This window comes from Gopherus flavomarginatus, chromosome 8 (assembly GCF_025201925.1).
Source record: "Gopherus flavomarginatus isolate rGopFla2 chromosome 8, rGopFla2.mat.asm, whole genome shotgun sequence".
Taxonomy (NCBI): Eukaryota; Metazoa; Chordata; order Testudines; family Testudinidae; genus Gopherus; species Gopherus flavomarginatus.
In genome coordinates this window covers 93,274,036-93,346,124 of record NC_066624.1, presented here as the reverse complement: position 1 = coordinate 93,346,124, position 72,089 = coordinate 93,274,036, and the positions used below count along the sequence as shown (strand labels likewise).

Sequence of the window (72,089 nt, the reverse complement as noted above, 5' to 3'; positions counted from 1 at the left end):
GAACTGGCCAGGCAGTGAGGTTCACCGGGTAGTGACAGAGGCGCCCTCTGACAAAGGAAAATGCTTAGCTCTAAAAGTAGATTTATTTTTTCTAGTATATTGATACAGCGGTTTCCCGTGAAAGTCAAGGATTCCCACAGCTCAGACCTTCTCTAAAGGGAAGAAGCAAAGGATGGTTCTGTTAATAATCAGAGCTGGCTGGCTCAATACTTAATAACAGCAATAGCAAAGGTTGTGAATGTTCATGCCAATACAAGGCTTCCCCTTCACTGGTTTTGTGTTCATGCCCCTGTTGCGTTCACACTACACAAATGTCTAAGTGAACAAGTTTCATTGGCAAGCAGAAATATTGGTGGAAACTGACTTTTCTGTGAATATTCACAGAAAACTAATTTTGAACCTATAATTGCAAGTATTCACACCAGAGGTCTGTGGGTGTTGTGTGTGCTCAGCATCACCTAGTGGCTTCTCCTCTTAGGTTGGGGGGGGCCTTCATTTGTGGGTGCACTTGCTCCCACCCACCTTCCCATCACTGTGTCACACACATACCACTCACCATCAGGCCATTAGAGAGATACAAAGATAATAGTAACTAGAGAATCACATGTTTTGTTGCTTATGTAGGCTGAGCTATATACCCAATGAGAATGTTAAGCTGCTGCCAGTGCTATATGCAGACAAGCAGCAGGAGGCACCAGAGAGATGCCTCTGCTTGTGGCAATTTGGTGATAGGGAAGGGATGTGTAGGCAGCTGGGGAGGAGTAATCGAGACAGAGAGGGGGGTTGTTTCCAGCTCCCCCTGCACTCGGCCAATGTCTACACTTAAAACACTACAGCAGCACAGCTGCACTGCTGTAGTACTTCAGTGCAGACACTAACTAAAGCATCAGGAGGTGTTCTCCCGTTGCTGTAGTTAATCCACCTCCCTGAGAGGTGATAGCTAGGTCAATGGAAGAATTATTCTATCAACCTAGAGCTGTCTACACCAGGAGTTAGCTCAGCTTAACTACGTCTCTCATGGATTTTTCACACCCAAGAGGCATATCTGTGGCAATGTAACATCAGTGTAATTACTTTGCCCTTACTCTCCAGATATTCATTAACCTGTCCCCATCCCCTCCGACCTAAAGTTCACACACATTTCCCACCAAAACTCTCCTTTACCCTACAAGCCCTAGCCGGGAATCACTCCCCGACACACACACACACACAAAACCACAGCCCTTCTCCTTTCAGAGTTAATATATGTGGAGGTTGTGCTAATAGTTCCAGGGCTTATTATAAACAATCCCTGCTCCCCTTCCCCACACTCTGGCTCCCTACTTTACCCAGTACTTTTGCACTGTACTTGCATTTACATTAGGGGATCTTTCTAGTGCAGCTACATTTGTCAGAAATGACACCGCATCACACCCCTGATGGACAAAGCTATGCCAGCACAAGTCTGTAGTGCCAACCTGGCCTAATTTTGGGGCTGTTTTTGTTATTTTCACTGGGTAATTCATAGGGCTACTCACATACAAGAAAAAGTACCTCTACTACCTGGCAGATAAGTAAAGGGAATCGTGCAAGTCACAGTAGGCAGAATCTCTGCACTAAATATGAAATGCAGGTGGAGAATATGTAATGCTGCCAGTAACGTCAGCCCGCCACTCTGATATCACTTTGTAAATATTTGCAAATTCAAAGATTGCAAATATCAAATGCACATACTGGTTATGAAACCCATTTATTCAGCTAACAAACCATAGTCTTTATTCTTAGCACTGACATCTGTTTTGTGCTCTCAGAGAGCTGTTCATTAATCCATAACAGTCAGCCACATAGTCATGGTGCTTTAAATTCCAGGAAGCACAGAACTTATACAGGTGATAGAGAGACAACTACATGAAAACAAGGAAGATAACATTACAAACCTGTGGCAGCAGGCACGGCAAGAGCCAAACTACACACTGCCATGATAGAGTTCTAAAGATATATCACAAAGAACTTATAAATGAGTTGAGCTGTGGATCCCAGACTCCTGGGAACCAACCCAACTCCTAATAATGTCAATGGCAGTCTTTCCACTGACTTCACTGACAGCTGGATCAGATCCTATTATTATTACATGTAAACTTCTGCATAGCAGCTAGGCCAAAGAGCAGTAACCACATGCATGATAAGGGTCATGGAAAACTGGTATAGAAACCTCTCAAAAACAAGCTGTATCGTTAGATTTCTTGCATACCTTCCTTCCCTATGAATCTGACATGCCATGAAAACCGCCTTTTCACAATATTTCTGATTGCAGCCATAACTGCAGCCAGATCGTGCTGAGCTGTGTGAAAATGGAAAATAATGAAGAAAAACAGTTAGCCAAATACTGGTCATTTGTAATCTTCCAAGACATTCCATTTCATTTGTGTTCTAGAAATAAGCAAATGCTGAAGAGGCTGCCTATCACCCTTCCCTAGCAGTTGCATATTTTATTGTTAAATACTGGAAGTCAATCTCAGAGGGGATGTTAAAAGCACAGCCACATAAAAATGTCGAGGGGGAGGGGAAGCAGGCATGATATTGCATGAGGTTTTCTTATGTAGTGCATAATTAGTCTGTAGGACCCACTGACACAACATTGAGGCCAATAACTTAGCCGAATTAAAAAAAGATTAGGCATTTATAGAATAAGGTCATTCATACTTCCATAAAATGGGATTGACATGTATAAGGATTACAAACCCTCATGCTTTCAACCACTCACTGCCGGGAGTTGAGAAGAAACTCCCCCTAAAGACAAGTTTTTCCATTTTTGTCCTTTATAGCATTTCTTGGAACCAAGCAGTGTCAGATAAATGATACTAGAGTGACCACACATCTGATCTAGAATGGCAATCTATGTCTATCAATGAGAACTGCAGCCATGTTGAAAATACAAAAAAAACCCAACATGTTACTCATACTCATACACCACCCCTGTAACCATGCCTTAGTGGGTCACAACCGAGAATGCCAAATTCAGGACAAACTGCTGAGAAATAGGGCAAACACAACCCAAAACTGGTGGTTATTCTTTTACAAGATATACCAAATACCAAACCAGATACAAAAGTAAACGCCTGTTTCACCACACTGGCTAACAAAAAAACATAAAAGCAGTTTCCTCAGGCATTCCAATTCTTATATCACCACCAAAGACATTGGGTTCAGAGATGAGTGGTTCTTTATAACCAGTCTCATCAAATAATAGGTTCTTCTGATCCCAAAGGACCAGCCACAAACCCAGGTCAATATATAACTTAGATCTTACCCAACAATCACACTGATGCCAATCCTTTAGTATCTAAAATCTAAAGGTTTATTCATTAAAAAAAAAAAAGATGAGAGCTAAAATTGGTTAAAGGAATCAATTACATACAGTAATGGCAAAGTTCTTGAGTCAGGCTTGTAACAGTGATGGAATAAACTGATGGCTTAAGTCAAGTTTCTGGAGTACATCCACAGTTTGGATGGGTCATTCAGTCCATTGTTCAGAGCTTCAGTTGGTAGCAAAGGTCCTCCAGAGGTAAGAAGCAGAACTGAAGACAAAGTGGAGGTTTTCCAGGGTCTTTTATAGCTTTTGCCATGTGGAGGGCATCTCTTTGTTCTTACTGTGGAAAACTGCAGCAACAAGATGGAGTTTGGAGTCACATGGGCAAGTCAAATGTTCATGTCAGTGAGATATAAGAACGAACTGAAGTGAAGCGACAGCCCAGTTGTGATACTGTGAACCTTGTTTTACTGAGTTATTGTGAAAGTGTACTTACGTTTTAAGACTTGAAGAGTGTAAATAGGGACTAATAAAAGAAATATTTAATGAGACATCAGAGATATCTATTGAACCCCTACCTACACAACAATATAAAAGAAATATTGTTACTTCTTTTGCTATGCTTAACACATAATGTTTGATGACCTTCTGTGTCTGCAGAACATAGACTTTTGCTCTCCCTACTACTGTTTTCCCTACTGTAGCGCTGTTTAATACTAGTCCATGCAATGCATAGTGCAATTTCTTGGTGTTAGTACAGCTCAGTTATTCTATAAGCTTAGAGGAAATGAATTTTGTATTTGCTTATATATGGTACAAATAAATATAGATTTACAGAACCTAGCATGCAAATTTATTGACTGGGATAAATCATGGATGCAGATTGTGCATTAATGTTGTGAAATGGAGTACAAATGCAATAAAAAAAATAAGGTATTCAAAAGTTTAAAAAATAGCGGGGGGCATCAAAGACACTCTGCCTGAGGTACCATTTGGTTGAGAGCTGACCCCGCTCTCAGGACCTGACCTTCTGCTGCCTTGCACCTTGTGTGGTCATTTATGCCTGTACAGTAAAAACAAAGTGCAAAGTGGGCATATGATGCTACCTAATCAGAATGGTAGCATTCTACACCTAATTTACCTCAGTTTCAGTTGCTGCACATACTTACAAGGCACTGGAAAAATCAGGCTCAGGCATGTAAATTACACCAGTTTAAGTTTCCTCACTCTCACTTACTAACATGTAATTTATGCCATCTTATTCACCATGTCTGAATTTGGCCACAGGGCAAAGTGTATTCCAAGGCAAGATGAAAAAGTGTTTCATCATCAGAAAAAGGAGTGTGGCGTGAAAATAGCTACAAGTAGGTAAGCAACAAATCCACAACATGAAGTAGCAAGGTATATCAACAGCAGTCAGGGACTGAATAGCTGTAGCCTAGAGATGGTCCTGAGCTCAAAGATTAGAGCTCCATCTAGAGCTGCATTTTTCCAAAGTTTTGGAGGAAGCTAGATCAGAAGGTTTAATGTGGGCCCACCTTTAGTTATGGCCCAAAGCTTCAATCTATCGAGCCAACATACCAATGACATTTAGCCAGTTCTGTAGTCCACTGGTTCCCAGCTTTCACTGTATGCACCTAAGTACACTATATCCACTGGATCCCCCTTGTCCACCTACTTGTTGACCCCCTCAAAGAATTCTGGTAGATTGGTGAGGCATGATTTTCATTTACAAAAAACATGTTGACTTTTCCTCAATAAATTATGTTCATCTATGTGTCTGACAATTTTGTTCTTTACTATAGTTTAAAATAGTTTGCCTGATACTGAAGTCAGGGTTACCAGCCTGTAATTGCTGGGATCACCTCTAGAGCCCTTTTGAAAGGTTACAAACTACAGTTAGTAGTTTTGCAATTTCACATTTGAGTTCCTTCAGAATTCTTGGGTGAATACCATCTGGTCATGGTGAATTATTACTGTTTAGTTTATCAATTTGTTCCAAAACCTCCTCTAATGACACTTCAACTGAGGACAGTTCCTCAGATTTGTCACCTAAAAAGAATGGCTCAGGTTTGGGAATCTCCCTCACATCCTCAGCTGTGAAGACCATGAAGGTCCCACATACATCACTGCACACATAATTCTTAGGATGAATACTTACAAAGGAAGCTGGTGATGTATCATGTATGTACCTTTAGAAAAATTTATGTTAGGCCCCAATTCAGCAAATGCTTAGGTCAGATCTAAACTTAAAACTAAAGTCAGTATAATAGTGTTGATTAAGGTGTAATTTTTATGACATTTTAATACCAGCAAAAGCAATTATACCGGCACAAAAGAGCTTTTGCCAGTGTAGCTTACTTTGTACAGGGAACTGGTATAAGTTTTTACCAGTATAGGCTGCATCTATGCTAGGAAAGTGTCCTAGTACAGCGATACCAGTATACCAGCAAACCTGTCCTAGTGTAAATTAGTCCTTATGCACAGGCTTAATTTTAAGCACTTGCAGAGCCAATCAGAGGCGGGGCCAGGAGGGCCATTTGGCCTGGGCCTCAAGCTCATAGGGGGCCTCAAAGTTAGACACTTGTAAATTTTTTGGCTTTTGATAAGTTTTGCAGCTTGTTTTTATGTGCATCCCTATCTGACCAAAATGTGACACAGTCTCTCAGCTTAGCACTGCAAATTTAAGCAAATAAGAGATGGGATTTGGTAAAAGACATATTTTTTTTGTTAACTGATATAGATTTTGTCATAGTAAAGAGTTAAAAATGTTCATAAATATTAATAAAAATATATAGGTTCTGATGGCACAAGATTAGACCGTCATGAACATGTCCTCTCAGGTCAGCTGATTATATAAACAAACCACTACAAGTGGCTGGTGCTGGATCAAGTGCGTGTTGAAAGGTAGAGAATTGTTACATTTTAGTGTCTTTATAGTTTTACAACCAGTTGACTAAGGAATTATTTATGTGTGAGAATTCCTCATTTTATTATCTTCATATGGTAGCTAAAAGAGGGGACTGGTTGGCTGGTTGAGCCCTAGCTTGGTAGCTTAGTCATCATGATAGGCTTTTGTAGTCTATAGGCCCAGATTCAAGGTGAAAATGTGCAAGGACAATCTTGTACAGGGAATTTCATGAGGACACACGTTTTAAATTTCTAGACATTATCCCTCTGTCTGTATCTGTGTCTGTGTTTACTATATATACATATGTCATCCCTTTGTCTTCAGCAAAACCTGTTATATTATACCTTGTGTACTTGAGTTTTGATTCAGTGATAACGATAATAACCTGTCTGACTGTTTCATGTTGTGTTCTTTTTAGTATTCACTCATCTTAAGTCTTTTCAGCATTTGTGTACCATTCAGCATTTGTACATGCTTACAGTAGAAGATTTCAAGTGTAGATAAGCTACTTATTTACAGCAGAATATTTCAAGTATGGACAGGCTAGTAGTCTGTTCCTTGTGAGAACAATCTGAAGTGGCATCAACAATGACTGAAAAATACTTGGCTTTTCGAATCTCATCAAGAATTGTTGTTTGTATGAATGACCCACATAGCTCAGTAAACTCGTTTTGTATGTGTGTGGAGAGATAATGGGCTTGCATGAGCTTTTGACTCTCTTGCGACAGATAGATCATTATGAAGAGGAGATTTGAAAGTGGTGCAAGCAAGAGATGGTGAAAACAATTGAGTGACGCAGCAGCTAAGAGCTCAAAGCCAATAACTTCATTTCTCAAACCACTGGAAAACACAGTTTACCCAACAAACAATTCTACAGATAACGAAAACTACGCAACTGCAACAGGTGATATTTCAATGCCAATACCTGACCATGAGGACAGTAGTCAAGAAGGAGATGTGCCAACAGTAACAGATGCAGCAGAAGATCCTGTGTACGATCAAGAAATTCAACAGCAACAGGAAGATGTAGATCTTATGCAGAAAGAGCAATTCATGAGTACTACAGGTGTGACTGACACTGGAATTATTGACAAGTGCAATGCTGCCCAAATGCAATCTTTTCTTCATATTAGTTGTTTTGAAATTCCAAGTAACATTCCATGAGATGCTGATAATCATGCTTTCCGTACTCGTCTGCTGACAAAAACTCTTCCAAATGGTGAGACCTGCACAAGAGACTGGTTATGTCTCTTGGAGTACGGAAAAACAATCTCCGTACTGTGAACCCTGCTTCATTTTGAACAAAAGTGCTGCAAATGCATCAGTTCTCTCTGATCAATCAGGATGGAGCACCAACAGAGGTTGCAGGAAGCTGAAAGTCTGAATACCATCACATGAGAGTTCAACATCACAAAAAAAAAAAAACTATGTTGCATGGAAATCAGCCAGTAGGGCAGCATCAGCTGAAAGTTCAGTTGAGAATTTACGCTTGAGTGTACTCTCTACAGAAACTAATAACTGGAAAAATCTTCTTGAGCACATCTTGAATGTCATCATTTTTCTTTCTGAGTGAGGATCAGCTTTCTTTGGTTCTAGTCAATGTATTAGTGATTATGCAAATAGAAACTTTCTAGGTATAGTTGAGCTCCTCAGCGAATATGACCCACTTTTATCAGAGCATGTTAAATGTGTTCAAGAATAGCAAGAGAGTCAAAAGCACATGCAAGTCCATTACCTCTCCACACACATACAAAGTGAGTTTATTGAGCTATGTGGGTCATTCGTACAAATAATTCTTGGTGAGATTCGAAAAGCCAAGTATTTTTCAATCATTGTTGATGACGGTCCAGATTGTTCTCACAAAGAACAGACTACTGTGGTTATTCGATATGTTAAGACTGTAGACAGCTCAAAATTTTCAATTGAAGGTTTATTTTGTTTGACAATTTCACAAGAAAAACTGGAAAAGAAATCACTACTCGAGTACTAGCAATTCTAGAAGGTTTTCAGTTCAATTTTCAAGTCTGCATTGGTCAAGCCTATGACAATGGATCTAATATGGTTGAGAAGTACAAAGGTGTACAAGCAGTTCTGCTTGAGCATAATTCAAACTGTATTTTCTCCAGCTGTGAAAACCACCCACTAAACCTTGTAGGTGTTGATTGTGCTGAATCATGCAAGGAGGCAATTACTTACTTTGGAACTGTTCAACAAATGTACAATCTCTTCAGTAGATGTCCACAAAGGTGGGAAATTCTGAAGCAATATCTTCCTGTTTCACTGCATGGTATGTCCAAAACTAGATGGGCTGCACGGATTGATGATGTTCAACCAGTTGCGCAGCATTTGAATTCGGTGAGAAAGGCTTTAAATGAGCCTGAATCTCTCAATCTCACTGCACAGGCTCAAACTGAACTTCAGTCTATTCAGAAGCACATGTCCACATTTGAATGTATTCTGATGTCATCTTTGTGGATGAAGCTCCTTACAATGATCCACCAAACTAATCTGGTAATTGAAGCATGCAATGCTACACTTGATGTTGAGAGGGGTAACATTGAAAATCTTATCAATGACATTCAACAGATTCATGAACAACGGCATGCGATCCTGAGTCCAAATTAGTAGCATAGAATATTGGCATTTCATCTGAGTTCTCCACCAATCGCAATTTACCTACTGGATCCAATGCCGAGCAGCATTATAGGGTCAATGTCTTCTTTGTCATCATTTACTCTATTCAATCAGGTCTTACATGTCTATTTGAGTCACTGCGACTAATTTGTACTCTTTTTTGATTTCTTTGGCAGTTCAACAGGCTGAGTAATGAAGATCTACTTTCTGCAGTTGAACAATTTCAGCAACAGTACAACAAAGAAATCTCATAAGATCTCAGTGACGAGGTCATCTTCCTCAAACGAATATATTCCATGCACTTTAAATTGGATTGCAAGCCAAAGTAATTGCTTCAAGAAATACTCAAATGTGGACTCTCTGGGGTGTTTCCTAACATCACAATTGCATTGCATATTTTTGTTAGTTTGCCTGCATCAGTGTCTTCAGGTGAATGCACTTTCAACGTGTTGAAGCAGGTAAAAAACTATTACCATTCAACTATGAGGCAAGAGTGTTTGAATGGGCTCGCCATGCTTAGTATCAACTGTGACATTGCACGAGACCTAGATTTTTCCACAATAATTAGTGCATTTGCACAGAAAAGGGATAGAAAAGCATTTGTTAAATAAGAAAATATTCAGATTATGTCTCACTCTTTTTTTGTGCCTTACTTTGTTTTCAGGTGTCGTCATTTTTTATCTTTATTATGGCTAGGGGCCTCAAAAGCTGGCCTCTCTGGGCCTCTGAGAGGGCCTGAGCACTTGATTAGTCCCACTGAAACCAATGCAACTGCTACTGATATGCTATAAGTTAAAAATCAATAAAGCTGCGCAAATGCTGAACATGCACATAAGTGTTTTCAGGGGATAAGTGAACATCAATCCTCCAGTTAAAGACCATGAAAGAGAAAAGTTACAAGCAGCTGCAAAGTCACAGGGACAATGCTTCTGAGTAAAAGTATGGACTTTGAGTAAAAGAAGCTAGTTAATGGATTATATTAAACGACTTTTTTATATATATGGCATGAGTCTGGATACTTCCCTTGCTGTCTGTGTTACTTTGTTTGTTCAAAGTGGCTTGTAAATGTGTTAAATGAATGGACGTATTTTTAAAACCTTCATTGAGACATAGTGAAAAATCAGAACAAAAATAAGAATTCCTGCCAAATGTGTGTACCATCTAAAAACCATAAAATGTAGATTACAAAGAAGAATGGCTCATTCTCTCACTAGAAGTGTGTTGCCCTTTATTTGACTTGGATCAGAAACGCTGGTTTTATTAAACATAGCACTGCTCACAATTTTGTTTCATTTTATTTTGCTCAGATTTCCTGTGTGATGTTTGCAAATGACCTTGCCAAATAAAAATGAATATATTTGAGCTCCCAATATCCAATGGGACTATTAACGTGGCTAAGTGCTTGTGAGATGGGTCCTAAATGTTCCCTTTCCTCATACCAGCACCAAACCTTCTATATTTTTCTTGTTTTAATTTTACCAAGCCCCTCTCTGATTATATCTTATATCTTCCAGGGCATTTTCAGGATTCAACTCACTCACCAGTATTACTCCTTAAAATCTACATTATATTTTAGGCTGCATTATATTAGTAATCAGTGAGGCTTGTGAATTGAGGATGGGGATAGGAACCAGTGACTAATGGCTCTACCATTAATATATTGTATAATGTTGGCAATTAACTTCATCCAAACTTTTCAGTGTTGGGTGCTGCGGTGTATAAGAATTGGCTAGTATCCCTTTAAATAATTTGTGAGTCCTCTAGTGGGCCTCACAGTCTTCTGTGTTCCAGAAGACACCAGTACACTGCAAGATCAGCCTTGCATCTTGTATATAGTGGGCAAATATGGTCATATGGTTCCTCCCTAATATATCTGTTGTGTAAAGATACATGTACCCAACTACAGCTCTCTTACTTTAGGCACCCAAGTTTGAAATGTTTGGCCCTAATCTCCCATATGTACAAACAGGATATATACAGATACATTTTGTATTAGTGCTGTGACATTAAAAATAGTTAAACTTTGTACCGTGCTTTGAACATATCAAGCATTGCAGTGCATAAATGATAAATGTTGTTATTGCACTTTGATTTAGCTGCACTACTTTCCTGCAGGGATAAATAGTTTATCCTCCTTTTGGGGGAAGAGTGGTTTATGTAACTGCTGTGAATAAGAATTCTTTTTATAGATTTCAGATCATTCATTTTTTAGATACAGTTGCTTTTTATTATCAATATATATATTGATAATAAAAAGCAATTTCCAGAAAGAGCAAGTGATAAAAGAACGGAGTGAAAATTATAACATCCTGAATATGACTTAGAAACTAAAGGCATTATCTTTGTTTTCAAAGTTTAAGTTAAATGTTGTAAAGATCAAGAAAGTTCCATTTTCCTTTTTTTATGTAGTCAACTTACATCCGAAAAATTATGGAAAAATTTTGTTAGACTGAATCATTATTATAGGGACACAGTTCATACCCACTCATCTTCACATCCTAGCTTCACCCAATCTAAACTAATCCATTATTATTTACTTTTTGCAATATTGCCAATCCCAACCATTCAAAAATCATGAGTCATGCTGCAAACAATCATAGGATTATCTTAAAGCTCATGAGATTTTATTTGCCTTCTGGTGTTGGAGCCTGTAGGGTTCATGTTGTCAAGCTTTTCTCTGCAACTCTATGGGTTAGAAGCTTACTTTTTGTTCTAAATGAAATCTAGGATTCTGGCATATTCCTATGACTTCAGGAGCTGAAGGTTTAAGAAAAACACTAAATATTGCAAGACAATTTAGTTATGAAATGTGATTTTGTGATGTACATTATGGTCTGTGCAGATTTCTTAGGTCTGCCTGGTTCCAACTGGACCTTGCAATGTTGTCTGGCCTCAGAAACAGATAGCCATAATGAGAGGAGCAATAAACAGGGAAACACATATGAAGCGGTTTGGGAACAGCAGGAGGGAAAGAGAGCTGCCTATTTCAGTATGGGAAGCAGAGGGGTCTAGAGACTATACTGAAAGTTCTTTGTCACCTATTTGTACAGTGCCTGGCACACAAAGGCCCTTGCTTCTTAGTGCTACCACACTACATACAATAAATAATAAAATAATAATAATAATAATAATAATAACCAAAAATCCACTATTTTCATGGTTTGCCTATGGTGGAGAGGGAATATAAAGTGATAATAGTGGATTTTTGGTTATATTCCCTCTACTCTATAGGCAAACTATGAAAATAAAATGGATTTAATATGACTTCTTTAAATCCTTATTGAAATCTCTATTATGAAAAGTGCTTAATCCAGTGGAGGAGAGGGGGTAGAATACGTTTGCTTGTGCATTCAGAATTGTGAATTTCCAAACTTCCTAATGTTTAGGGGTTTATAAAAATTGTAACCTTAAGTTTCTAATATTTCTACTTTTTGAAAAAGCTACAGCCATCACTTTTGGATCTTTTCCTTAGGTAACTGAGAAATATTTACAAATTTAGCACATCTTAACAGAGTTTTTTGCTGGGTAATTTACTACTGATGAGCAGGAATTTCCATTATTTCAAAATTTGTTTTCATTCCAAATCAAAACATCAAATTTCAAAAATTTCCACAAAATGAAATTTTCAAAAAATATTACTTCAGGGTCAGCCAAAACATTTCATTTCAATACAGTTAAAACATCTCATTTCAACTTAAAAAAAAATTTAGTTTAAAATACATTTTGAAAGGAAAAGTTATTTTGAAAAATCAAAATATTCCATTCTGAACATATTTAAATGGACCATTTTGACATTATTAAAATGTTTCATTTTCATTTTTTTCTAAAATTAAATTTTGTCAAAATCAACACGTTCCCACAGAAAGTTGATTTTTGACAAAACGGCATTTTCCAACCAAAAAAACCCAAACACACTGTCAAAAACATTTCAACCAGCTCTAGAATTTACTTTTGCATTTTGACCAAAACAAATGTTTATATGCAAAGCCATGAATGTATCCTTATTGCAGAAACTCTTGACTTATTACCTACTTAAAGTAGTGAATTGAAAGTGTCTCCAACATTACTGTAAGGGTGTGGTACTCCCACAAGTACATCTACACACCTTTAGATTATGGCTAAACATGTGACTCGTTAAATATACATACCTATACAATGTGCTGTAAACACTGATAAAAGTAACTCCAGTAAAGGTGCATTTAATCAGCAGAAAAGCAGAATTGTAAGATGAAATTTGTTGCATTGAACACTGGCCAAAAACTATTTCCTAAATAACATTCTATTTTTTCCTTCCCCTCCACCCCTCTTTCTTTCTTTAACTGTTCCTGCTAACACTTAAGGAATAGTTCTATTCTGAAAAGTTACTTGATAACAATAGCATCTTCTTACCCCACAGTCATACTCCCTTTTAATTATTCTGCAATGTAACTGCTGACTTTAGTGACCAAAAAAAAGCGTTTTTTATTACTACTTTTTACTGCTGGTAGCCCTGCAGAGCAGTCAGTGATACAAACCAATTTTTGGAGTTGAAAGTTTGTCACTGACTTATTCTACTAAGTACAGTTTAATTATGGACCACTCACAGCCATTCCCGGTGGACTTTGGGATCTGAAATAACTATAGCCATAGTAAAAGCAGCAAAGAATCCTGTGGCACCTTATAGACTAACAGACGTTTTGGAGCATGAGCTTTCGTGGGTGAATACCCACTTCGTCAGATGCATGTAGTGGAAATTTCCAGGCGCAGGTATATATATGCAGGCAAGCTAGAGATAATGAGGTAGTTCAATCAGGGAGGATGAGGTCCTGTTCTAGCAGTTGAGGTGTGAAAACCAAGGGAGGAGAAACTGGTTTTCTAATTGGCAAGCCATTCACAGTCTTTGTTTAGTCCTGAGCTGATGGTGTCAAATTTGCAGATGAACTGAAGCTCAGCAGTTTCTCTTTGAAGTCTAGTCCTGAAGTTTTTTTGCTGCAGGATGGCCACCTTAAGGTCTGCTATAGTGTGGCCAGGGAGGTTGAAGTGTTCTCCTACAGGTTTTTGTATATTGCCATTCCTAATATCTGATTTGTGTCCATTTATCCTTTTCCGTACAGACTGTCCAGTTTGGCCGATGTACATAGCAGAGGGGCATCGCTGGCATATGATGGCGTATATTACATTGGTGGACGTGCAGGTGAATGAACCGGTGATGGTGTGGCTGATCTGGTTAGGTCCTGTGATGGTGTCACTGGTGTAGATATGTGGGCAGAGTTGGCATCGAGGTTTGTTGCATGGATTGGTTCCTGAGCTAGAGTTACTATGGTGTGGTGTGCAGTTACTGGTGAGAATATGTTTCAGGTTGGCAGGTTGCCTGTGGGCGAGGACTGGCCTGCCACCCAAGGCAGGTGAAAGTGTGGGATAATTGTCCAGGATGGGTTGTAGATCCCTGATGATGCGTTGGAGAGGTTTTAGCTGGGGACTGTATGTGATGGCCAGTGGAGTCCTGTTGGTTTCTTTCTTGGGTTTGTCTTGCAGTAGGAGGCTTCTGGGTACACGTCTGGCTCTGTTGATCTGTTTCCTTATTTCCTCGTGCGGGTATTGTAGTTTTGAGAATGCTTGGTGGCATATAGCCATAGTGCCCTTGATTTTTTTGAAAGACTCCAGGTCAGTTCACACTTCTAGAAGGCTTTGCTTTCCAGGCTACTTATTCATAGATTATAAGTAAGGCCCTACCAAATTCGGTCAATTTCATGGTCATAGGATTTTTAAAATAGCAAATGTCATGATTCCAGCTATTTAAATCTGAAATTTCAGTATTATAATCATAGAGGTCCTGACCCAAAAAGGAGTTGGGGGGGGGGGTTGCAAGGTTATTGTAGGGGAGGGGGTTGCAGTACTGTACTTCTGCACTGCTGCCTATGGCAGAGTTGCCTTCAGAGCTGGGCAGCTAGAGAGTGGTGGCTGCTGGAGCCCAGTTCTGAAGGCAGAGCCTCCACCAGCAGCAGTGCAGAAGGATGCCATGGTATGGTATTGCCATCCTTACTTCTGCACTGATGCCTGCAGAGCTGGGTCCTCAGTCAGCAGCTGCCACTCTCCGGCCACCCAGCTCGGAATGCAGCAGTGCAGAAGTAAGGGTGGCATAGTATGGTATTGCCATCCTTACTTCTGTGCTGCTCCTGGCAGGGCACCACCTTCAGAGCTGGGTGCTGGCCACCAGTCACCACGCTGCAGCCACTAGCCTCTACTCTCCAGCCACTCAGCCCTGAAGGCAGCGCAGAAGTAAGAGTGACAATACTGCAGCCACCCTAAAATAAACTTGCATCCCCCCCTGCAACTCCCTTTTGGGTCAGGACCTCTAATTTGAGAAACACTGGTCTCCCCCATGAAATCTGCATAGTATAGGGTAAAAGCACACAAAAGACCAGATTTCATGGTGGGAGACCAGATTTCATGGTCCATGATGCATTTTTCATGGCCGTGAATTTGGTAGGGCCCTAATTATAAGGCCAGAATGGACCACTGATTCTAGTCTGACCTTCTGTATAACACAGGCCACCGGACTTCTCTGAATTAATTCTTGTTTGACCTAAGAATATGTCATTCCATATTCTTTATGAAAATAACTGAGATATACTTTATGTAAGATGGCTCATGTGAGATATCATTGGAAAGGTTATGATTTACTGAAAGCGATTATGCAACTTGTATGCCTGTATCATTTCTGTATTTGGAGTTAAGAATGTTGACTATGTATCTGTATTTCAACTATGCTACTTTAGGTGACGCCCACTGCTAACACTTCAGATAGAACAATGGAAAAGCCAGACGGGAAGCTGGTCCATCAGTGAGGACAATGAGCTGTGGAAAGCTTGGCCTTCCTGTGGACCCTCCATACTGCCACTGGCTCATGGACGCTGTGATACTACAGAGTCAGGTGATCTTGTCACTTGATACTAAAACATTACCTGGGACTTCTTGTAACTTTCCACTGTAAGGGAAGGGGGGCCAAGTCTGGGAAACAAAGGATTCTTGCCTTATGTAAATCCTACTTAAGGGTGGGGAGGAAGACAAACAGGACTCCTCCTCTCCATGGCCTGTCTGCCCAAGAAGAAAGATTGCAGAAGGGAAGGCAAGGGGGAAGTCCAGACTGAGACTGGAGTCCAGTCTGAAAAGGAATAGAACTGGAACTCTGAACCACAGAAACTTTACAAACTGCCTGCAACAATATCTAGGGTGAGAAATACTATTTGTAACCAATTTCTTTAGTGAAACTAGCTTAGTTTGCGTGTTTGAATTCATTTGCTTAGTAATCTGCTTTGTTCTGTTTGTTACCCCTTTTGCCACTTAAAATCTGCCTTTTATAGTTAATCAAATTTGGGGTTTTTTTGCTTATTTATTTTTGCAGTTTCTGTAATTTCTAACTGGGGCAGGGGTAAGAAGTGTCCACACCTCTCTCCACATTGAGGAAGGGGGTGAATTTCATAATATATCTTTGGATCTGCACTCCAAGGGAGGTGGACATCTGAGTGCTGGAGCAAGTCCTTTAAACTGAGTCTTCCCAGAGCTGATCTGCAGCTGGCTATGACCCTGCCTGTGTGTGTGTTAGAGGAGGTTTTAAGAGCCTGGCTCAGCAAGACAGGTTAAAGGGAGGCCTATGCTGGCAGAACAGGTAGACTCAATATATCTCAGCACATCAGGTGGCTTCCCAAGGGGTCCAACCCATCACACACACATTTTAGAAAAACATACTATCTTGATTTTAAAATTGCCAGTAGTGGAGACACCACTACTACAACCCTTGGTAAATTGTTCCAATGGTTAATTACCCTCACTGCTGGCTACAGTGACTGTTAACTCCCTATCAGCTGACTGCCTGCTGCTGACCAGCTCCTCTGTTAAGAAGCCAGCATGATGTCTGGCCACAAGGAGTATATCTACACTGGAATAAAAGACCCGCAACACAGCTGTGGCTGGCCCGGGTCAGCTGACTTGGGCTCACAGGGCTCGGACTTGGGCTGGAACCTGGGCTCTGGGACCCTCTCCTCTTGTGGGGTCCAAAGATTAGGTTCAGCCCAAGCCTGAACCTCTACACAGCAATTTTATGGCCCCAGAGCCCAAGTCTTGCAAGCTCTAGTCAGAGGACCAGAGCCAGTCACGGGTGTTTAATTGCTTTGCAGATGGACCCAAGGAGGGATAACTGTCTGGGAGAGTAAACAAGGAATTGAGAACAAGAGATTAATCCCTCTGTGGCCTTCATCAAGGACAACATTTTCAACGTCGGATACCTGGCTTAGGATTTTCTGTTTCCAAAAGGTGGGTCACAGTCAGTCTCTTTTCTGAGAGGGAGATATGGGGGACTGGTTCACTGATAAAATATTTCAAAGGTCTGACCTGAAAATGCAAAGACTGGCCCTATACACAGCATGGAGTTCTGTTTCTTTAGATGTCAATGACTGCTCAGAGATACAATGTGGTATAGCTGGTTAACAAGTTCGTTTTCTATCTTGTGAGGCCAGATACAAGTCTGGCTGTGGTGTGTATCAAATAAAATTAGTTAGCTGTCTTCTTCAGTCATCAAAAGATTTCCCCCATATAAAAACACATATTAGGGCAATGAAGCAAGGAAATTCTCCTCCTTCCAATGGCTCACTCAGTGAGGCATAATTATTAGCACAGTAACTAAGATACTACCAGGAAACCCCCTAGCAACCATGTGCTAGGGACCATAGAACATCTCCCTGTTCTCACTGTTGCTATGGAACCCCCAGGGATTTCCTAGCTACTGTGTTAAGGAAGAGAAGGGACACTTGTACCCAAGCGCATTGACTTAGCTGCTGGCAGAGAAAATGGGAGTGTTTCTCTTGCTCCTGCAGCCCAACGAGGATATAAGGCCTATATCCTGATCCCTTTTCCAACAGTTAGGAAGCAGTTCCTTGTTTCCCTGAAGACTTTGCTGGGGAGGAAGCAGCAACTTGGTACCCCCAAAGAACCTAGGGTGGGGCAGAGAGGCCCCTTACCCCCAGGGCTGAACAAAAGAGGAAATACCTCACCAAACCCCCACCCACACCTCAAAGGCATCTAAATTAATATGGGGGTTCCCAGAATTAGGGGTGATGATACCCATGAAGTTTATGGTTCATATTGAATGCAAACTTCCAACAAAACTGTAGGGAGTGGCTCACTGCTAACAGAGCCTTCAGTATTCACTTGACACATCCTGTACAAAACAAACTGCACCATTCCCATGTGGACAGTGAGTGCTTGTTTTACCTCAGATAGTCAAATCTGCAAACACAGATAGTCCCACTTTCTAAACAAGTCGGTATAAGATAGGGTGACCAGATGTCCCGATTTTATAGGGACAGTCCTGATATTTGGGGCTTTTTCTTATATAGGCACCTCTTACCCCCCACAGTCTGTCCCGATTTTGCATACTTGCTATCTGGTCACCCTAGTATAAGAGCCATGGCCTTAGCAAACCGATCATAACTTTCAATCTTCAAAATGCACAGCCTGTGACACAAGCCGTCAACATGGGTGAGAAATGATCTAAACACCACCTGAGTTTTGTTATGTATTGTGCCACAACTGATAAATTATAAAGCGCTATGCAAGAGCTATGTATTTATTATTATTATTATTTAACTATGAAACCTGTTTACCAGAATGTTTCCTCATTGTATGAATGAAATTAACTAGCACAGCAATTTCTAACAAGCTATCCCTCACTAATCTATTACATATTGTAGAACTGGTTTATTTCATTCATGCAATAAGAAAACATCCTGAACAAGGGGTTATATGCTCAAACCATACAATCTGACAATTATGATACAATATGCAATAAAACCCATGTCTTGAACTTTTGACACACAATTGGGAAGTCCCTGCCCCAGGCTGCTTAGGGATTTAAGGAGATGCTTTTTTCTTGAGCTTGTCATGACATACCAAGACAGGGAAAATTTGGAGGCTGAAACAGTCCCCTCTCAGGCTACCCCTAGAGGAATTCATGCAGTTCCCCCATACAACTGGGATTCTGTGGGATTTTCAGTGGATTCTGCCGGTTCCTAGAGCAGGGCGACGAAGGAGTGACAAGATTATGGTGATCAACAGATGGCTCAGGCATTGGTGTTATAAGGAGGGCTTTGGGATGTACGGTCATTGGGAAGCGTTTACGGATAGACAACTGTTCGCTCAGGATGGACTTCATCTAAGTAAGGAGGGAAATAGAATTCTAGGATGGAGGCTCGCCGACCTCATCAAGAGAGCTTTAAACTAGGAAGTTGGGGGAGATGGTTGGGAGATGCTCAGGAGATCTCCACGCCGGAATATAACCTGGATAGGGAAGTAAACAAAGTGACAGGGGATACCCTTACGGACCAAAGAATTGATCCAAGGAGGAATAGTGGAGTAGAAACCAGAGTAACGGGTGATGCTGGTGGTAGAAGGTCTGTGCACGGGGGAAAGAATGTCACTGACGCCAAACGCCAAAAATTAAAATGTCTGTACACTAATGCGAAGAGCCTAGGTAACAAGATGGAGGAACTGGAGCTACTGGTGCAGGAAGTGAAACCGGATATTATAGGGATAACGGAAACCTGGTGGAATAGTACTCATGACTGGAGTACAGGTATTGAAGGCTATGTGCTGTTTAGAAAAGACAGGAAGAAAGGCAAAGGTGGTGGAGTAGCCTTGTACATCAATGATGAGATTAACTGTAATGAAATAAGAAGCGATGGAATGGATAAGACAGAGTCTGTCTGGGCAAAAATCACACTGGGTAAAAAAGCAACTAGAGCTTCCCCTGAGATAGTGCTTGGGGTGTGCTATAGACCACCGGGATCTGATTTGGATACGGATAGAGACCTCTTTAATGAAGTAAACACAAAGGGGAAATGTGTGATTATGGGAGACTTCAACTTCCCGGATATAGACTGGAGGACGAGTGCTTGCAAGAATAATAGGGGTCAGATTTTTCTGGATGTGATAGCAGATGGATTTCTTCATCAAGTAGTTGAAGTACCTACGAGAGGGGATGCCATTTTAGATTTGGTTTTGGTGAGCAGTGAGGACCTCGTAGAAGAAATGGTGGTAGGGGACAACCTTGGTTCGAGTGATCATGAGCTGATTCAGTTCAAACTAGATGGAAGGATAAACAAATGTAGATCTGGGATTAGGGTTTTCGACTTCTCGAGGGCTAATTTTAAAGAGTTAAGGAAATTAGTTAGGGAAGTGGATTGGACGGAGGAACTTGTGGATTTAAATGCGGAGGAGGCCTGGAATTACTTTAAGTCGCAGCTGCGGAAATTGTCAGAAGCCTGCATCCCAAGAAAGGGGAAAAAAACCATGGGCAGGGGTTGTAGGCCAACCTGGATGAGCAAGCAACTCAGAGAGGGGATTAGAAAAAAGCAGAAAGCTTACAGGGAGTGGAAGAAAGGCGGGATTAGCAAGGGAAGCTACCTTGGTGAGGTCAGAACATGTAGGGATAAAGTGAGGAAGGCTAAAAGCCGCATTGAACTGGACCTTGCAAAGGGAATCAAAACCAATAGTAAAAGGTTCTACAGCCACGTAAATAAGAAGAAAACAAAGAAAGAAGAAGTGGAGCCGCTATACACTGAGGATGGAATGGAGGTTAAGGATAACCTAGGCATGGCCCAATATCTAAATAAGTACTTTGCCTCAGTTTTTAATAAGATAGTGAGGAGTTTAGCGATGATGGAGGGATGATAAACAGGAATGTGGATATGGAGGTGGATATTACCGCAACTGAGGTAGAGGCCAAACTTGAACAGCTTAATGGGACAAAATCGGAGGGCCCGGACAATCTCCATCCGAGGATATTAAAGGAACTGGCGCATGAAATTGCGAGCCCGTTAGCGGGAATTTTTAAGCAATCGATAAACTCGGGGGTTGTGCCGTACGACTGGAGGATTGCTAACGTAGTTCCTATTTTTAAGAAAGGGAATAAAAGTGATCCGGGTAATTATAGGCCTGTTAGCTTGACGTCTGTAGTATGTAAGGTCTTGGAAAAAATTTTAAGGGAGAAAGTAGTTAAGGACATAGTGGTCAATGGTAATTGGGACGAATTGCAACATGGATTTACTAAAGGTAGATCGTGCCAAACCAATCTGATCTCCTTCTTTGAGAAGGTGACGGATTACTTAGATAAAGGAAATGCGCTAGATATAATTTACCTCGATTTCAGTAAGGCGTTTGACACGGTTCCACATGGGGAACTGTTAGTTAAATTGGAAAAGATGGGGATGAATATGAAAGTTGTAAGGTGGATAAGGAACTGGTTAAAGGGGAGACTCCAGCGGGTCGTATTGAAGGGTGAACTGTCAGGCTGGAAGGAGGTCACTAGTAGAGTCCCTCAAGGATCGGTTTTGGGACCGATCTTATTTAACCTTTTTATTACTGACCTTGGCACAAAGAGCGGGAATGTGCTAATAAAGTCTGCGGATGACACAAAGCTGGGGGGTATTGCTAACACGGAGAAGGACAGGGATACTATTCAGGAAGATCTGGACCACCTTGTAAACTGGAGTAATAGTAATAGGATGAAATACAATAGTGAAAAGCGCCAGGTCATGCCCTTAGGGATTAATAATAAGAATTTTAGATATACGTTGGGGACACATCAGTTGGAAGCGACAGAGGAGGAGAAGGACCTTGGGGTATTGGTTGATAGCAGGATGACTATGTGCCGCCAATGTGATACAGCTGTTAAAAAAGCAAATGCGATTTTAGGATGCATCAGGCGAGGTATTTCCAGCAAGGATAAGGAGGTGTTAGTATCGTTATATAAGGCGCTGGTGAGACCCCATCTGGAATATTGTGTGCAGTTCTGGTGTCCCATGTTCAAGAAGGATGAATTCAAACTGGAACAGGTCCAGAGATGGGCTACTAGGATGATCCGAGGAATGGAAAACTTGCCTTATGAAAGCAGACTCAAAGAGCTTGGCTTGTTTAGCCTAGCCAAAAGAAGGCTGCGGGGGGATATGTTTGCTCTATATAAATATATCAGGGGGGTTAACGTTAGGGAGAGAGAGGAATTATTTAAGTTTAGTACTAATGTAGGCACGAGGACGAATGGGTACAAACTGGATATAAGGAAGTTTAGACTTGAAATTAGACGAAGGTTTCTAACCATTAGGGGAGTGAAGTTCTGGAACAGCCTTCCGAGGGAAGTAGTGGGGGCAAAAGACTTTTCTGGCTTTAAGACTAAGCTGGATAAGTATATGGAGGGGATGTTATGATAGGATAGTTTAATTTGGGCAATTGATCTTGGATTATCACCAGATAAGTCTGCTCAATGGTCTGCGGGGAGATGTTGGATGGGATGGGAACTGAGTTACTGCAGAGAATTCCTTCTTGGGTGCTGGCTGGTGAGTCTTGCCCACATGCTCAGGGTTTAGCTGATCGCCATATTTGGGGTCGGGAAGGAATTTTCCTCCAGGGCGGATTGGCAGGGGCCCTGGAGGTTTTTTGCCTTCCCCTGCAGCGTGGGGCATGGGTTGCTTGCTGGTGGATTCTCTGCAGCTTGAGGTCTTCAAACCAATTTTGAGGATTTCAATAACTCAGTCCTGGGTTAGGGGTTGTTATAAAAGTGGATGGGTAGGGTTCTGTGGCCTGCCTTGTGCAGGAGGTCAGACTAGATGATCAGATTGGTCCCTTCTGACCTATGAGTCTATGAGTCTAACTAATTAAACCCCCCAATTAATGCAGCAACCTCCACACAATTCATGACAGACATCCTGCCTGCTCCCTCCCACCATGCAGTTAATGCCAGTTGCCAGCCACCTCCAGCACACACACAATTAATGCAGCTTCTCCACATTTAATGCAGACTGCCCTCATGCTGGTTGCATCCTCCTTACCTTAGTACTGCTCCACCTTCCTAAGGGTCTCCTAGATGTTCCTTCTCTTGCTGCTACAGCATTAGGCCTTTGTGTCTCTCCCTTCCAAGGAACAGAGAGAGACCTAGGAGCTGCCCAAGAGGGCCAGTAGGAGAGGGGTGAGAAGATAGAGAGCTGCTGGGCTGACATTTTAATTTGGGCTGCAGGTACAGACTGAGGAGGAAGTAGAAGGAGCCCAGCAGCTCAGGGCTGGCTCTGTGACTTTGGGCAAGTGTCACGAGGGGCAAAAAGTATGTGTGTTTCAATCATGTTATCTCAGGTATTGTAGCGTAGGCTACAATGTGGCCAGTTAACATATATTCAAATGTGTTGGCCTGCATTTCAATGAGCATTCAGAGGACTGTCCAATCATTTAAGTCATCTTGACTGAGCTAACACTATTAAAAACCACTCACTTTCTGCCTACCAAGACAGGGTCTCTGAGAAGAGTGACCCCCACCAAGATTTCCAAGAATTGGTGTGTGAAGTTAGTTCTAAATTCCAATTTATATACCTAATAAGTGGCCTGATTTTCAGAAATGTTAGTAAGCAGCACCCACTGATTTCATGTTTCTAGGCTGAACCACTTGGGAGAGATGCTGAGCCAAGAGAGTAAGTCAAAAGTACCAGAATTGAAACCCATGTCAATTTTTGACCCTTCACATTGCATCAGGAGCCCTAGTATAATCATCTGTTTGAAAAGTCACATGAATCAGCTTGGTTTGGTGTAAAGCTGGGCTTATAATACAAAGATTCAGGCAAGTATTTCTGCATCATTTGTTACCACCAAATATCCATGGTGCAAGTGATATTAGGTAGCTGTCTCACATGGATCATTTCTGCTGCAGGCACTGGGGAAATAAAGCGTAGCCTGGGTTAAACAGGTACACTTTAAAAACCGCACACAACTACAATGTAGGACTGAGCTGATGTTAATAGATATCTCACTTTACACAAATCTTCATTGCAAATCTAATTATATTCATTATTCATGTTGATAATTATATATTCATAGATGGTTTTGTAATGATACATTGACAAAGAAATGAAACCCCACCCAGCTCATCCTCTCTCCAACACTACAACTAGAGATTGCAGAATGTTCCAGAAGGTTAATCTGCATACATACCCCTTGGTCCAAGTAAAAATTAAAATGAAAAGTCAGCCCAAACTTTCAAGAGTTAGTTGGTTTCCATTCACAGGCAAACATTTGCTTGGGTTCACTCAAAACTCATCCTAAACCAGTGATTCCCAAACTTGTTCTGCTGCTTGTGCAGGGAAAGCCCCTGGTGGGCCGGGCCAGTTTGTTTACCTGCCGCGTGCGCAGGTTCGGACAATTGCGGCTCCCAGTGGCCGCAGTTCGCTGCTCCAGGCCAACGGGAGCTGCTGGAAGTGGTGGCCAGTATGTCCCTCGGCCCGCACCGCTTCCAGCAGCTCCCATTGGCCTGGAGCAGCGAACTGCGGCCACTGGGAGCTGCGATCGGCCGAACCTGCCAATGTGGTAGGTAAACAAACTGGCCCGGCCCACCAGGGGCTTTCCCTGCACAAGCAGCGGAACAAGTTTGCGAACCACTGTCCTAGATAACTGAAGTTTCAAAACCTGGCTCTGTTTTTAGATTTGTTAACCAAAAAAAAATTCATCTGGCCCCAGATTTTGTTACAGAACTTTAGCACAGCTGTGCCAACCACATATCATATCATAAAGAATGGACCTAATCTGTTGACCTCAACAACTTAATCAAAATACAATGCACTGGAATTCTTGTAAGAAATTGACTTATTTCCTGACCCCAGTCACATGACCCAGGTCAGGCTTGCATAAAGGTTAATACACCAATAATGCTTGGGTTTAGTATCTATTGTTGGCTATTGGAATGAGCACTAAGATTACTAGTAGATAAATTATTGTTCTCAACCAAACATGTATGTGGGCTGAGGTTCTAACTGAGTTTTCTAGTATTAACTATGAGCCCACTGGTAGCACTCAGCAAATAACATGCATTTAACACTATTATTCCATTTGTTAAATTTATTTGGGAACTTAATAATGAATTAGGTCAAGGAAAGCTCAAAGCATGGAGTGCGGTAGTTTAGGATATTTCCTTTTCAAGGTTGTACTTCAGTTTTTGTTGGCATTGGCCATACACTTTAATCCATTTTGCCTTTATTGCTGGTGATACTTGTGCTGAGTAACTTTGCCTTAATTCGCTGCATTGCCTTATTTAAAAAAAAACAACAAAAAACGTTATCTCTTTTTGTACAGAGGTCACTGTGGGCCATGGAGCCTCTTCTGTTCTCCTACTGTGTTAAGACGTGTAGAAGGGATTTTACTAATCAAACTTCTGGGGGTCTGCCCTGTGTGTTCCCTTTGGCTATATGGGGTGCAGCAGTACTGCAGAGAGGACAGACATGACCTCAGAATCACATTGGGTTGAGATCTGGTGAACAAATGCACTGAACATCCTGCAGGTCTCTGCCATGTGGGAATCCCCTCTGAGCAGACATTCTCGCCTCTCCCTCCTAGCACTGGCAGTATAGCTGGCTTCCATGCCATTCCTTTACCATCATGCCATCTGCATTCTGTGACATCTTCTAAGGGGAGGGGTGGAGTGGCAGAGCTGATGTAGCAGAGTTCATGCTGGTCTGAGATTAATTTCAGTGGATTTTTCTATTTGAAATTCTACACAAAATGTGTTCCCTGAGTTCCTCTTCTCTCCCCGCCGGACGTGTAGCACTGTACTTTCAGGGCAGCAGTTCTCAAACTGTGGGTCAGGACCCCAAAGAGGGTTATGACCCCATTTTGATGAGGTCACCAGGGCTGCCGTTAGACTTGCTGGGGTCCAGGGCTGAAGCCCAAGTTCTACCCCCAGGGGCCAAAGCTGAAGCCTGGACTTCAGCCCTGGACAGCTAGGCCCAGGGTACAGGCCCCCCTGCCTGGCGAAGGAAGCCCTTGGGCTTCGGCTCTGCCCCCTCCCTCTAACCCCCAGCAGCGGGCTCTGCCCGGCTTCGGTTCCCCCTGCTGGGGTCCTGTAGTAACTGTACTTGTCTGAAGTGCAGGAACAAACCAAGCCCCCCTGCTGATACCGAGGCTAACACACCGAGCAGGGAAATCAGCATCCCTGCCTCTGTGATTTAGCGCTCCCCAGCCCAGAGCTCGGGGCTGGCGTGGGGGGAGGCCGGGCGAACACACCCTTCCCGCGCCAGGCCTGGGGCACTCAATGTCCGCACGTGGTAGGCAGCGAGCCGGCTAAGCGGCGGCAGCAGCCGCCTCCATCCCTCCCCAGAACACGCTTTCCCCGCGGCTTGCGCAGCCAATGCAGCCCCAGCCTACGCTGTATCCCTCACCTGCAGCCGCCCTGGCCACGGCAGCTTTCCAGAGGCTGCTGCTCTCCCCTTCCTGCCTAAAGATACGGCTGATAAGCGCGCGGGCAGCGCGAGCAGGTAAAGGTTTGCATGAGCACAAACATCCATTGAGGCTTTCTCTGCTGCGGGCACACACTGCCTGGGGCTTGGAGCGGAGCCTGACAGCAAACCACCGCTGCAAGCTTTGGCTGCCTCGCGGGCTGGGGGCCAGGGAGCTGCCTGCAGTGCCTCGGCCGCTTGCGCTTGTTTCCGTTTTGCTGTTGCAGGAGCTGCAGAGGGCTGCTAGGCAGCAGCCAAGAGACCCCTGTGATCTGCCGCTGGACCAGCCTTGGCGCGCCCTGCATGCCCGCTGCAGGAGCTCGCCTCGTTTGCATTCCTGGTGCCCGCGGCGAGCTCAGGACCCAGTCCCTCTGCCTGCTCGGCTCACACCGCCGCAGCCCTGGGGTAACTGCAACGCCTCCGCGGGCTCCCCGGTCCGGTCCGGTCCGCCCGACAGTGCGCCCGGCCCGTGGCCGCAGAGCGGGCTAAGCTCAGCAGCACAAGTTGTTTGGCTACATTCTTCCGATAACTAGCGTAACTGCCGCGCCGGAGGCTGGGCTACAGCCGCCCCAGGCCATGGCTTTGGGCTTGGCAGCGAGATAACGCCCACTGCGTTCGTGCTTTCTCTGTGTCAGTCATTAATCACCGCAATCAGGTTGGCTGGTAGGGGAGGTTTTAGCGGCAGTGAGAAGGGGCCAGGCAGGGTGGAGCAGGAAAAAAGACCTAACTGGGAGAACCCAGCAGCCAGCTCAGTTTTCACACTTCTCCATGCAGTAGGGAGCCCAGCAGCTTGGAGCATCTCTCATCCAGAACTAGTGTAAGACGCCTAGAAGCAGAGGTGAGAGTTTGCTTGTTCTTATATGGCACCGGCACTAATGTTTCTACAATATTCCTTTATTTTTCCTTAAAGAGAGAGAGAATCTCTTTGCCTACAAGTAGTTCAAGATAATTCCTTGGTATTTCCATGAACCATACTAAAAGAAGTGTAAGTAATTGCGCTTTAGTTATGTTATAAGGGTTGTTCATTTGTCTGAAGATCTTACAGCCACTACACTGATACACTGACAGGACTTCGGGCTAAAGGAAGAAACATAGTTTGGGGATTAGGTGTTTGGATTTGGGAGGTTTTAATTCCCAGATCTGTGTGATCTCAGATAAATTATTTCTGCAACAGAGCTGAGTACCAAACTCTTTTGTAAGTCTGAGATTAATTTATTTTTGCCTCAGTTTCCCTATCTATAAAATGGGGATGATGATAATATGCCCCGATCTCAGAAGAGGTTTCTTAAAAGGCATTTATTAATGTTTGTGAGGAGGTCAGATACTGTGGCAAGGGGGGGGGGGCGGCAGATAAGTACATATATAAATTATTTCAACTAAAAAAAAACTAGTTCCAAACTATATATTACCTGTGCTCCTTTTCTCTCCCTTATGCCTTCACTTCACTGTCCCCTCCTTTTCCCTCCAAATAACTGGACAAGAATGGTACATCTTAGCAGCTGACACAAAAGAGGAGATAATTAGCCTTTCTAGGGCACATTCTATTCCAACCTCTGGTAGTCTCATGTTGGGAATGAGAAAAAACAACATACTATGTGATAGACTCCAGAAAGCAAATGAAGTGGGTGAGATTATCAGACCAGAACCTAGTTCGAAACGTTCTGTAAGATGTCTGTGTGATGTATATGTTTCCAAAAGATATATGGTTTAAACTGTGAAGTGAGGAATACTGTAGCAGGAGCACAGGACGGGGAGCTAGGCCTTTCTAAGGGTATGGCTACACTTGCAGCTGTACAGCGCTGGGAGTTACAGTTGTCTTCGTACAGCTGTGTAGGGAAAGCGCTGCAGTGTGGCCACACTGACAGCTACCAGCGCTGCAGTGTGGCCACATTTGTGGCCACATTTGCAGCGCTGTTGGGAGTGGCATTCTGGGATCCCTCTGAATACCTCTGGAGGCCAATTACAGTGCTTTTGGTGGCCACACTGGCAGAGCAGTGCTGCATCACCAGCGCTGCAATCGTTATACCCCAGGCAGAGCAGGAGTACAGCCAGTGCTGCAGCCAGGGAGATGCAGCACTGTATGTGCCTTGCATGTGTGGACGGTGAGTAAGTTGCAGCGCTGTAAACCCATCACCGGTGCTGCAACTCTCCAGTGTAGTCAAGGCCTAAGCTCTTTGACCTTGGACAAGCCACTTTTGTTTGTGCCACTTCAGTGTAGTCATTACTTATTTGTATTATGGTAGTGTCCAGGGGTCCTAACCAGGATCCCATTGTGTTAGGTGCTGCACTGACTTTAGTAAAGAACCCAGAGGCAGATCCTCAGCAAGTGTAAATTATCATGACTCCAGTGAAGTTAGTGGAGCTGAGACAACTTACACCAATTATGAGGATCTACCCACCAAGAATTTTGCATCTTAATTGTAAAATGGGTGTAACAGGCAAGCAAAGGGAGTAATGGAGAAGGGAGGATGAGCATTGTTGGTACCAGGGGGCTGCTACCTCTGAATGGATCTTTAATGGTTCCCTGTGGAGCAGATTACTTTCATACCAATGAAAAAGGTCCACAGTAATTAACTTGTATACACTGCAGTTTGTTTGAGAAGGAATTACACAAGCAGTAAAGGATTGCATTAAGCACATAACTCCTGTGTTAGACATTAAAGAACTATACATTAAGAGCTATACATTCCTCTTAGGTTTCAGAGTAGTAGCCATTTTAGTCTGTATCCGCAAAAAGAACAGGAGTACTTGTGGCACCTTAGAGACTAACAAATTTATTGTAGCATAAGCTTCCGTGGGCTACAGCCCACTTCATGGGATGCATGTAGTGGAAAATACAGAAGGAAGATAATTTTATTTACACACACACACACAGAGAACATGAAACAATGGATGTTACCATACACATTATAAGGAGAGTGATCAGTTAAGGTGAGCTGTTGTCAGCAGGAGAGAAAAATAACTGTTTGTAGTGGTAATGAAAATGGCCCATTTCCAGCACTTGACAAGGAGATACAAGCAATTATAGGGAAGGGAAAGATAAGCATGGGGAAATAATTTTACAAAGTTATTTTTCTCTCCTGACAACAGCTCACCTTAACTGATCACTCCCCTTATAATGTGTATGGTAAACCCATTGTTTCAAGTTCCCTGTGTGTATATTTATATCTTCCTTCTGTATTTTCCACTAGAGGCATCCCATGAAGTGAGCTGTAGCCCACGAAAGCTTATGCTACATTAAATTTATTAGTCTCTGAGGTGCCAAAAGTACTCCTATTCTTTTTACATTCCTCTTAGTGAGTCTCTTTTTCACAAACATACACAAACAGGCCCAGTGCTAGCCTCACACAGTTCCTGCTTTACCAATTCTACTGAGGACGACGTCTTCCCTCCAGGTCTAGTCTCCTCAGGCCTCTGGTCTGTCTCAGATTACCTCAAGGTGAGGCCTTGGCTACCTGGAAACTGCTCAGGTCACAGTCCTACTCAAGCCCATGGAGCAGAGTTTGAGCTACTATGTCTAGCATCTTCTTCAAGCGTCAATTAAGGAATCCCCTCTCTCCTTTTCTCAACAGTAATTTACTTTGCTTGATTCTTATACTCTTTTTCCTCAGAAGATTCACATGTCTCAAAAGAATGCCTATTGGATGTGTGGTTATTAATTTGAGCTGATTAGTATTTTGGAAGGGGCCAGGGTTAGGAACAAAGACCACTCCACACTTACTCATCAATCATTCACTCTGGCTCTCTGCATGGTGTCCTTGCTATAGGGTCACTATAATGAGGTCAACCTGTGCTACATGCTGGAATTTTATACATGTGATATTTACTTTTGCATGGGCCCATATTTGCCGACCAGTAGGTCCTATATCAATTGCACTCTCAGGCTTAAAGGGTCCCTGCTCCCAGGAGCCTTTGCAGTTCTTCAGCCATGTTTAAGTCAGGTCAGGTTATGCTCACACCATTCATTTAGCACGGCCACACCAAATTGGCACCATCGCAACAAGGGTCAACTCCCAGTTTTTAGCTTTCAAGCTTTTTTGGGCTCATATCGCTGGTTTATGTTAATCCTGCACTTTCTCTACCTGTAAAATAATACTTATCTGCTTTAAGGTAGAGATGGGTGAGGAGAGACAAAAAAAAGTATTCTCAAGTATTCTTGCAAATAAGCCCAACTGCTTCATTTGGCTGCCATTTATGATGTTTTTTGTCCATGTATTTGCAAACATTCAGTATGTGATTTTATTTATTTTTTTTGTTTATATGAATATCTTCTGCACACAAGTAGCATGAGTACTAGTGTGAATATATGTGTTTGCAAACATTCATGCTAGAAGTGCTCCTGTGGCCATTGTGGAAGAGGAAGGAGGGAGGGAGGCAGAGAAGGAGCCTGGGGGAAAAGATCAACATCAGTACAAGGAGGTGGGAGTAGAATACAACCATCACCAATGGGAGCAATGGTAGAGGGATCCCTAGAGAGGCCATAATTCAGGGGTAGGGGCTTATGTGGTTAAACAGCTATGTGCCAGGAGCATGGCGAGGCAGTGAAGCACAGACCTGCCTCTGGTACTATTTGATGAATTGACATCCAGAAGTTAAAATGCTCTTATTATCTGATGACAAACACTCCATCTCATGGAGCTATGGTACTGCAAATCCTGTGTACTCTGAATCTTTACCTCATGCTGCTTGTTGTGCCTGCAGTGGGGCAGCACAACTGCGGAACCTACCCACGGGGGAGGGGGTGGAGATGGGAGTGAAGACTGATCTGAACAGCTGGCGGGCATATACGTTGGGTAACTGCATGCACTGCATCATTGCAAAGGAAAAATAACCCCACTGCAATTATGTCCTTTCCCCCAGTTTAGTAAGTACCATATTTTGTGCTGCTGCTGCTTTCACGGTGGGAATCTACAGCATCCCTAATAGTCCCTGTGTTTTCTCTTAGTAAGAGTATCAGCTCCCCTATCCCCAAGTCCAGACCACAAGTGTATTTTCTTTTGTGACCCCTTGAAGTAAGATGTCAGAAGCCCATTATAGGGAGCTTCTCCTCCCTATCCACTAGTTCTACCTGCCCTAGCTTCTCCAGAGGACAACCCACACATTTCTTCCACCTCTCAGGAAGTGGCACTGTGACAGCACCATGTCTCATCCACAGGCAACCTTCTCATCCCACCCAAACAGATACACTGCTCTTCTCTGCTCCCTCATCCTACGAATGGACAATAGTGCTCACAGTGTCCTCTGGTTCAAATGTCTCCCACAAGTCAGGGGTGTGCTCACTTTTTTCAAAGTCAGATTGGTCAAATTAGACTTATTTCTGTGCAGCTATTGGCTGTAGCCTGCCATTCTTAGGAGTGCCAGTTTGAAAGGGTGAATCTCTGATGATAGGGCTGTTTCGAGGAATCTGCATGGGTAATAAATATGTCAATCTGAAAGATGCAGGCCCCTTTTTACTTCCACTTTTACCATAACTACCTCCATATTTTTTTCTTTTGTGACCCAATGACTAGCATAAGCCATTACCAGCGGGTCTCTGCTTCATTTTATTAGTACAGCAAGGAGATATACTTGTACTTCAAATGCTAACATCTTCCACTTGATATCATTAATAGAACTAAGACAACATTCAACTTGTCAGATTACATATAATCTTTATGTAGGCTTGGTAGGATTAGATTTTTATCAGTAATTGTCAGCAAACATCAATTTCAGCTTAAACACACCAAACAAAATTTCCATTGGTAATAATTGAAATGTACAGATAGGCAAAGTAAAGAAAATGCTGCTTAAGAACCCAGAGTTTGATTTAAGGATATTTACTTTGTATATTTTGACATGTGATGTTGACAATTTGTATTTTAATGGTTATAAAACTTTCTGAATCTTAACCTCTACTCCCATTAAATAATTGTTTGACTACCCCACCTTATGAAAATTTAAATCAATAAAAAGTAAAACCAATCATTTTTCATACCCGTAAAATTTATATTGATAAAAATTAAAAAAAACTTTAAAAGAGCCAAATTTGATTTTATAAATAATTTGTCTGCGTATACACAAAACCCAGTTAATACCATCAGCCCATATCAAAGTGGCTTAGAGTTGAGCAAATGAGTTTCAATAAAATAAAAGCTAATCTGAAAGCTCTTTAGAGGTTCATAAAATCTTGATTAACTTTGTTTATACCTCCCCCGCCCCCTCTATTTTTGTAACCTTCTGCAGGTGCTGTGTTTTGAAGTTCTCTCAATGTTTCCAGCCTAGTTTCTAGAACCATGGATTACTGGAAGGCTCCTGAGTGAGCCTGAAATTTCTTAACAAGACCAAAAAAGATCTGGAGCAATGTCAGTTAAAAATATCTAGTAGTGCCCCTCCTTAAAGAGCCCTTGAACTTTTTAGTATTATTTCCAATTTAAACCCAGTTCTGGATTCTTATCATCACCTACAAAGTTCAGGGATTGGTTTTGGCCCATTTCTACTCAAAACTCTATAGAGTTGCACACACAATAAAAACCAGGGTGAAAGGGTGACCCTATCGAACTCACTGGCAAAGATCTCTGGATTTGACCCATGTAGTTCTCCACCTGGCCAATAAAATGCAACCATTTGCGGGGGTGGGGGGTGGCCACCACTAAAATACAATCATTTGAGGTGGAAGGGAGCAACTCACTTGCATTTAAATGGCTCTTGAAACACTCATCACCTACATCTGGAAGCTAATCAAGATACACTGCCCAGCTCACAACCTAAGAGGGGGAGTGAATGCAGAATAATGATGGTGGCTGAGAGGGTGGGGAGACATAGGATATGGACAAATGAACTGAAGTCAAATAAGGGAAGAAACAACAAATTGTGTACCCAAAAAAATGGAGAAATCTTTAGAGGGAGGAAAATAGCAAATATTGAAAGAATATATTTGTACTGCAAATGTATTCTAGCGATGATAGACTAAAGAAAAGAGGCCTAGATATTACTGTGATAAGCACAGTACAATGGAATAGATGGGAGAGGCTTCATGTTCTTTTAGATGGCAAAAAGGAGGCTAGGGAAAGGACAAATCCAAGAGTGGTACAGTATGTTAGTGAATATTCAATGTGAATATTGACAATCTTTGATTTCCCTGAAGGTTGTTTGACTATTCCTAGTTTAAAAACAAACAAACAAAAAAACAATTGGAATATTTCCTATGTTTGGACTTTGGTATGCTTAGAGGAGTTGATATCCCCTCCTCAGACCAGATTCCATTGGAAGCTATAGATCAGCTCCACATTCTTGGAGCATTGACAGGTGTAATTCTGAATGGAACATCTGTTGAGCAATCTGAGATTTGCTTTCTCTAATCTAAATTACGTCCTAGATCATTTGAAACTGTATTATGAATAGTCGTCACACTGGCTTTGCATGCTCTGCTTCAATGCAGGAGTAAATAATAGTTCAGGGACTGTCATTGTCAACACACCGCAACCCATGTAGAAATACATTCTCAATCTGGCAAGAATCTACGAATTATATTTACAGTTACCATGTAACTCCTGTGAGTTATTGGAGTTCACACGCCCAGGGCCAGCCACCTGTAATGGCAGCTGAGAAACTATTTAAAAGCTTCCAAAGCAGCAGTCAACGAAGGTCTGGGTGTGTTTGCGGGGCCAGACGGAAGGAAATTCTGTGTGGATTTTGAGAGGTGCAGCATAGTTTAATTGCTACTTCTGTAGTGGCTCTGGATTACAAAATCTAGCTGCACTGTTTGACGTTCTGTTGTTGCATTCTTCTGTAACTCAAACAGCTAAACAAAAAAAATTCACCTTTGGGTTATAACCAAGCATGGAAAATTTCAACCCAAAACCAGGAGTTGGATGTTATTTAAAATGGGGGCCTGAACATGACTATTTAGCTTTGTCTGTTGAAAGACCTATAATAAGTCTCTGTGACATAGCAATAGCATACACCATGGCAAGTGTGAATAGTGAAATAAATGCCACGATTTAGAGTTAAGTAACTGGGACGTTATCAAACTCCCACTGAAGGCAGTAGGAGTTGGATTGGGCTCTTAGACCTTCTGTACATTTGAATTTTTCTTAGTTAAAAAAATAAGTCTTCCCACAACTGTGAGAGTGCAAGTGTAAACAGGCTTCAGTGGCCACTGGTATTCTTACCTCTGAGCATAGTTAGACAGCACTGTGGTTAAAACACTAGTACCTTACCAGAGTGGTAAGCTTGAATGAAGCAACTAAGTGGTACACACTGCTAAAGCTACAAAGGTGGCAAATTTCCAAAAATCAAGTTTAGATGCAGCCTTAACTTCACCTCCTACATACAAAATGCCTGAAACATGTACAGGAATTATTGCACTAAAACCAAACTTCCTTTCTAGTGGTGTTCCATGTACCAAATGAACTTAAAATGATACATGTATACAATTTCAGTTTCTCTAGATCAATATACAGTAATAGAGGACCAGGTGTACATAGAGCTCTGGATGGTGTTAACGCAGAAGACAAATACCAAGAGTTTGCCCACACAAGGAAAATGACTGCAAGAGCTATTCCAGTCAAAGTTTTTCCATAACAGCTATTGTGGAACAGTTTCTCATGTCAACACTTTTAGTTTGGAATAAAAGTTCCTTTTGCTGAGTTAGCTTAATTCACAATATGGATTAAGCTAAACTGGAAAAAGGCACTCTTAAACTCTTACCTATCTTCCGCAATAACTTACCTGTGTAAACAAGCCCTCAGTGTGCTTAAGCATTTAAAAAGGTACCTTGTAGGCAAGGCACATTGGTATAAAATGAATGACGCATTAGGGCTATTTATCCCTGCCTCATTCTGGTTGCATTTGTAGAAGTGTAAATCTATTGAAGTCAATGGACTTGCTCCAGACATTTTACACTAGTGCCAATACAAGCAGACAAGAGTTTGGTATTCAGTATTTGAGATGGAAGGAGTGCAATGAATAAGACTGGGATGCAATCACTTAACAGTGAGAAACAAATCCATTTACTGCAATAAAATTAGAAATAGCTAAAGTAATGTATTAAAAGTGAAATAAGTAATTTGCATAGTTTTTTAAAAGAAATTATTGACAGGTAGTGAATTTCATCCCTGTACAAAGGGCCAGTACAAGCCTATGCCCAAATTAAATCCATAGCATGACTGATGGAACTACAACGGCGGGGGGATTTCCCCAAAACAATGTAAATGCTAAGATTTTTCCAAGAGGACCAGTTGCAGCTGATCCTACTCCCACAGAAATCAATCAAATCCTGTAAAGTGTAAAGGAACACACACAATGTGAACCAGCAGAGGAGACTCAGCGTCCAGATGTGTTACAAACCCAGTGGGTGTTTACAACCCTAGTGTTTTTCCTATTTTAAATCCCTTTTCCTCTATCTATGTTAGCCACCCAAACTGGTTTAGCTAGAGCTGCATTTTAACTAAATTAAAACCATATTTCAGAGTCTAGTGTAGACTGGCTACACCATAAGAAAACTTTTTTTTTTTTTTGCCAAGAATTTTCCAACAATGCTATCAACAGTGCAGCCACCAGTCAGAGTCCTAGAGCCTAAACAAGGCTCTAAGTTCTCACCAGTACCTTAAACACCATGTTGTCTAACCCTGTTCAGAGCAGGATTACATGACAATGACACAGTAGAGTTTTTAAAGAGAAATGAGCCCAGTGTCAACAAGCACTGAGACTCTTTTAAATATCTTTCTCTGTGTAGACTGATTTAATCAAAGGTGTGTCAATGGGCAGGAAAATCAGGTTGTGATTTAGTACAAAGAAAGCTGCTTTTCAGGTTTCTCCTTTCATCCTGCTTCCAGAAGGAGGGACTGAGTTTGCCAGTGATTTCTAGTGTTTAGACTGAATTCCATTCATTTTATTCATAGCTGGTTTTAACTTTTCCATGATCTTTAAATAGGAAATAACTTTGGTTAGCTGACTGATGCTTAAAAAAAAAATCTTAAGTAGTCCAGCAGCAAAATAACCCAATGCTGAGAAACCATCTTCTCATCTCCTCCCAACTAGCAGAAACTGCAGAGAAAATGTTGCTGAAAAAGAGGGACTAGGGGTTGGAAATGCAGCAAGAACAGCATTTTGCATAGTATCTTGGTGCTCTGGCTCTAAGCAAGAAGTGGGCATGTGTATGCATATAGAGCAGTAGAAGGAAGAAACTTTTAATTAGGACATTTCTGCGGTTTTAAAAGAAGTAAAATTCCAGATCAGTTTTTGTTATCGGGTGATATTTGTGTAATGATCCATTGAGACTGGGATTTCTGAGACCAGACCAGCTAATGCAGGACACTTAAAATGTGCATGGTAGGGTCACCTGGTACCTGTGAGGAAGATGGCTGCTTAGTCCCGGACCTCCTCACTCCCCATATATCAACTACTCATCTCTAATAATTACTTTCCTAGGCAATAAGCTCCTGTCATAAAAGTTTAAAATAATTCCCTGGATAAACTTCAAATTGTTGAATATGGATTCCAATGGAAAAAAAAATGAGGGGCAACAAAAGACCTAATCAGCTGAAGGGGGAGACCGCAAGGCCACAGCAGAACCTAGGCCAGGATATCGCAGCACTGAAAGAATTCCTCACAGAAAGACTGGATTCAACCGCTAAAGAGCTATGTGATGTAAAAGCTGAAATGGCTTAGTTGGAAAATGAGCTACAAAAGACTGCCACTGAAAACAGTGAAATTAAAGAAGAAGCTGTTTCCTTAATCTTACAGCAGGAGAACAGATCTCAAAGAAACAACCTTCACATCTTGGGCATTACTGAAGGTCTAAAGAAGAAGGATATTACTTTCTTCAGAGGCTGCTCCCTGACATACTTAAATTGGACCCCCAGCTGCCCCCATTAGATATTGAAAGGGTTCATTGAATGTCAGGTACTACAAGGCCAGGAGTCTGAGAAGCCCAGATCAATCATCTTCAAGCTGCGGAAATTCAATGATAAAGTAATGTTAACGGATACTGCCAGAAGCCAAAACCCTTACATAGACACAACATTTCTCTTTTTTTCCTGACATCTCATCTGAGCTTAACAAAAAGAGGGCTGCGTTCAGTGGTATGAAGCAAATCCTGAGGGGACCAATGCCAGATACAGCATCAAGTATCAATCCACCTTCACTATGGGTTTAGCAGGCTCCACAAGATTTTGCAAGACCCTTTTCTAAAAAAAGACATTCCTGTAATACTGGGAGGAGACTGGAATGCTATGCTAGATAGACATCAGGACAAATCCAATTGCATGAAACCCAGCTTTCAAAGCACAGTAGGCCAACCCTAATTGTTAATGAATTAACTTGATTTAAAATATATATGGAGACTGGGACACCCCAAAGAGTATGACTGTACTTATTTCTCTATAGCACATTCATCTTACTCCAGAATTGACTTTTTTTTGTATCTTTAGAACTGATTCCAGCATGACTAGAAGCAACTGCTGATAATATATTACTTTGAGATCATGCTCCTATTATACTTACCAATGACACTGGTTACACTTCATTAAAATCTTCTGGGTGGAAGCTGAGCACTGTGCTACTAAAAGGCAACATTTTGTTCTGCAATTGATTCAATCATCTCTGCCTTCATACAAGAAAATAAGCATGCAGTTATCTTTTGGGAAGCTTTGGAAGCTACTGTAAGGCATGAATGCATAAAGTATGCCTCCCAAAAGAAGAGAGAGAGACACCAGTTATTAGATTCTCTGGACAAGGAAATGGATGTGTTGCAGAGAACACACAAGACTGACCCAAATAATGAAAACCTTCAATGTTCTCTAATCAATGCCAAATATAAATATAATGAATGCTTATCCAGCCAATTCAAATTTACATTCAAGAGGGTCAAACAAAGAAATTATGAATGGAGGGATAAGGCAGGTAAACTGCTTGCCAGAAGACTTAATACTTTTTTCTTCTTACAAGAAGACAGGAGTGCCATCTTTGAACCAATATATATAATCATTTAAAACAATTCTATCAACCTTTATATAAATCAAACTGACTAATAAATTTCATTGAAGGCCTATCATTTAATACCTTGATTTCAGAACAAGTGTTGTGTCTAGACTTCACAACACAAGAAATTGAATAGGCTATAAAAATATGAATTCAAGTATGGCCTCTGGGTTGGATGGTTTCCAGCAGATTTCTACAAAATGTTTTGCAATCAGCCATCTTCTGTTTTTTTTCAAAGATCTTCAATGTAACATTCAAAAAGGAACCATGTGTCCTGACATGAGAACTGTTTTAATTACTTTAAAATTAAAGAACAAAAATGGTTGTAACTGTGGCTTTCCACCCCATATCTCTATTGAGTAGAAATTGCAAAATAATTGCAAACATTTTAGAGGCACAACTGAATGCCATCATCCCATCAGTTTATACATGCATATCGAGCTGGTTTTGTTAAAGGAAGATTGACTGATGATAACAATCATTCACTTGATCCAGCAAGTTCAGATGTTCCCTCCCTAGTCTTATCTCTAAATGCAGAGAAGGCCTTTGATAGGGTTGAATGGCCTGATTTAATGGCTGTCCTTAAAAAATGGATTTGGACCAATATTCCTGAGCTGGGTCAGTGTATTGTACATCTCTCCCCTTGCTTCATTATCAATGAATGGAAATATTTCTACCACATTTCAATTAGGACTGTACCCTCTTTTTTTAATCTCTCTCTTGAACCACAGGCAACGTAAATATGTCAGCACTCAGCCACTGATGGTATGACTATAAACGGGGAAAAATACAAAATCAGTTTATATGCTGACATTTTTATACTATTGAAGAATCCCATCTTCATCAATCCCATCATTATGGAATGTGATTGATATTTTTTGGAAAGATCTCTGGTTTTCGCATTAACTGGAATAAATCACAAAAGCTCTGAATATATACAAAAGACCCAATCCTTCTCAGTGTCAGCATTTTCCATTTCAGTTAAGCAAGGAAATCACTTATTTAGGTGTTAATATTTGTCCTAATCATCCCAAAATTGTTTCTGTAAATATGGACAGTATATTAAAAGAAATGTCCAAGGAAGCAGAGAGATGGTGTCTCTTCCCTCTGTCCTTACTGGGGAGAACAGAAATAGCCAAAATTAATATTGGCCCAAGATTGACTTATATCATTAGCCTATTGCCTCTCAAAGTATCTCCCTTGCTCTTTGCTCGAATAAATAGGTGTATTATGAAATTTATGAGATTAAAAAAACAGCCTTGCTTGTCACACAAGGCCCCTAAAAAATCTTGGATAACTGGAAGTTACATGGGGTTGCCAGATTTGTATCAATATTATCTAGCACTCCAAATGTGTTCCGTTGTAAAGGGGTTCCTTCCAGTGGCTCTGTATACAGACCGGACTGGTTTGAGATTGAAAATTAGCTATGCCATTCGGTTCCCTCTCTTCTTGTATATACCTTAAGATGCTACCCACTCTTTGCATCTACATGGGGCATTCTGCAATGCGTTCAGATGATTACAGCACCCAATCTTACAAATTCTCTTCTCATACCACTATGGGATAACCTGTGCCTCAGGATCAAGGCTAACTCCATGCTTAAGACAATTTGGAAAAAAAAAAAAAAGATTAACAAAAATTAAAGATATAATACAAGATTATAGACTGGCCTCCTTCGATTACATGTGAAACAAATATCAGTTATTGCTGTGTCTCAGTTCCTTCTTTCAGTGGCTGTTCTTAAGGATTCATGCAAGGATAGGGGACAATTGGTCTGTTTCAACTCTCTCAGCTCTAGAAGAACATGTTAAGAAATATGGAAACAAAAGTCACTTTGTAAGAATTACTTATAGGTGGCTCAATGCTTTGCATTACCTCCTCAATTTCAGTCTCAAAGAAAAAATACTTTAGCCTTACTAGTGCAACAGAGACATGGGAGGATATCTGGCTTAATATGAAAGATACTTCAAGTTCTGTGTCCTTGCAATTCTTCCAGAATAAGATATTAAACAGGTAGTACTGGACTCCAGAATGTTTTTTTTAAGGCTAGATTGGCAACACACAACAATAGTTGGCAATGCAAACAGCCACATGCTAACCTTTCACACATCCTCTATGCCTGTCAAAAAGGCATGTGTTCTGAAAAAACGTATACAGCTCTCAAAAATTTTAAATGTTACTCTTTCCTTCTCCTAGCTTGTGTATTTTAGGGGTGCTGAATGAGTTGGAATTACCAGTTAATGTTAAGAAATGAATTGCAGTAACTTTTTTAGTGGTCAAAAGAATTATTTTGAGAAAATGGAAATCTGCAGTTCCTCCCTCCATAGACAGATTGGCTTAGTCAGCTCTCTACTACTGCATTCATGAGAAAAAAATGTCTGTGTACTAGAAACACTTGAAAAAAATATGAGGATGTCTGGTCACACATGACGCTATTGCATACTTTTGCAGTTTAGTATATTTTAGTCTCCAATACTCAGAGGTTATGTTCTCGTTTAGTCACTTGAATAATTGATGTCCTGAATGACCTCTACGGTTTAGGTATTTTGCTTTGGTTTTGGTTTTTTTCCATGTTGTGCAAATAATGCACATTGAATTTTGTTATTTATCTGCTATTTCCATGTTGTGCATGAATTTCTCTGTTTTGTTTCATTATGTGCTTATATTTTATATAAAAACAATAAAAAAATCAAGTTTTAAAAAATGTGCAGGGGCTCCAAACACCCAGAACATTTATTCTTTATTTCTTTCCCTATCTAGTCCAGCCGTTATGGAATAATCTGGCTGGCTCATGAGTTGTAAGTCTGCCTGGCACCTCCAGAAGCCTTCAGACCTGAAGTAGTGTATGTGCTTAAAGCCAGCTCTGAGTTAATGTAAATGGGTCTTAGTAAAAGGCATCTGTGCCAGGATAACACTGGATTTTCTTGCATCTTGTTCATGGATCAGTTGGTTTAAGATGGCTTTGGTTCTTGCCATCTACATGGTTGTTTTTTTTCTAACGTATCTATATATATAATTTATATTGAATTCTATTACCCTGAGATGCTCTTTCCATTTGGTATGTTTCCAAAAACCCCACTCAAAATGAATATGTCAGTATACTAAATGTGGAAGTGTGTCAGAGGTAGAGACAGAGACTTTAAAAATTACTGTCTATCTTAATTTAGATGAACCTTTATATTTTATTTAGAGACAGCATAGCCCAGTGTTCAGAGCACTGTAGAGAGTCAGTGGACCTGAGTTCTGTCTAGTTAGGAACTTGTATATGGTGCTGTTTATGGTGCAACTCATGATCACTAGTGAATTTGTCCTCACAACAACCCTATGAGGTGAGGTATATAGAGCAGCAGTCGGTAAACTATGGCCTGTGGGCCACATCTGGCCCGCCAGCTGCTTTCATCTGGTCCTCGAGATCCCGCTGGGGATCGGGGACTGAGGCTTGCCCCACACTTCAGCCGGGAACTGGGGTCGGGAGCGGTCCATGCATGCCGCAGCTCCTGGAAGCAGCGGCAGATCCCTCCTCTGGCTCCTATGCATAGGGGCAGCCAAGAGGCTCTGCACACTGCCCCCACCCCAAGTGCCACCCCCACAGCTCCCATTGGCTGGGAACTGTGACTAATGGGAGCTGTGGGGCAGTGCCTGCAGACATGCCTCCGCGTAGGAGCTCGAGGGGGGGTTATGCTGCTGCTTCCAGGAGCTGCTTGAGGTAAGCACTGCCCGGAGCCTGCACCCCAATCCCCTGCCAGGCCCCAACCTCCTGCCCCAGCCCCATTTCCCCTCCTGCTCTCCAAACCCCTCATCCTCAGCCCCACCCCAGAGCCTTCGCCCCCAGCCAGAGCTCCCTCAACCCCTCCTGCATCCCAACCCCAACTTTGTGAGCATTCATGGCCTGCCATACAATTTCCATACCCAGATGTGACCCTTGGGCCAAAAAGTTTGCCCACCCCGGAGTAGAGTAAGGGATTTGGTAGATTTTACACAGGAAGTCTGTGACTAAGCTGAATAATGAACTCAGGTCCCCTCAGTCCCATTCAAATGCCTTATCTGCATCCTTTTTACCTATTCTGCTCTATTCTTGACATCTACCATTGACTTTCTGGTGACTATGGGAAAGTCACCTTACAAATGGTGACACTGAAACATAGAGAGGTAAACTGGGAATAATGATACCCTCATTTGTATGGCATTGTGAGAGCTACCACTGAAAAGATCTGTTATTTTATTACTTCAGACCTGACCTTTCTCACTAAAAATTATGCCTGGCAGCTATTCTAATGCTGACGGGACAGCTCTGGGCCTGGCCTAATACCAATACACTAGAATGTAGGTCTGTCAGACTTGGGAGAATTCTTAAAAGCTTTTTGGCTTTTTCTGGTTCAGTGGAACATATTATGAACATCTTGGAGATAGTATCATTCCTCTACAAAGAGCAGAATCCGTCTGATCTCTTCCTCTGAGGGATCCATCAAAAAGACCTCTCAACTGCTGGACACCCACTGGAGTCAGGAAGGATTGTTTTCCCCACTGCACAACTGGTTAGATGCATTTTGGGCAGGGTGGTAGGAGGGGTTGCCTTCATCTAGTTACAGCTGGAGACGGGACACTGAACAGCCTGGACCACTGCTCTGATTTGGCACAGAGAATCCTCTAGAAAGGATGCCTGGTGGAGGTATCTTGTTCACTTGCTTATGGTCATACTGATAGCCAGATTTCAGGTCAGGAAGGAATTTTCCCCAGGTCAGATTGGCAAGGAGCTGGGGCAGAGTTTGGCTTCTTCTGCAGCACAGGGTTTGGTTCACCTGCTAGGATCAGCTGGGTATCTCTCACCTAATCAATCCCCAGCCATTGCAGGGACCTCATGCATTGGTGGCACCTCAGTCTCCTGTTATCTGCCTGTAGCACACAGTTCAGTCTCCGAAGGACTGAAATGATTTGGTCTAACTGAAGATGTTGGGCTTAATAGAGGGATAGTTGGATGAAGTATAATGGTTTGTGATATATAGGAAGTCAGACTAAATGATCTAATGTTCCCTTGTGCCCTTAGACTGGAGCCCTGCATGGCTACACAATTTATATCTGCGATGTAGATATCCAGAAAATAAATTTGTATCCATGGAGCTGCAGGGCTCTACTGGAAACCACAGCAGCATGTTGGGCCACTGCTCCCAGGATCCAGCACCCTACACCTGCAGCACCTTTGGTGTGGCTATACCGCACACAGGCCCACCCACTGGGGCAGGCACCAGGCTCACCGGCAGCTATCCCTGATCATTCTAGTGGCTCACAAGCTCCTGCACAGGATTCCATTCCACACAGCGGTCTGCATATCCTGGGAGAAGGTCCAGCATTCTGTCCTTGTAGCTAGGTGAATCATAGCCATCATGGAATCGTAAAACAAATAAAAGTGGGAAGGTGCACCAAAATATTATGGAAGAGGAAGGTAGAGGAGATGCAGTACTGCCAATCTTCAAAGATCAAAAACCATGAGTCAGACCCCCCCAAAACAATGAGATTGGCCTCATAATCATGAGGGTTTTTTTAAGTCAAATCATGTTTATAGCTTGTCTTGACTTTTTTAACTCCCCTCTCCTCTTCTGCTAGTCTGTGTGTGATAATTTCAGGTTGAAAAGACAATCTTTAATATGAACACATGCAAGCCTCTGACTGCTCAGAAGAAGACTCCACTTTCCCACTCCTCCCCCTCAGACTGAGTCTTCAGTGCTCCTAGTTCTTGTTGCCTTGCTATGAATACTATGGAATAACTAAGAATATATACTGGGAGACTTCTCAGTTAAGCTTTCAGATGGGCCCTTGGAATGAATGATGTCCTTATGACTCAATTTTGACAAACAGTTTTCCATTGGCAAATGCTGTTTTGTCAAAACAAACATTTTGTGAACACATCAATTTCAATCAAATTTTAGGTGGAAAAACAAATGATTTGAAAACAAAATGGAATATTTTTGTCTAACTTGCTTGTTTTGGTTCATCTTAATGTTAACCTTTTAATTTGTATAGATATTAAAAGAAAACGATTGGACAGAAGTTGCATTTTCTGACCAGCTCTGCTCAATTGGTAACAGTTTCCCATCTGGACGCAAGCACAAAAGAGCCTAAAAGCTGGCTTAAGTGGCGATTGGAGGATGTTGACGTAAGAGGATCCACACCATCCTCAACTTGCAGCTTCTGGAGCAGGGGTGGTGTTTAGGGAAAATGGGATGATTTCAGGGCATCTGTAGACCTGGGCAGTCCATGCCTGTTGGTGTAGCCCCTTGGGAGGTCATAGGCAACAGGAAATACCCGGATGCTGCTCTGCTTTATGCCAGGAAGATGCCACTAAAGAATGGAGATCACAACAGTGGCTTAAAGCTTCTCCTTCACCCCACTTCCCTAGGCTTGAACCAAGGACAGATCTATGTGAATAAATGTGTCTCTACACATGGTACTTAAAAAGAAAAAAAATATTTTCTGTGAAATATGGAACAGCTGTTTATAATCACTTAATCGCTATCCTTACTGTAGCCTGCTTTTGTGCCATCCTGAATTTAAAGAGAGCATTAACATAACAGACTTCAAAACTACACTTAGAAACTCAAACAATGGGCAAAGCACATCTCTTGGCAACCATCTGCTCAGGTACTCTGGTCTCTGTATATAAGCAGGAATGTAGAATATCTAAAATTACTACTTGTTGGGTAGCTCTGAGGAAAGAATTTTCCCTAGCTGTCTAAACTTTGCTCAAATGTTCCTCTCATTTCTAAAGTTTATGCTTTGATTTTATGGAAGTGTGCTGACGATACATCTTACCAGGTGAGCTAATTCAACCCAGTGGATCTGGGTAGATTAGACATTTTTCAAGTTCTGTTTTGATTTTCTGCAGGGTTGTTTTGTTTGTTTTTAAGAAATGGACTAAATGAAAATGCAAAGGAGTTTGGAATGAGCAGCTTTTTTCTTTTAAATCTCATCCTTATTCCGGAAGTATGAGAGTCTACTCTCCCAGTGTGCAGAACTGGGGCTGAAGCCTTCCCTCTGACTTCCATGTGAGTCTTTGCATTCAAGAGCAGACAGTAGCCTTTAACTCCATTTATAGGATGGAATAAAGAATATTCAAAAATCAGGTATTTAAGAATTTTGAGTGCCCAACTGATACTTTATTTTTTCCAAGTGGAATTTCTCCTCCTCCAAAACCAGTTATTATTAGTATTGACTCCAGGAAGATTAGAGGCTTGTGATAACATAGGTACTTTATTTTTATTTGATGAACTTTACTATTTTGTGTAACAATTACAACACACACAGCTGTGTATGTCATAGTAACTCACCGCATCAAGGCTTTTTCCACCTCTCCGTCTAGGGCTTTCAACATTCCACTCATCCTTCATCTCCACTATAATGCATTGTTCTTTGTTGTTACAGATCAAGTTCCTAAAGCCACTAAAAGCTGAAGATGGATATTAAGCATGTGAAGGATTATCTTTACTGGCTATACTATCAATACCTACTGATCACCTGTTGCTATGTGTTGGAGCCCTGGGAGCAATCCATGTTCCATACTATTTTTATTACTGTTTTTGCTATGGTAGTGTACACAGCTTATGTCTTTATACCTATCCACATCCATTTGGCTTTTGAGTTCTTCTCCCAGTTATTTGGAGACCAGCGTGAAAGTACTGTTGCCATTATGAACTGAATTTGCCAGGGTTGATGATGCAACAGCTACTATGTGAAATGTCTTCTTCGAAGTTGGGGTTGTTTGTTTAGAAAAAGTTTGCGTTTGCAGAAACAATGCTTCCTCGTACAAAAGCTAGCCTGCATAATTACAATAACTGAAAACCAGAATAGTGCATCACTCCTCACTGTATAGTTGGTATTTAAATAAAACACGAGCACAGCTTTTAGTCTGTGACTGTGCATCACCAACTTTGGAACACATTACGTAATATTCAACTTGTCTACTGAGAATAGTGTCCATATGTAGTAGATCCTCAATGTAGAGAAAAACGTTATGTTCTTTAACAGTTAGAGACCTTATTTATTTATCACACTGTGTCTAGAATCATGATTTTTACACACATGGCTTTCACACTCAATCAGAATTTAATTTTAATAGCATATATGAAAATGTATTGCAAACAGCAATAAGTATTAATGACGATAGTTGGTAGGATATTATATTTTTTGAATACAAGAAAGCTTCTTCTCCCAGAAGGGTACATGGCAACTACCTTGCAATACATGCAATTCTTTTCCTCATCCTAGTTTACAGTATATCAGAAATGTGACTCAAATATAGCAGGACCCAAGCAGCTGAAGTCTGTCTTAGTAGTTTGCTAATTTTTAAAATGAATGGTGTCATGATATAAAGGGATGGTTTACAGCTTTTCTTTTAGAAAATGAGAAATCAAGACTATACGAGCATGAATCCAATTGTTAGTACTTAAGCTTCTCCTGCTGGATTTATGGTGATTTAACTGTAATGTTAAGATTACTTACAGTATAATAAATTATCTTGCATTGTACTAAGCACGACGTACCAGATATTTAGTGAATCTGACTTGTTACACTCAACTTTGCTTGTTACAAAAAAATCAATTTTTCCCCTTTCTACAACAATTCATTGGGGAAAGCAAAGCATGTGTTTGTGCTAAAGGAAGATGATCTAGTAAACAGTGTAATTTTCTAATAATTGCAGAACTCTGAAGCATTTAGATGGAAGCTTTGATACAGAGGCCTCCTTTTACAAAGGATAAGTGAGATTTATTAAAACTGCCTTTGAAGAGTTTCTTAAACCATGAAAGCTTTTTATTGTACAGCTGAATCAAACATGAATGCCAAAGAGCAAGCTATATATGCAGAATACATACATTCTGCAACTGGTACTACTACTACTGAAAGCAAGATGCATAAAATGTAAATAGTTTTTGAAGTATGTTTGCACAATTATAGCAAGAAGAGATATTGTAATTTTATCAAGGGGCATTGGGGTCCTGCATGATAAAAAGAATGGCAAATTCTGATGCCAAAAATGAGGCTATGTTTATATGCAGTTTTCTAAATGCAAAAATAAAAAGTTACATTCTTTTAAACCAGTGTTTTGAATGCATAATTCTCAGTTTTGCCTGTATCCAAGTATTCTATATATCTAAATACTCTCACTCACTCTCCCTTCTGTGTGGTCTGCTTGCCATTAGATAAACTTGACTACTTTGATGCCACTACCTTCTCTGTACAGTAGTATCAACACATAATTTAGGAAACAGTTCAATTAGATTTTTTGGTACATCATAACTAGAATATATTTAAATATACAGGAAATGAAATATAACTTAACCCACTTCAGTGATCTTCCTCAGCATCTGGATGGAAATGGAGAGATGGATAAAAGCTGGCTAATAAACAGAGGCTGGGTCCAGATAAGACTAATGCAACTGAAGGATATGGCAAGAATTATTTCTGCTCCTTTTATTGAGGATGTGTGTGCACCATTTGTTGGCCAGGCTCACAATCAAAAGACCAGCTTGCAGCAAGAAACATCTTTTCATCTTTTACATTTAGACAGGACTTTTCAATTTTTTCTCCTTTTGGTAGACTATGCAACTATCATTCCTTCCTTTCTCACATCGATAACAGATACTGCAATATGTGCTTTGGAGGTCTACATTTAAAACCATCTGGAAACAACTTAGCGTAGAATATAATTGGCCTGCTTGGTAAGCAGAAAGTCTCACCAGGAGCACATTAAACCAATACTCTCCCATTTGTATTGGCTGCTTGAAGATTTTGGGGTGAACTTAAGACCTTGGTTTTGACCCCTAAATGGCTATGGGCCACCTCTCTATCATGCTATTCTGCCACAGTTGAGATCAGTATAGGTACTTGAGCTGGCATCTCATGGGTATAAATGAGAAGGGCTTCTGGCTGGGCATGCTCTGCAAAAACCCCACCGCTTTTGAATTCACTCCCCACTTTGCTCCCAAATAACCTGAATCTCATGACCTTCAGAGCACATTGCAAAGCTCATCTTTTTTCCTAACATTTCAAAGTGGAGGAGTGGAAGAAGATTTCGCAAGGGAGGGCTCAGGGGACTTGTAATAGAAGAAAGAGGATTCAAAATACTTGGTGCCTGGTGATACAGCTTATATTAAATGGTACTGCTGCACTCAGGTTATATTTTTAAGTTATGTCAAGGGGCCAGGGCCGGTGCAACCATTAGGCAAACTAGGTGGTTGCCTAGGGCGCCAAGTGGTTTGGGACACCAAAAGGCGGTGAGCCCCAGCCATGGAGGAGCCGGTGCAGCACGGGGGCAGGGGGGTGGAGGGGCAGCAGCCCTGCAAAAGCAGCGGCACCACTAGTAGGGAGCAGCCGTGCCCCTCTTGCCCAGGCTGCAGCCCGGCGCACGCAGCCCCCCCAGGCTGCAGCAGATGCATGCAGCAGCAGCCCCCGTGCACCCCCAGCTCCCCCCATGCTGCGCTCTGGCTCTGCAGCTCCCTGGCAGGCAAGCCACCGCTGGGGTGCAGGGCCCTGAGCCAGCTCCCAGGAGGCGCAGAGCCTGAGCGCGGCAAGGGAGGAGCTGGGGGGCGCATGGGGGCTGCTGCCCACATGCATCTGCTGCAGGAGTCCCCCGGGGGGGCGCCGCACCGTAGCCCAGACAGGCACGCCCCCCGGTTACCTCATCATCATGCTCGGGTTCTGCGGCTACCACCACTGCCCCTGCTGGAGGGGTCCAGGGATCTGCGGGGGACAGATGCGGCAGGCAGCACCTGAGCACACATCTGCCTCCTTCCCGGGCTCCAACTTTACCGGCTCCTGCCACTCTCCAGCCCATACGCTTCCCCAGCGCAGCAGCAGCCGGAGCTGAGGGGGGAGCAGGAAGTTGCTTTGGGCCCCACGGTTCAGGGAGCTAGGAAAGCTGAAGCCCAGAGAGGAGGTGTCTGCACGCTCGGATGTGGCCTGCTGCCTCTGTCCCCCGCAGATCGCCAGAGCCCAGTGTTGGCTCCTGCCCTGGGAGCAGCAGCGGGAGACGGCGCAGGACTAGGATGCTGCTGTGGACCATGGCTACCAGGCAGAGTGGGGTTCCTGGAAAATGTTCCTGACCATCACCGCCTGGCTGGCTTGGCAGGAAACCTTCGCAGCCCCGATCTGAACTTGGGAGTTGTAAGTTGCAGCCACTCGGGGTCCCCTTCCCCACATGTTTCATGGGTCAAGCCTCCACAGCTCAAAAAAACCCTTGGACTTTCTAGTTGTATTTCCCTGTATGGATTCATCTGGGATATCTTTGAGAAAACCACCTATTTAAAAAGTTACATGATTAAATACTTGATATTTGCATTAACCTAACTTTCAAAAACATGTCCCAACTTTTTTTATTTGCAGTGTTTAAATCAAGAAAACAATTCCAGCTGCAATGATGTATCCTGCTCTTCAAACTGTTCAGAAAGCCACAGACAACAAAGAAATTAATGTAGCTAACATTTTTAAAAGTAATTCAGCTAGTTTTAAAACAGCCACAAAACTAGGACAATCATGCCAAGACAGTTGGTTTCACACTTCCCACATAAGCAAGTGATTAGTAAAGTAAGAAACATATTATGCATAAGCGGAGTCAATGTCAAATAGAAACAGAAGTTTCAGTAAATATTAGTTTAAACTTAAAGACAAACTTTACAATATGAAATCATATGGAAAAGGCCTATTTCATAAAAGCACTTTACAGCAGTTGGAAAGTTGTCAGGTCATTTTTAAGTAGAGATGTGAAAGGTCTGCAAATCTGTTACTGAACTTATTACTGTGAAAACTTGAAAAGGAGCAGGGTGATGGGGTTTAGCTACAGGGACACACGATTTTATACAATCCCTTGTGCTATCACATTATTTAAAAGAGATAAAGTGGATGAGGTGATATCTTTGATTGGACCAACTTCTGTTAGTGAGAGGGACAAGTTTTCGAGCTACACAGAGTTCTTCAGGTTTGAAAAGGTACTAACAGTGTCACAGCTAAACATTAGATCTAACAGATAGTTTAGCACAAGTAGCTAGCACATATTCTAGGGAACCATTCAAGGTGAAGTAGCCATTAACTCCCTTGTAATCCCAGGACAAAAGGGGAGATTAGTGTGGTGCAAGATAAATCCAGTATCTTTATGAAGATCATGACTTTTAATGTCTAGCAACATTTTGAATTCAAGCTCCCAGGCTCATCTTTTGAAAAGCGTTTTGCAGGTTTCCTTTGAGGATGAGGACTGATAGGTCAGATAGTGAGTTATTTTGTGGGGGCCCAACTCTGAGTTCTGAATGTTTGAGGTTGGCAATACTGAATATTACATCCTGTCACCAAAGAAATTTAAGTCAAGGTTTCTCAAACTTTTTCCACAGGCCACATCTTAATACAGTTATTGTTTCATGGGCCAAATCCTCCCTCTCTGTATGCTAATGAACAATGCCATATTATGCACTATTCATTTTGAAAGTTTATAATAAGCGATGCTCCGGGGAGGAGCAGGGGTGCAAGGTGGAAGTTTCGCCTAGGGCGCAAAATATCCTTTCACTGACCCTGCAAGGGGCCTACAATGTATGGCTAGACACAGCTGTAGTGTTTGTATAAATCTAAATAAGTAAATAAAAAACCTCCAAACCTCAAAACTTAATTTTTGTTAAGTATCTCTGATTAAATGAAAACTGAATATAGATGTCTTTTGCTCTAGCAAGAATAAGTCATGCTAGGGTGTGCACATCTCAAAGCTGCCACGCTGTGTACAAGCCCCACACACCTTTGTGTGGTATTGCCATAGCACCAACATGTCCTGACTGGTATTTTGCTGTACAAAACCTAGTGTTAATCTCCGTGTATAAAATATGTGGGCTGAGCACTCTCAGTCTCTTTTTATCACCATTTAATGGATGATAAGCCTAGTTCGGGGTGTTGTATGAACAGCAGCACCTGGTGGTTTTCAGACCAAACACAAAAAGCAAATTACACAGACATATTTAAGGAAGGGGGGGGGGGGAATCAATAATCCAAGTGTTACAAAATGAAGCAGAAAGGAGGGTAAACCAATTCCATTTGCATTTACCATGAAATTGCAAGGGCATCACTGAATTAAGTGCTGAGAGATGTTTAGGCTCAGCTGGCCAGCCCCACATCTCCCTTCTAGTTTAAAATTCATTTTCTTGATTAGTCAAAAGTTAGCATTTATCCTGCAGTAAAGACATTTTGGCCAATTTCATGGATCATCTCACAAATCCATTACTGATGACTATTACACTTACATCAGTCTAGACGACGAACTTCCAGAAGGTTCTTGCTGAAGCATTTCCAGGCTGCCTTTTTTGAAAGATTAAATAAAATGCCAGGGGGACATTTTCTTGTCAGTCATAATTAAATTTCCTGAATAAAAACTATCTGCATAGTTAACAATGACTCTGTACATCAAGGAGGGTTATTTTAAAATCATTTTAAAATAAAAGTCTGGATTGTCCATGTCTGATTTTGCCACACTGATTAAAATCTGAAACCTAGTAAAGACCAGGAACAGCATATAACTCAAGGGATTGGGGAAGGGAATAGTAAACTTGTTAATTCTAGGCTACAAATGGAAATCTAGCTGAAGCAAGTAGTGACTGAAACTTAACACTAGCTGATGGCTGGTCAGTAGCGTCTTTGAAATTTGATGATCTCAGTCCTCAGAACCGACACTAATTGGCATCATTGTTGATAGTTTCAGAAAACTTGATAGGAAGGATAGTCTAGTAGTCATAGCACTAGCATAGGACTCAGGAGATTCAGGTTCAATTCGCTGCAAAACTTTGTGTGACCCTGGGAAAATCACTTAGCCTCTCTTTAAAGATGGGGAACCAAAGCACAATGGAGAGAATAATACTTCCCTATTCCACAGGGGTGTTATGAGGACAAATCCATCAGAGATTGTGAAGCACTTTGCGATTTACTGGTAGAAAGTGTTACATAAGAAAGAAATGGTTACTCACCCTGTGCAGTAACTGTGGTCACTACGGGTGCTTGCACCCTCTGCACCTTTGATTGGAGATCTCACAGCAGTGTCCATTTGGCCCACACACACAGGCTACTCAGCTTCATACCCCGTGCTATTGTTATATAGAACTGCATGGGCAAACCATCTTCAGTTCCTTTTCTACTGCAAAGCCCTATAGCAGAGAACTCTGAAGCAGAGGGAAAGGAGGGCAGGTAGTAGAGCACCCATTTTTTCTTCTTCAAGTAGTGTCCCTACAGGTGCTCCACTCTAGGTGACTACTGAGCAGTTCCCTCTAAGGCAGAAGGGGCTTTGGAGTAGAGTCCAGTACGAAACACAGTACAGCCAAGCCGAACACAGTGTGAGAAGCAGAGCTGTGAGTTATTGCATAATGTTCAACGAATTTATGTATAGAAGCACAAGTACCAGCTTTACATATTTCAATAATGGGCATACTTTTGAGAAATGCCGTAGAGATGGAAATAGACCTTGTAGAGTGAGTTCATATGTCCAAAGGTGCTTGAATATTACAAGATTTGTAGCAAGAATTAATGCAATCAGATATCGACTTGGAAAGTCTTTGATTAGAGATTGCAGACCCTTCTGAGCTATCTGTGAGCAAGACAAACAATTTGGGGGTCTTTCTGAAGGGTTTAGTCCTATCCAGATAGAAAGCCAGGGCTTTCCTGACATAAGGGTATGCAACAATGTCTCTTGTTTATCTTATGTTTAGTGTGGAAGACTGGCAGATGAATGAGTTGATTAATATGGATCTCAAAACAAACTTTATGTAAAAATTTGGAGTGGAGGTAACAACATAACCTTCCCCTTAAAAATACTGTGAAAGAGGGACATCATTCTTTCCCCAACCTGTCGCAACAACGTGATAGTTATCAGGAATGCCAATTTCACTGATACGTGGAGCAATGAGCAGGCAGCCATCAGTTCAAAGGGTGGTCTTGTAAGGCATTTAAGAATCAGATTGAGGTCCCAAATCGAAGTAGGACACCTGACTGGTGGACAGAGATTTCCAAGCACCCTGAGGAACCTCTCTTGTAGGGTGGGCAAAAATGGAATAACCCTCTATTGGAGAATGGAAAACTGATGGCTGCCAGGTGGACTCTAACGGAGCTCAGTGACAGCCCTGAACTTTAGTGTTTAGATACAGTACAGTACAGTACATCTGGCCATGATGAGGTCATCAGTAGAATATGTCTAAGGTCACACCAGACAAATATAGTTTACGAAGCAAGTAGATTGTTTTCTGTTGTGTAATAATATTCTTTACCTCCTCTGAGCAGGTTGGTTGTAATCCTGTGAACCATCAATCAGCCATGCTTTCAGATGAAGCACTCGGAGATTGGAGTGAAGAATCTTCCCACTTTCCTCGGAGAGAAGATGAGGAGCAGCGTGGAGAATTATTTGTGCACAAATGACCAGCTGTATCAGGTAAGAAAATCAAGTTAGTCTGGACCAGATCAGAACTATTAGGAGGACTCTGGCTTTGTTCTTTTTTATTTTGAGCAGAACTTTCAGGAGAACTATTAGAGGAGTTGTGGGAATGTGTACAGTAGATCCAATGACCAACGAAGGTGAAGGGATCCCCCCAGGAATCAATGACCCAGTCTGCCTCTAGAGCAAAACTGGGCACATTTCTTGTTTATCATTGTGGCAAACAAGTCAATCTGGAAGATGCTCCATCCCCAGCATATGTGGTGTAATATGCTGGAATCTATTTCCAAGACCATAAGTGAGAAAAGTGCCCGCTGAGCATATCCATGGTCACATGCTGAACCATAGCAAGATAGGCTGCTGTGATGATGATCTGATTGCACGTGCACTTATTCCAAACAAGGACAATTGGTGCAGAGGGAGGGTGATCTTGCTCCTCCTTCCCAGTTCATATAAAATATGCATGACATGTTGTCCATCATGACGTTTATGGGCTTGCCACCGATTAGTGGTAGAAATTGGAAGCAAGTGTATCTGGTCACTGTGAGTTCCAGGAAGTTGATGTGAAGCGTGGTCTCTTGTGATGCCCACTTGCCCTGGGAAGTGTGAGCATCCAGATGAACTCCCCACCCTAGCAGGGAGGCATCCATCCTTATGACAGCTGTTGTGCAGAGGAGTCCCATTTACATGTCCTTCCTCATGCTGTGATGGTCTTTCCACCAACTGAAAGGTTTTTATACAGGTGGGTATGGAAAGAAGCATATTTAAACTGTGTCAGTTTGATATATAAACAGTCCTAAGCCACCCTTAAAGTCTGTGCATTTGGAGACTTGCATGGTCTTTGATGAAGGTACTGGCCCCCATGTACCTCAACAATTTAAGGTAGCCACCAAACTCTCTGATCAAGAACTGAGCTGCATTGTATTGGCTATGTTGGAAAGTAGGAGGAAAGTAGGCTCTTGCTTTAACTGAATTCAGATGAGCTCCTACGAATTCAAAGTTTTGCACAGCAAAGTGGATTTTTGAATGTTCAATTGTAGGCCCAAGTGGAGGAAGATATTTATGGCTTCAGAAGTTGCCAGTGAAGTCAGTTCCAGGGAGCAACCCTTCAGCAACCAATCATCCAGGTTAGGGAACACTGAAATACCATTCCTGCAGAGCTGCACTGCTACTACCGGCATGACTTTTGAAAGACCCTTGGGGCAGACAGCAGGCCTAAAGGGAGCACTCAGTACTTAAAGTGGATCTGGCCAACAATAAAATGTAGGAATCATTTGCGAGATGGGTGGATCACAGTGTGGAAATATGCATCCTGAAGGTCAAGGGCTGAGAACCAATCCCCTTGATCCAGTGATAGAATTGTCACTGCAAGTGTCATCATTTTTAATTTTTATGTCTTCACATAAGAGTTGAGTAGCTTCAAATCTAGCATAGGTGTCCAACTGCCATTCTCTCTGGGTACCAGGAAGTACCTGGAATAAAACCCCTTTTCTCAGTTCTGCATAGGAACTGATTCTGCAGCACCCAAGCATAGGAGAGAGAATTTCTTGACTAAGCAAGCTCTCATGAGAGGCGTCCCTGAAGAGGGATGGGGTAGAGAGGAGGGAGAGGTGGTGGGTGGTAGAATTGGAAAGTGGATTGCATACTCTGTGGAGATGATCTCCAAAACCCACTTGTCTGTAATGATAGACTCCCAGTCTGCCTGAAGTGGTAAAGGTAGGAGCCAAAGGGAGAAAGGCAGGTGAATGGTGCAGCTGGTAAGGATGCAGATGATAATTCAGACTCCTGATCAGCCCATCAAAATTGTTGTTTGATGGTGGAAAGCTGAGAGGTGGATGATTTCCTTGTCTGGAATTCGTCTCTTTGGATACAGTTCATACGGCCTCTGGGAAGTCAGGAATTGGGCAGGCTGGGATCTCTGAGCCATCTGGGACTTGCTAAACCTTCTGTTGTAATCCATACACTTGCCTACAAGAGAATACAAAGTATCCCTTGAGTCCTTTAACTTCCACAGAGATTCATCTGTGCTGTCCACAAACAATTGAGAACCATCAAAAGGAAGGTCTTCCATCACAGTGATTCTCAACCAGGAGTCCAGGACCTCCTGGGGGGCCGCAAGCAGGTTTCAGGGGGTCCCTCAAGCGAGGCCAGTGTTAGACTCTCTGAGGACCAGGGCAGAAAGCAGAAGCCCCACCGCATGGGTCTGAAGCCAAGGGCCCTGAGCCCTACCACCCAGGGCTGAAGTCAACACCTGAGCAAGGTAGCTTCATGGGGGACCTTGTGGCATGGGATCCCAGGAAGTTGTCGTGCTTGCTACCCCTTAACTCTGGCCCTGGCTTTTATATGAAGAAACCAGTTATTGTGGCACAGGTGGGCCGTGGAGTTTCTATAGCATGTTGGGGAGGCCTCAGTAAGAAAAAGGCTGAGAATCCCAGTTCCATCATATACTGGACCTCTTTCAGAAATCTGGGGAATTGGAACCAGAGAGCCCTTCTCATAACTACCACTTGTAGACATCAAATGAATGGCAGTATCAGCAGTGTCAAGGGAGGCTTGTGGTGATGTTCTGGCAAGTAGCTGGATCTTCACAATAATTGCTTGGAATTGCTCTCTATAATCCACTGGTAGGTGGTTAACAAAAGAAAAAAAAGGAAAAGGTTCAGTTTGGTGTAATTTATATGATTATTTTTTGCCATTAATGCCTGGTAGTTGGAGATTCTAAATTGTAAGGAGGCTGACAAATAAGATTTAGTATGGTGCTGGCCCTCCACGTTCATTAATTGCATCAACCACCAAAGAATTAGAAGATGAATGAGAAAATTAAAATATATTCTTATCTGCTCTCTTCATGTAGGCAGAATAGCAGGTGGGATGTGCTAGATTATCTTTGTGGGGTCCATAAGGGCCTCATTGAAAGGCAAGGCTCTGTGGGCACATGAGGGTAAATGGAAGATATCAAGCAGCTTACAATGAGTCCTTTAATCTCCTCAAGAGGGATCTGCAAGGAGTCAGCAATTCTCTTCACCAGATCCTGGAACTGCTTAAAATCATTCACCAAGGGTGGAGGAGGCAGCATGACTAAGGCTACAATTTAGTCACAGGTATTTTTAGTATAAATGATGGACAGGTCATGGGCCGTGAATGTTTGTTTATTGCTGGTGACCTGTCCATGACTTTTACTAAAAATACACCCGTGATTAAATCTTGTGGGGGCGAGAGATGCTGCTGGGGTGGCAGGGAGAAAAAGAGACGTTCGGGGGGGGGGGGGGGGGGAAGAGGGGACTGCTGCTGGGCGGGGGGGCGTGCTGCTGAGGAGTCACCAGCTGTGAGGGATCAGCAGACTGTGGTTGCTCTGACCATCCCAGGACTACTGCTGGGGGCTGGCCAAGCAGCAGCTGGTGTGGCTGGCCCCCGGCCTGCCTGAGCAGCTGGCCCCAAAGCCAGTTGCTTAGGTGGCTCTGGGGTCAGCCACACTGGCTGCTGCAGAAGTCACAGAATCCGTGATTTCCACAACTTCCATGACAGAGATGGAGCCCTAAGCATGACTGCTTCATCTGGACATGAAGAGGAGATACCTCTTCATTGGCTCTAGCTTCCTTCTCCTCAAAGGTTTCTTCTTGAGGATGAGGTCTCCTAGAGAGGGTAGGCAATGAAGGTTGCCTATCTCTGCAACAGGTGGTGCTCGAAAATGGTTGGAAATAGGCCACCCAAAGATCCCATTATGGCCAAGAAGGTGGTGTATAAGGCATGAGAGGGCCACTAATGGGTGCTCATACCAGCAAGATGACCTTGTGCCACAAGTAGTCATAGGCTCAGAGACTTCTGGAAAGGGGCTTCTATAAAAGAATGAGGAGAAGAGCCCTGGACAGATATTTGGGAAATGGTTCTTCATCAGAATCCTCTCTCTCAAACTCATTATGGAACGTGGAGCGCCCAGAGAAATCTGAGATTAAACAGTCAATATCGGAAGAACTTCCAGCAATCTCAACAGCCTCAGTAGTGAAAATATTTCTAGCTAAGGAGTAGATAATCTGATGTGTCAGATATAGCCAGGTCCAAAGGAAAACGAAACTCCTGCAGTATCAAGCATGCTATCGATACAAAATCTATGGCCTGCACCAAGGTAATAGTGGCTGATGGAGCTGACAATACCATGCAGCTTGACAATACCATGCGGTCGGAGCCTGAGCGGGCTTCTTCAGTACTAAGGAAGCACTCTTCTTGCCACCTCAGTCCACTAATGGTACCAATGATCTCTCCAAGCCTGAGGCTTTGCCATCTTTCAATCCAGCAGTGCCCTCAGTACCTGAGGAATCAAGCAGCCTTGTGGGTACCTGATTGGAGAGCAGTTAGTGCTAAAGTAGTTGAAGACATCGACAACCTTGGCTTTTTTGAGGTAGATTTCCTACCTGGTGAACTTGGGGCACAGGCTTTGGAAGACTAATGAGAAGAGTCTTGAGTTTTCCTCTTAGATGCCCTTGGGGAGGGCAGGTCAGAGACAGTGAAGACAGCAGATTTGCTTGGAGACAAGTGCATGTGGGAGTGGTCCCTGGGTCAGAAGTCAGGTGTAATAAGCTCATCGTCACGAGGAGACGATGTTTTATCTCCTTGTTTTTTTATGGCTCTAGATTTCACTGCCAGACACAAGTTACACTTCTGGGCAATGTGCGATTGCCCTACACAACCAATGCACCAAGAGTGCCCCTGGCTTACTGGGATTGCCTCCCGACACGACAGACAACATCTGAAACCAGAAGAACTGGGTAGTACCTCTCAGTGAACAAGAACTACCTTATCTACCAACTGACATCTACAAATAATATATATGAAAAAAAAAGAACTAGAAAGCTAAAGCTACTACTACTAACTAACTAATTACACTAATACTAAGAACTAACTACTCCAGTAAGAAACCAGGACACAGTTGAGGTAATCTCAATGGAAACATCTGCCACAGATCAGTCTCAGGCTCAGGTGATTGAGAAGGAGCTGAAGGCAGTTTGCCCACACAATGCCGTATAACAATAGCACAGGGCATCAGACTGTCTATCACAGGACGGACACTGCTATGAGAAATCTCCATACAAAGGCACAGGGAGCAAAAGCACACCTAGAGTGGAGCACCCATAGGGACACTACTCGAACAAGAATAGGTATTATTGCTTAAAAGAAATGGACTGGATGGTGTGATGGGGGAAGGCCAGATGGCTACAGTAAAGTAGTGAGAAACAGGTATGTTAGCTCCAGGCTAAACAAATCCCTGGTACCATGGTAACCAAATGGCAGTTGATCCAGGTTAATCAAGACACCTGGGGCTAATTAAGATCCTTCTAGAAGGCAGTAGAGATAGCTACATTGATTGGGACACCTGAATCCAATCAAGGGCTGGCTGGAACTAGTTAAAAGCCTCCCAGTTAGTCAGTCAGGTGTGTGTGTGAGGTGCTGGGAGCAGGAGGTACAAGGAGCTGAGAGTGAGAGGATACACTGCTGGAGGACTGAGGCATACAAGCATTATCAGACACCAGGAGGAAGGTCCTGTGGTGAGGATAAAGAAGGTGTTTGGAGGAGGGCATGGGGAAGTAGCCCAGGGAGTTGTAGCTGTCATGCAGCTGTTACAGGAGGCACTATAGACAGCTGCAATCCACAGGGCCCTGGGCTGGAACCTGGAGTAGAGGGTGGGCCTGGGTTCCCCCCAAACCTTGCAACTCCTGATCAAACACAGGAGGAGTTGACCCAGACTGTGGGTTCCACAAGAGGGGAAGATCACTGAGGTGAGCAAATCCGTCAATAAGCGCAGGACCCACCAAGGTAGAGGAGGAACTTTGTCACAATGGTCATGGAAACTGCACTACTTTCTCATCTCCTCCATGGAGGTCTCTCCACAAAAGACAGGAAGCACAGTCACAGGGCACTCTAATAGAGCTTGCTCTGCCACTGACTGTACTACACTGCTTCTGTGGATAAATGGACAGCTCCCGCATTGAGAACTGTCAGTTCCTGGAGATAGTTTCATCATTTGTGTTCCCATGTGATCAACAGAGCTGTGCAGGGGCAGCTCCAGGCACCAGCACACCAACTGCGTGCTTGGGGTGGCAAGCCACGGGGGGGGCACTCTGCTGGTCGCCACGAGGGCGGCAGGCAGGTTGCCTTCGGCGGCAGGCCTGCAGAGGGTCCGCTGGTCCCGTGGCTTCGGCGGACCTCCTGCAGGCGTGCTGCCGAATCTGCAGAACCAGGGACCTCCCGCAGGCAAGTTGCCGAGGGCAGCCTGCCTGCAGTGCTTGGGGTGGCAAAATACCTAGAGCTGCCCCTGGAGCTGTGTGAAAAATGAAAACCTATTTGTGTAAAGTTTTGCAATGTTGAAGTATTTGAAATGGACATCTTTTGTTTTTTAACAATATTTTTTAAATACATCTTTCCAACATTTTAATCAGAAACATTACTGAAATGGTTATTTTAAAAGACTAAATTTCCCCAAAATGGGAAAAAATTACGAAATATCAGATGTAGAGTTTCCCACCCACACATTAAAAAAATCATTTTCAATAAGAAGTTGTGGATGAACAAACTTTGTTCAAAAAATTTTAACCAGCTCTAATAAATAATGTATAAAAACTAACACACAACTGATGTACATGCACAAAGATGGAGTCCCGATTGAAACCTCTTTGAAAATTAACCCAGAGACTATGTCTACAGTCCATAAGCTATGTCTACACAGAAGCTGGGAGGTAGATGTACACATGCTAGCTATGCTTAAGCTAGCACCTAAAAATAGCAGAGTAGCTGTGGTGGCTTGGCCTACCCAACCAAGCACATACCCAGGGGGTCAGGTGGGAGTGTATACTAGCTACTATCCAAGCCACACTGCAGAAGCCTATCTTAAGTCTGGTTGGGGAGTTCTGCTGTGCTTTGTTTTCTACAGTAATACCATACCCAAGGGCATATATAGTTCTTAATAAATTGAACTACAAATACAATATACTGTGTCTGTGCCAACTCAGTTTTCTCATTAGGAGGGAATTACCCATTCATGGTGCTTAATCTTTCCCAATTGCTCAGAAGTTTAGAAAAAAAGCATTTAAGCTACCCTCAAAGTTATTTTAAAAAAAGTAAATACAACAAGGCATAGTTGGAACAGTCAACAAAGTCATAAAAGCTATAGTTAATCTTATAATTCACTTGTACATATTTGTAGAAACTTTATCTACTGCCTCAAACAGACTGCGCCCATTGAAAACTGATGATTCCATAGGAGGGGCATTTGAACCTTAAAACGGGAAAAGCTAGTAACTGAAATAAACATTACTGAATTTCTGTGAACTCTTACAATGTGACCCAGATCAGATCAATCCAATAAGCTCTCAAATTGTGTTTGAGTGAATGAGTAATTTCAACCCTTTATTCCTGGGACACCACTACAGTGATCAAGGAAGCAGAGTGCTCTTATCCCACTGCAAAATTTCCTATGCACAGAGCTGGCCTTTCCTGAGGAAATTCCAGATCCCCTCCTAGCCAGGATAGGATTGCAATGTACTTATTTGGGTGTGTAAATCCATATGTGCACAGACATTGAAAATAAATCAGAAAAATTATGGAGTCTTCTCCTGATAGACTTGTTGGGAGATATAGAGACCACTCTGATTAATCCCCCACTTACCCCTCCAAAAGTCTGAAGCCAGATGGACCTTACATTACTCCCAGAAAATTAGAATGAACGTCTGTCAGACCAAGGTTGGAATCAAGATCTAGGGTGACATTCTGGCCCTACTAAAATTAATGGGTGTTTGGGATCCACTGAAAAGGTCTTCCCTGCAGCCTCCTCATCTGATCTCAGTTGCCAGGGTATCAGATGGCTATGGAAGTAGTATTTCAGGTTGGCAGACCCCAGATCAATTAGGGCTTAATAGTTTAAAAATCACCACCTTAAACTGAACTTAGAAATGAACTGGCACCATGGGTGGTGGATGATCCACCAGCTTGGGGAGACTCGCCCCTGGCCATCCCCACCCTACCTCCCCTGCCAGAGCCCAGAGTCCCCTGCAGCCATTAGCCCCCACATCAGCATACTGGGCAGGCTGCACACAGTCCCAATAGCCCCCAAACTCCAAGCAGGCAGCCCCTCAAATGTCTGGCAGGCAGCATGTGGCCCCCCAGCTTCCCCAGCCCCAGCACCCCCAAGCACCACAGCCACCTCACTCTAGCCCCAGCCCACTTCCCTGAAGAGGAGCAGCCAGCCTGCCTCGGCTGGGGTCAAGCAGGAAGGGCAAGCAAGAGGGAGCTTTCTGGGCAGAGTGTGAGCGGGGCCATGCTGGGCTGTTTGGGGAGACACAGTCTCCCCCAGCCTATGATTGGAACTCAATGCAGATCGTGGATCACCAGTGTAATATAGTGTCCCTGGGAAATATCACTACATAAGTGGGCTGCTGTTTATATTTTTTTTTCCTTTCACCTTCTGGTGGGTAGAATTGAGAGGGACACCAAAAATGTTTTCTGCTCCAGGTGACACAACACTTAGGGATGGCCCTGCACAGTAAAACCTGCAGATTGTGAATCTGGGTCACAAACAGCAGGCAAACATCCCCGTCCCAAGAGACCTGAGATGAGTGAATTAATTAACTGAGGTTATTTCCCCAACAAAAAAGAATTTTCTCCGTATGGTTTGGGCTGATTCTCAGCCAGAGAGCCCTCATCCACACTCTAATCTCTTTTAGGCACCGGGCAAACTGTTAGACTGTCCCATCCAGGTTGAATGGGATGGAATATAGAGCTAGTGTTATTCACATACCAGCGACCAAAACCCATGTTTTCTCATAATGGTCCCTGTGGGGAGCCAGAATCCCCTCCCAACCCTGCTTCAGGTCCTTTTACTGTCTCTCACCCCCTCCCCTAGCAGATGTCCAAAGAGTTCTTGGAGTAAACAAAGAAAAATTCTCTCCTCTCTTTCCTCCCTTAAGGGAGAGGGGAATCCATAGGAAATCAAAAAGAAGCAAAGGTGACCTGGAACTCAGGTAGTCTTCCTGAGTGAGCCCTTTGGGCTTAGTCTACATGGAGTCCCCTTCTCCTGGAGCATGCTGCTCTGAGGCTGGGTCACACAGCTTTGAGAACAGTGGGACATGTTGCTGTCTCCTTCTCAGCAAGCCTGTCTGAATTGAAGAAGCCTTCTCCAAGTTCAACACCCATTCTCCTGTGGCACATTTTCCCTTTTAAACTCCAAACCCTCCCTCTCCCACCCTCCAGGCAGAACAAGCCTTGCAGGTGCACCTCGCTGGTGTTGAACAAGCCCAAAGGAGCTCGTTAATCTCCTATCAGTGTGGAGGTGTGTCCCTTCAAGTCTCCTATATACTTTGGACAAGAGGACCATCATGAAGAAACTCTGCAGGAGATAACTGTTATCAATGATGAGCTATTACCATCATCTTTGCTAACCTCTGGGATCTCTCAGCACACACAAAAAATGCAATTACTCAAGCAGTTCCATCTCATCTTATTGGGAGCCAGGCTGAGTCAAGAGCTTCTGGTGATGTATGTTATCAAAAATAGCAGCCAGGTTGCAGAAGAATCAGCATAGGCACCTGCTCTTCATCTGTAACAGGAGGATCAATCAACACAACCAGGGCAGTACCCATGTGCCACATGGAGACCTAATCCCACATTGGCTGGGATCAAGGAAACTAGAGGAATCCAATACACCTGTAGCTGCCTTGCTAAAAATATCTAAATAAACATCCCTAAAACCCAGGAGATTGAAAATAGTGATAAGAGAGTTTGTCAGTGGGTAGACATGGCTTCTTACACTAAGGTAGGGGTTGGCAACCTTTCAGAAGTGGTGTGCTGAGTCTTCATTTATTGACTCTGATTTAAGGTTTTGCGTGCCAGTAATATATTTTAATGTTTTTAGAATGTCTCTTTCTATAAGTCTATAATATATAACTAAACTATTGTTGTATGTAAAGTAAATAAAGTTTTTTAAATGTTTAAGAAGCTTCATTTAAAATTAAATTAAAATGCAGAGCCCCTCGGACTGGTGGCACTGAAAATCAGCTCACGTGCTGCCTTTGACACATGTGCCATAGGTTGCCTACCCCACACTATGGTCTAAGGGAGGTTCTGACAATGCTACCAACACCTCATGGATCCTCAACAGCCAGGGGCAGACTGAATCTAAACACACAGTGGTAGCCCAAAGTTCCTCCAGCAAGATATAGTGGCTGAAACTCAAGCAGAACAGACACTTCCCTCCATCCCTGGTCTCCACAACAGTTTGAACAGCTTAGTCGGACTCTGAATTAAATGGACAGCTCAGTCCACATCTGAGCAAACACCTCACAGTGAGAAACATGTGACTCTGTCCCTGGGTGTAAACTGCCAAATTCATAAAAAAACATATTTTGGTAGATTAGATAGAGAAACGTCAGCTTTAGCCTGCCTTTAAAACTGAAACATAACCCAGCTATGTGGACTCTTATGAATTAAATATGTAAGCTACTGCTGAGAACTGTTGAGTCATCTCCCCACTGAGAGAATAAAAGCAAAGAACTAATCAGGAGCGGCGCCAGGCTTTCTGGTGCCCTAGGCAGAATTCGGGGGGGCAGCATTTCCTGCGCTCCTCACGGGGCGCGCGGGAGCTTCCGGTTCTGCTCCCGTCGCGCCGCTGAAGAAGGACCCTCTGCCGAAATGCCGCAAGTGACAGCGGCAGTCATTGAGCTGCTCAATCGCCTGCCACTGTTTTCCGCGGTATGTCGGCAGAAGGTCCTTCTTTGGCGGCACGATGGAAGCAGAACCGGAAGCTCCCGCGCGCCCCGTGGAGAGCACACAAAATGCCACCCCCACGAATCCTGACACTCTAGGCGACCACCTCGGGTCGCTTAATGGAAGTGCCGGCCCTGTAACTAATAGTGACATAGGGGTTGAGAAGGGGTTGTGTGTGCTTGGGGTGGGGGGAGAGGAAAATCTGGTGTAAATTTTCTATGGGATTTGTTTCCAGCAATCAAGAGGAAAAGATGAATTATCAGAGGACCAGGACTACCTCATTGTCATCTAGGATAGTGTCTTATCCATTTCTTTCTGACAGTTCTCATATTTGCTACACATTCATAGTGTATGTCTACACTTGGAGATGGGAGTGGGATTCCCAGCTCAAGCAGACACACATTCGCTCTCTTTGAGCGAGTGTGCTAAAAATAGTAGTGTAGCTGCAGTAGCATGAGTACTACAGTAGTGTAGTGTAGCTGCAGGAGCAAGAGTAGTGGTGAGTGGTAGCAAGCGAGGCACAAGTGGCAGCATAGGCTAGCTGCCCGATGTCAGAAATGTCTTATTTCAGTCACATTGAGGTGAGAATTACTCACCTCGAGTCAGTCTTTCAGATTTAAAACAAGCACCGAGGAAGAGAAATTGCAGGTGAAATGTATATCAAAATAATGACAAGGCATGTTGGGTTTTGGATGCAGATGCTAAACTCAGCATAAAGCATCATTAAACAAATTGGTACCTCCTGAAGTTATATAGGTGCAGTTAAAAGATTAAAAAGATGAGAGGGAACATCACCCAATTCCTCTGGCTGGCTGAGGAAAAAGCTTGCATCAGTACTTCAGATCTCTCACTGCGGCAAGTTGTGCAACATCAAAAAGACGTTGATGTCCCAGAATATTAGCATTTACTGGAGACATAGATTCTGAAAGGTTTATGATGAAAGAGTATCTGTGAAAAGGAGGCGGTTCAAACCTAATGGAGGTATGTAACCACCAGGGATGTACACGCAGTTATTAGTCACCTGCCTGATGTACAGGATATGTTGGCCAGGGTAAATAATGTAGGAGAGGAAGACATTCATGCAGATACCAGGGAAGTCTGCACTCCCCATGACCCATCTGGATGTTAGTAAATTGTTGATCTTTTTACCCTTTTATTCTGACAAGAGGATTAAAAGTCACAACTCTTCCATAGACATCACAGACATGCTGTGAGGACTCAGTGCATTGCTCTATTCAGCCATGCTTTAATGATGAAGGAACACCTGAGATTTTGGAGAGAGGAGTTTTTGACAAATATATTTAAATTAAAAAAAAACATGGCAACTTCTCATATGGAAAATCACATCAGAAAACCCAAGTATACTAAATCCACTATTATCAACAGGATATTGATTTCTGCAGCTAGTACCGGTTTTCACTGGAATAGTGTTTTCTCATGAGTAGTGTGGACAAAAATTAAATAAATATTAAACACTCCCTGCATGTAAATCATTTTGTATCTGGATGAATCTTATTAATTTGGATCCCATTAGGCCCAGTCCTTTGTTGTCCAAAGGATCTTTATTGAAAATAAAGGGCATATTTTTCTCTGACACCTATCAACTGAGTTTACATTATCCCAGACCCCAAAATCCACTTCAGCATTAGCTTTCTAGTCAAAGTTACTGTGCCTTTGAAAACCCATGCAACCCAAACAGCATTTATAAGAAAGTGGGAAATTGGCACTGAAGTGAGCTCCCCAAAAAAGTAGTAAAGCGTGTGAGAAGTGGCAACGGTCCTGGCTGCGTAGTATGGTTTGTCCAAGAAAGCTGCAGCAATGGAACAGCAGCCTTGAGTCTTTGAAATAAAAGACACACACACACACACACACACACTCTCTCTCTCTCTCTCTCTCTCTCTCTCTCTCCTACTGAGATTAGCCAGAACCATCCCTGATCAGCACCAGAGCAGCACCCCTAAGACAGTCAGACTGATCTGTATAGCCTGTGCTTTATTTTGAGCAGCATGCTATACCTGGAACAAGTTTTATAGTTCATATATTTAAGCAGAGGAACACTTCATACTTCTTTCAACCAGCCTGAAATGATGTGCCAGACCCCCGTGATGTGCCTGGCTCAGAGAAAGGGGGGAAGCAGAAGCGCCACCTCACACATGAAACATTGCAACACATTTACATGGGAATTTATCTTGATGATCAGCTTAAACAATGTATAAATCATCACACAGGCTATTGCAACTATATTTTATATTGGTTAAAAGTACAATATTTCTCAGTCCTGACACTTCAGTCAGTTTCATACACCACTCACCTTTGTGTGATATTCCATACATAGTACATTCAGACTCACAAACTGCTTTAGGTGAGCTAGTCTCCCTCCCCAATCACTCTTCTCCCACCACGTTTTTTCTTTACTGATTGTTTATATAGTTTTCAGCAGTATGACTTCTTTGCCCTGGATCACTGGTGGCCCTATGTCCCTCCCTCCTGCATGCCAGTGCCTCCCTCTACATACAGCCAGCTCACTGGGTTTAGCCTTTCATAAAATGTTTTTGAGCTAAGATTAAAAGGACTTAAGCATGGCTGTACTCAGAATCTCAAAAGTTGCAAATATAGGAGGCAGTGGTGAATAGCAAGATCAATCCAGGTCTTTTAAAACAAAGCAAAAACCTCACCTCTGATAAAAGGGATTATTAAATTACAATTTATCTATGTGAAAAGATCACGGTTTCAGAACAGGTCCCATTGAACAGGCAGGAATGTATATCTTAATAAAAACTGTCATCACATGGTATGTCTAGACCTCAGTCACACACCTTTGGCTGGCCTATGTCAGCTGACTCAGGATCACAGGGCTCAGGCTGCGGGGCTGTCAAATTGCAATGTTAGTAGGAGGGGCCCTGAGCCCAACCACCTTGTAGGATCCCAGAGCTCAGACTCCAGCCCCAGCTTTGCAATTTTACAGCCTTGTAACCTGAGCCCCAGTCAGTTGACACAGGCCAACCACAGATTTTTGACTGCAGTGTAGACATACCCACAATTAACAATGATGGGTCTGAGCAGAAAGGCCATGTACTTAATGGGCCATAGAAAATTAAATGCTGGAGGTGGGTTCTTCAGGGCTGAGTTGAGGCACATATTGATGGGATGGCATTCAGAGGCTTGCACTCTATTGTACCTATCCTGCAGCTAAACTAAGGGGTTTGGGTCTTATGGTTGTGAATCAGAACTAAAAACAAATTTTAAAGAAAAAAATATTTGTAGTCAAACCTTCAAAGATAGGAGTCTAAAGCTGGGCTCCTAAGTCCCAGGGGATTCTGAAGAGTACTGTTAGGATTGTAGGTCACTGAGACACTCTTGAAAATCTCACCTTCAGAGCTTAACTTTGGGCCCCTATTTTTGAAAATTTTGGCTAGTAACTAAGTGGCATTATCTTAACTTCAGAGAGATAGCTGCATCACATACATTTTATTTGTCCACACATGAAATAAGAATGCAAAGTTTTCCAGTGCTGTTTTGTAACGTTACTACCACAGCTACTTATTATTAGCAATCTAAAGGAATGGGCAATGCTCTCAGAACGGTAATTCAATAGTCCCTGGCAAAAATATAATCAGCACAAGACTATGAAACATTATCTTTCTATCAGTCCTACAAAACCTGCACTAATTTTCTTTTGTTAGTTCTCAGTGACAGTATATTGAGTACTTTCAGTATTTAAAATGAAATAGTATATGCCTGCATCTCTTCAAATATTGTTTGAGACTCCAACCTTCTTTTTCCTGTCAAAGCATTGTGGAAAGCATTTAGATTATAAATTTTGTGCATGGACTAATGGTTCTCAGGTTTTGGTGCCCACTTTCTCTGGTTCCTTGTCTGTGTAGCAGAGGTAAATCTTTTCTAGGTGTAGCTTCTTGAACTAAATCAAGGACACACACAATTTACTGATCGTCTTTTTTTTCCCCAAAACGTGATTCAACCCTTAGACAAGTTTATACAAATGCACAATCACTTAGAGACCCTGTCTCTAGGGGCCAAATTGTTGACTGGTCCCATTTCTAAACCTGGGACACCAATTAATTGCTCTTTGGGAACATTTCTAAAGTAAATGAATAGTTGACTGACTGCTTAGTGGTTTTCTTCATGAAACACATTTCACAAACATGTCGACTCATGGTCTCAACATTTTAAGATGAAAAATTTCATTGTAAAGGAAAGGGGCCCCTTAATGAAGTGTCTTTAATGACGAAATTGTTGGTGCCACCTATAGAGAGGAAAGCATGAACAGAATGGCTTTTTATTTGCATATGCAAGGAATTAAAGTAACTGTTGAGTGTAATTTGCCCAGCGATATATATTTATGGTGTAATCACCATAACTTGCTACAATCACCTCAGTACAGTATCTAAAATGTATTTAAAAAGTGATCAATACAAGTGGAAAATAGGAACAGCAAGAGTGCCTTATTTGGGACATTGTATTGGAGGGGGACATATCCCCTGATCCCCTTAAAGTGGAGGCCATTGTAAATTGGCCTGTGCCCCAAATTAAAAGACAGGTTCAATCATTCATCGGTCTGGCAAACTGCTACAGAAGGTTTGTGTGTGGGTTCAGCGACATTGTATCCGCAATCACAAACGTATAAAAAGCACCAACCCACTAAGGTGGTTTGGTCAGAAGCATGCCAAAAGGGTTTTGGTAAGATAAAGACAATCTTGTCTGGAAAACCCGTACTAGCCAGTCCTGACTTTGAAAAAACATTTGAGCTATGTACAGATGCCTCAGACATCAGGGTGGGTGCTGTACTGATTCAGACAGAGGAGGGTAACAAAAAACACCCAATTGCCTTCTTGAGTAAAAAGCTGTCACCAACGGAACAAAATTACTGTAATTGAAAAAGAATGTTATGCTATGGTGTAGGCAGTTAAACAGCTGAGGCCCTATCTCTTTAATAGAAAATTTAGGATCCTGACAGACCATTCGCCCTTGGTATGGTTAAACAGAACCAAAAGGCACGAACTCCAAACTTCTGTGCTGGATTCTGATCCTGCAGGAGTTTGACATGGAAATTATACACATAAAGGGAAGGGAAAACCTGGTAGCAGACACCCTGTCCAGGAAAGAGGACCCAGGGTGCACTGCCTTTGAGACAGTCAGTGACTAACCCTCTTTCAGTAAACTAAGGGGAGAGGTATGACATCTTGTACCTCAGGGGAACACCCAGCACCTCCAAGTTCATCCTTATAATATGATTGTGTGGTACCTAATGCAAAGTTTGTCATGTCGGGTGTCTTCAGAAGGCTCACGATGTACTGAGCATTGTTGTTATGGTAATGTTATAGTAATCGTTATTATAATAATGTTATAGTAACTTTATATAGTTACAAGGTGGAAAATGTGCACTCATGGCTTAACGCAGGCCTAGGCAAAAACTCTCCAGAAGCAGAGGCACAGTTCACACCTCATCAGGGCATGTATGGGACAAACCCAGCCCAGCCTCACAGGAACAAAGGACACTGGCCTAGGCAACAACAAAATCTGCTGGACTCTCAAGTGAGTCACCCCCTCTCCTTTGGTCACTTTGAGACTGCGATGAGGTAATGCTCACCTGACTGTGAAGGGTGGGGGAGCAAAGCCAAGAGGGAAGAAAGGACACGACAAAAGAGAGAGACATTTGCCATGCTCTTCCTCTCTCTTCCACCTACATCTACAAAAACCACCACCACCAAGCAACTGAACTGCTGATAAAAGGGGAGAGCCTGCTGAAGGGCAACCAGCCAGCTGTGGTGAGAAGCATCTTAGTTTGTAAGGGCACTGAAAGTGTTAAGATCAGCTTAGAATGCATTTTGCTTTTATTTCATTTGACCAAATCTGAATTACTGTGCTTTGACTTATAATCACTTAAAATCTATCTTTGTAGTTAATAAATCTGTTTGTTTATTCTACCTGAAGCAGTGTGTATGGTTTAAAGTGTGTCAGAGATTCCCTTTGGAATAACAAGCCTGGTACAGATCAATTTCGTTGTTAAATTGACAAACTCATATAAGCCTGCAGCATCCAGCAGGCATAACTGGACACTGCAAGACAGAGGTTCCTGTGGTTGTGTCTGGGACCAAAGATATTGGTGAGTGTCATTGAGTTGCACAAACCCAGGAGCAGTTTACATGTCAGAGGCTGTGCGTGAACAGCACAGGAGTAGGGGTTCTCCCAGCACAGCAGGGTAAGGCTGGCTCCCAGAAGCAAGGATTTGGGTAACCTAGCAGATCACCGGTCTAGATAACACCAGAAGGGAAGATCACAATTGGATTTGCACTTAAGTAGCATCTTTGTTTCTGGCAGACACAGTATTCAGCTAATTCAAGCTTGCTCACATAGTAGCAAGAAACGTTGAGAACTAGCTCCCTCAGGTGAGAAAAGATAGCATTTGCAGGTTACTGTATGTATGTATTGCACCCATTATACTGCAGAACAAAGAAAAAATCTTGACACTTAACCTACTGCTCTAATAAACATTTTTCAAGAAGTGTCCTCTGCACTATACTGGCTCAGCCATGTTGTTACCTTTCTGATCATATTTTAATGAGAAGTTGAGAACAACATATAACCCAATTAAAAGAAGAATGCATTTATCGGAGATCAAATCACAGCTATGCATCTGTTAAGAAGCCAGTTAAAGTTTGATTATGTAAAATTCAGACTCCAATAAAATATTATTGAAACTGGGTTCCTAATTTCAATTACACCCTTGTGTGTATTTAATAGGTTTATTGCAAAGCTGAACATTCAAAGGTCCAGAGCGGGTATGTACCAAGATCTAGAATAATAAATCTGAGTTGCTAACAAGATGGCTCATGAATCTTATTTTAATTTTTCTGCTTGATTTACAAACAAGAGAGTTGGTTGTAAAGAAGGGGCATGATCAGAAAATAAAATATAGTACTATAAATTATTTGGTGTGGACATTTATGATACAGCAGCATGCAATTCATTTAAGGAGCAAGTATTAAAGCCTTAATGAGTCTGGTAAATTTACATAAAATAGTGCAAAGCATCAGATGCAGTGTGCATCTATGTGAAATTAATTAGAACCATGCTCCAGTAATTATAGCGTAGATCATCCCCCAGAGAGCAGCACATGGAGGAGCACCATCTGGAAGGGGGTCAGCTGCCTTCATAATACCATTCCATTTCCATCCCTCTACCCCCACCATCCTCACACCACTGGAGAAGCTGGGTATGCAAGGAAAAGGCATTAGAGGTAACATTATCTTCCCTGAAATGCTCCCTCATCCTACACAGTCTCCTTTCACATTCAGTGGAGCAATTAAGCTCTTTTATATACTGAAATACACCTCTAGCCCGCTATAACGTGACCCAATATAAACACAAGTTCGTGTATAGCACGGTAGCAGCGGGGCTCCGGCTGCTACGGGGAGCCCAGGCCCTTTAAATCACTGCTGGAGCCCTGCCACTCCTACCCCAATATAATGGAGTTTCAGCTATAATGCAGTAGGGATTTTTGGCTCCCCTCGACCACATTATAGCGGGGTAGAGGTTAGCTGGTAACAGGAGAAGCTACTGTCCATGTGTGGAATGAGAGATTCCTTGGTTGCAAACATAGGGAGAGGGGCCAGTAGATTGTTTGGCAAGTTATGTGCACAAGAGAGGCAGAAAGAAAAAAAAAAGTCAAAAAACAGCAATATAAGCAGTCATAGCACGGCCCTGAAAGAGAGAAGAGAGAGAGCGAGCGCGCACACCTTGGGCACAGGGTTCAGTGGAGGTAGAGACTTGGAAATTATGAGCAAAGAAACCACCTGCTATTTGTTTCTA

At 42.5% G+C, this 72,089-nt stretch overlaps 1 protein-coding gene across 3 annotated transcripts; it reads left to right on the top strand.

Moving 5' to 3' along the window:
* The first annotated feature begins 26,056 nt into the window (after window positions 1-26,056).
* SPTSSB (serine palmitoyltransferase small subunit B) lies at window positions 26,057-46,386 on the top strand. Of its 3 annotated transcripts, XM_050966203.1 has the most exons (3): window positions 26,098-26,152; window positions 26,888-26,951; window positions 45,491-46,386. In XM_050966203.1, the coding sequence occupies exon 3, from the start codon at window positions 45,522-45,524 to the stop codon at window positions 45,762-45,764; it is 243 nt and encodes an 80-aa protein (XP_050822160.1). In that variant the 5' UTR covers window positions 26,098-26,152; window positions 26,888-26,951; window positions 45,491-45,521; the 3' UTR covers window positions 45,765-46,386. The 3 variants fall into 3 exon arrangements, with proteins under 3 accessions (XP_050822161.1, XP_050822160.1, XP_050822159.1); XM_050966204.1 differs by lacking the exon at window positions 26,888-26,951 and having other exon boundaries at window positions 26,057-26,152; XM_050966202.1 differs by lacking the exon at window positions 26,098-26,152 and having other exon boundaries at window positions 26,857-26,951.
* Window positions 46,387-72,089: the final 25,703 nt, after the last annotated feature.

Coding starts and splice junctions, on each gene's coding strand:
- SPTSSB (XM_050966204.1), top strand. CDS start 45,522: ATGGATATTAAGCATGTGAAGGATTATCTTTACTGGCTATACTATCAA.